The sequence below is a fragment of the Triticum urartu genome, chromosome 5A (assembly GCF_056163025.1).
Source record: "Triticum urartu cultivar PI428250 chromosome 5A, HENAU_Tu73, whole genome shotgun sequence".
NCBI classification, from domain to species: Eukaryota; Viridiplantae; Streptophyta; class Magnoliopsida; order Poales; family Poaceae; genus Triticum; species Triticum urartu.
In genome coordinates, this window is record NC_141877.1 from 584571534 (window position 1) to 584643288 (window position 71755).

Genomic DNA, 71755 nt, shown 5'->3' on the forward strand with positions numbered 1-71755 from the left:
AGATGCGCCTCCACAAGCGTAGATGTGTGGGATCATTTGTTCCACCCTGCTCCCGTTTGGACGTACCGCTTCGTAACGATTGTTTGCGCCTGCTCAAACCAACGGCGGCTTGCTACTGGTGCGTGGCTGTGGCATTTGGGCAACCAGCACTCGTGCCCTCGTGTATTGCTTTGTGAATGCATTTTAACCTTTTAAAGAAACGTAGGGGAGAGAATGGATTAATGATGCATTGGTGTGGTTGGGAAGAGGCAGTAATGCCAGGTTGCTTGCATGCATATCGAACCGTGCCGGAGACACTCCATCTCTCTTTGTCTTCTTCCATCGCCACCTTGCTAGCTCGTCTCCTGCAAAGGCAGAGGAGCGATTAAAACTCTGCCCTGTGCGCTGCAAGCCCGTCCACAATATCTTTTCTTCGTGTCCGCAATGCCCGGATCCCACCTAGCCCAGCCTGCTCCTGGTGCTTAGTTCATCCATAGGCCGAGCTGCATTCCGTCAAGATCCAAGTGGCTAGCCATCAGCTCAAGGTATCATCTTCATCTCGCCTTTCATCTCGTCTCTGTTCTGTGTTTGTGCTGGATTGGTTGCTGGCTTTTTCCCTCCATTCTGACCAACATTTTCCCGCTTGTTTCGGCTTGCAGGTCTTCCTAGTTGCCATGTCGCGCCTTGGGACGCGCTCGAACGGCGCGGCGACCGGCAGTAGCTCCACGGTTGTGCCAAGCGCGAACACTGCATCGCTCGTGCCGCCGGCGGACGGGGATGACGATGCAAGCAACGAATCCGACGCGAACTGCGGCAGAATCCGGGTTAGGAGCTACTTATCGCCTAGGATAGTCAATGAAGTGGTTGCTGGCCTCACGGAAGCACAAAAAAAGTTGTTCGTTGAAAAGGACTTTGGCGCCATGCTTTCACTCCCAGAGATTGTGAACGTGGACCGCCATTATAGTTTCTGGAATGCGACTAGGATAGATCCGGTGAGGAAAATAGTCCGAATGGGCGATGGCAGTTCTCGTCCGGTGACGGCTAGCGCTGTTAGGGACGTAGTCGGGCTGGGTATGGGTGACAGGGAGATCCCATTCCCGCATGAACCGAGCTGCGTCGATCGGGATATCTTCAAAGATGTGTGCGTTGGGTTGGGGCTTGATGAAACGGTGGATAGGATTAGCTTGCAGATGCTACAGTCTATTCTTGCTTCCCCCGGTGATCTGAGTATCGACTTTGAGTCCAACAGGCAGTGTGCTGCATTTGCTCTTCTTTGCACTACTTGCTTGTTCAACCCCAGAGTGAATCGGAGGGAGGACCCGATCAGCCCGGAAGTTTTCATTGTTGTGCGTGATCCATCCAAGATGTCTGAATTTGATTGGTGTGGATATATTAAAAATGTTATCATGGCTGGGGTTAGTAAAATGCACGCAGATCTGAAGGCCGGTGCAGTGGCAATGCAGCTACAAGGGTTCGTGATGATTCCCCAGGTACGCCCATCCCACATATTGGCTGCCCTGTGCATTTTGCCTATTTTTTGTTTTGCCATGAAATGCTATGAGTGTGATGTATTGTTTTTTGTCCTAAACTGTCCTAGATAATCACATTTGACGCGATGGTGGCTGGGCGTGGGTTGCAACCAGGGCATCCCCGCATAGCGTTGTACACCGCCTCAGACTTCCAACTACTAGCTGGTGTGGATCGTCGGGTTATAGGGGGGCACAGGTTATACGGCAAGGCGAGGGTAAGTAGAAAAATTACGAACCTGAATATATGCTTGCTACTGTTATACATGCTCTTGGTCTGATGTTTCATTCCCTTGCCAGTTGAGGCCTGTCAGTGAGGATGTCGTTGCTGAGGACTTGGCGAGCCAGGGTTTTGCTCCTTCTCTGAACAATGGCGCTGCTGCCGTTGCTGCCCCAACTGAAAATGTCATTCCGTTGTTGGATGTGGCCAGGTGGCAGACTGAGGTATAAATCTATGGCACAATCGTATATATTTAGCTGTGGACGTGCCTTCGCGCTACCTATTATGAAGAACCAAAATAAAAAGGGGGTGTGCTTCTCTTGCAGGTGGTAGATTATTTGAGTGATGTGATGAATGCACACATCTCCTCTGTTAGTGAGGAGAACATGAACTTGAGAAACCATGTTGAGTCTTGCATGACCAGTTTGCTTGCAATGATTGACGGGCGCAACGCCAGCAATGTCAATTCGTGTAGTGAGATGTTGGGGGGTGCGGTTTCAAGAGTAGGCGACTGCAGGCTGCGGGTGGTGGGTGGTGAGGTTCGCTTCGTTGATAGTCATGGTGAGATTTGCTCCATTGTTGTTCGTGTTGATATATTTCCTTCAAAATGTTCAGTGGCAATAACTCTTTACTTTCAGAACATAACACGAGTGCTCTGGCTGATGCCACCGGGAAAAGCAATATACAGGAGGCAACAGGTGTGTGTGTGGTGTCTTCTGCTTCATATCGTTCCGTGGGGGTTTGTTCTGATGGCTTCTGGCAAAACAGACCTAAAAATGTTCCTTCTTATAGGTCCATCCACTTATAGGCTCGTGAACCCGACTATTAGGAAGCGCCTTGGAACGGATCTGATGACAAACTTGGGTGCTGCCACCGGTGAGCCTCTTAGTTAACTGATATGTACTCGGTAGATCATGTTATTAGATAATGCTTGCCTCTGGGGTGATCAAAACATGCATTTCCGGTGTGTGTGTGTGTGTGTGTGTGTAGGTGTTGTGCATATCGGTGGTGGCATGCTTGGCAATGCTGGGGGGGCGATGTGATCCCTGATGCACGGACTCTATTCGGACCATTCCCAAGCCCAAATAGCCTTGACTTGAACCGTAGGGCGTCGTTGAGGGAATTTGGTTCGACCAATTCCGGAATTGGTAAGCTCCCAACTGGACAAAACTTTTCCGAGTTCGTGCGCACGAGCTGCATACAATTCCAGGTCATTACTAACTACTTGCGCGGGCGGGGGTGTCACTGTTTATTGTGTAGGTGTGGCTAGGCGTCTTGACTTGAATTTGACGAATGATGTTAGTGAGTTCATAAATGGGACGCCCATTGTTCGTCCGATGAACCCTATGCCTGTCGACACGAATTTAACAATGGGTCCTTCCCCTGTTAGGGGCCCTAGTGTGGATTTGCGTCCTCGTGGTATGTGCTCTCCCTCGCCCACTATGTCTATTCCTCTAGTTTGTCAAGTTGGGTTATCTGTTTTCGGCCCCACATGAATGTCATGGTGTTTTGTGTTCCTCTGTTATTAATCTGTTTATATTTGTATTCAGCCCTCTCACAGAGCAGTTTGCTTGGGTGGTTTCCTGTGGCTCCACCAAGGAAACGCTCAAGGATGACGACTGACTACTCGATTGCAAACCCGATGGGGGTAGCTGTTTCTGAGCTGGAGGGGAAGAGAAGAGATGATCGTTTCTATGCGAAGGCCATGGATTCATCGGTTAATGATTTGTCTAGGTATGTGAACAAATGATGCCCATCATCCCGGTGTATTTTGTTGATCGGTTAGCCAAGAGCATGAACGATGATATAGAGAGGTGCCGTGTGCAGGGTCTGGTTCAAGCATCGGCGCCCATATCACATTGAGATGACTGGTGAGCAGGTGGTGGAAGAGTTTCGCATCGAAAATGATCTTGCAAGTAAAGGTCTTGACTCAATTCTTCGTTTGGGGATCTGCCCGCCCGCGTCAGGGAGGCTGATCATTGGTCCTGATTGGGAGGTAAGTTTGTGTCTACTTCTGTTAACCTGATTTCATTGCTTCGTCTAGTGGCGTCTGTCTTGATTGACTGTAAATGAATTGTGTTCGCAGTTTAAAGTTGCATACACTGCTGGGTACTGGAGGAGGGCAGATGTCCGTGCGATGTTTAATGAACTACCGCCGGGGCTTAAGTGCGAAGTGGTTAGTGCTCCGGTTTTCAACTTCCACTAAATGGGTGTGCTGAAACAAAATATACCATTCACATCTATCTTGTTGTCTGTGTGTGGCTAACTGAATCACGTTGCAGGCCCTGGTGGTGGTGTACCTTGGTCAAGGATGGAGTCTATATGCCTTTGACGTTCTCCGCAGGGTTCTTCATGTGATTGATCCGAACATTTGCAAGCCTGGTGAGAGCAAGATCAAAGCAAAACACTTGCGGAATGCGGGGGAGCTGCTAGATGGGTTCATCAAGTGTGGTGACATGTTCTGGGGCGAGGGGAAAGTGCCGAACAATGGATGGTCTTACTGTTTCCACGCTACATGTACCTATGAGAGGTCAGTTTTGCTTGCCTCTCGTCTTTTGGGTCCTATATTCCTTCTAATATGCTAAGCACTATCTTTTTATTGCCGGGGGGACAGTACGGACACGGCGATGCAGGTGGTGCACCACATCATCAACTTTGTCCCTGGACAGCATCCAATGAACTTGACTGCGGTTCGTGCCTGCAAATTATCCTAGGCTTCGCCATAAAATGTTTGGGTTTCGAGTTTCGTTGACTTGATTGTTGTGTCGCAGGGTGCATCGGTTGCTCTCAAGAAGAAGCTCCTTCAGTCTGTCCTCACGATGGCGGGTAATGATGGCAGCCTCCCACGCCGTGTCGAAGCATGATTGACATTCCGGAAGGGCTGGTTTACCACATAGTTTAAAACTCTGTGCCCTGCGTATGTTGCAACCGCAGGGGCTTTATCGTGAGTGGATCGTCGTATGTTCCCGTGTATGCGATATTATAGCTTCTATAAGCTTGTAGTCTGTAAGAGATAATATATTGTAATATTACCAGTATTCCCAAGTACGTACCGCAGCTGGGCTGCCGTTTAAAGTATTTCCGAACCTATGATGTGGTAATGTTTTCATCTTTGAAACTGATGAGAAATCAACCAAAAATAACTTGAGTGCTGCTTCTTTGCTATTCTGTAGTGTGATTGATTTGTTTTGACCATGTGAGATGGTTAGTTTGTTTACCAAGTTGGTGGATTTGAGACATATCCTAATGCGTCTGCTGTCCGGATGATGAACACTGGCTTATTCCGAGTGGTGGCAAGGCCACTTTTGCCGGATGAGGAACAGTGGCTGATTCCGCACAGGCGCTGGTGCTTGTGGGTGATTATGGGGCTTCAAGAGGAGATGCATGAATGTTGGGTTTGGAAAAGGGGACATTTTGGGCCATCGTCTGTCTGGACTGTTCAGCATCATATTATATAGGTTAAACGATTCAGTGGTAATTCAAATAGTTCAGAAGTTACTCTGGGGCCATCTGCTGGGGGGGTAGTTTACTAATCCAAGCTGTCGGATTGCATTGTGGACGATGTAAACTCATCAGGTACCGGCTGGTCATTGTTTTGACATTGAAGATTCAGCTGGGGGGGGTGCGCTGTTCATTACATAATGTGGTTAAAATTAGATAAGTAATTCGCGACAATGGTGCTGCTTTGTTTCCCAGAACCCTCCTAGATACATTGTAAATAACACTTTGAACTGCGACTAAACCCCTGAGTCTTTCATCAACTCGTTCAGCGCGTTGGAGACAACGTCTAGTCCTTCCAGCTGCAGGGGGGCGGTGTTGCCTTCCATGTGGATCAGCTCGATGAGGAGTGAGTCCCTTTCGTTGGCAATAGCTGTCTGTGTATATGGCCAGTAGAAAAATTAGATTTGTCTCGCTGGATGAAGGTGTCTAATTAGTATGTTTTTACTGACCCTTGTAAGAGGTTTTGCCAGTGAATTCCCATTGAAGTGTCTTAGTAAGTGGGCGACACACAGGACACTCTCGGCCCTGCGAACAAATCGCATTGTCGAAAAGGAAAGGTTTTGGCTATCAGGGCAGAATACCAGTACACCATATTGACAAGAAAACTGATGAAAGCAAGTGCATGAAGTATTTTTGGATTCGGTACGTGTACCTTGTGAATGTTGTAGTGGATAGTAGAGGTGTCTTCTTCGTCCATGAAAGTCTGCTGCAGTGCCACTCGGTGAAGAATTCTTCGATGCAATTGAAAAGGGCGTCATGTATCTTCTCGGCCGCGTACATAAGGCAAGTTTTGCGTGACGTGTCCTCCGTCTGGTATAACATTGGGTCCATGATGGTTATAACATGGGCCATCACGTCCCAATTGAAGCAGCACCACCCGTGTTGCATGACGGCTGGGATCGTAACCTATTTCAGTTGGTTAGAAAATTAGAAGATTGTCTATTTCCAGGCAGCAGTTTTCCTTGTATATTTGACAAATGTAAGCAACACAACTATTGAAAATGAAAAGTCAGTCCTCGGACATTACCATCCGACAGTTTGCGATGTTGCACCTCACTTCAGCTCCAGTGAATTATTTTTGTATTGACATGATTCTTGTGGTGTTCTCCCCTGCAATGGCATGACACTGGCGCGTCGCCCCGTAAAAAAGAATGAGTTTATTGTATGTCCACGAAGCTAGGCAAAATGTATGCCATGTACTATAAAATGATTCTGGTACCGCAAAATCGGGCTCGATAAGCAACCGGTATTGCTCGTCGGGGCTGCCACGGTGCGCATGTGACTCCATCTGGCCAATTCGACGAAAGATCAGGGACCCCAACTCGTGGTCAAGTTCGGAACCGTCGCATATTTGTGACTTGATGGCATTGCCGCTGACTGCAATGATCCGTGGGTCGGGGCGTGAGACCCAATCCCTGAAAAAAAAGTGGCAGTGGGGAAAGTTATTAGCTTTATCAACTGGAGGGGCAAGGCTCGTCGTGCATTCCGCCCTTGCTTATATTTGGTGGGGTAACTAGATGGTGCTTGTGGTTTACCTTGCTAGATCATAGGGTGTTCTTGACCGCATCCATTCTCTGATGGCTTTCAAGACCCCTGCGCCGTGTCTGCGAACCATCCTGTTACTGGACCATGGGTCTTTTGTGAACCGGGTGTGAGCAACTTTGATCTTTGTTACAGCCGCGACATTAACTTGACCAAAGACAATGTGCCCCTCGGTGTCTCCGATCTCATCGTTCAGCATCATGAGCTGCCCTACTAGTTGGTCTGAGTACGTCTTTGTCGCCAAGGTAGGTGAAATTGCAGTTGCCTTACCATCGTTCTTGATAGGCGTACTGGCTTCGTTGTGGCCATCGATGTCCAGTTCAAATGGTGGTGCGTCTGTGAGTGTTGTTTATTTAATTTCAGCAGTGTGCTTGCATTTGTTTAACCCGTGAGTGTGCAAATAACAGAAAATGGCATTCAGAAAATAGATACCAATTACCTGGCGCGCTGTCTGTCGTTGGCCGTTTTTCCCCCTGGTGGGTGTTGTAGACAATTGGTCGGCGGTGGGCAAGACCACTGGTTTGGCATATTTAACGGGAGTTGGGGATGGAGATGACAACTCCAGTCTTCTTCCCACTATGTGCTTGGCAAGTCTGCTCGGTGCTTCTACATTGTGTTGGCCTGCGTAAAAAAATTTGTAACTTCTAACAAGTATGCACAAAATGGTTTGCTCTGTTTTTCAAGACAAGGTCCATAGTACCTGAGCCGTCGACACCTTTCGTTGTTCCGGCAGCGCGATAAGAAGCATTGGGTGCGGGTGTTCCCGTGTTGGGTCTGTTGGAATAAACTTGGAGCAGTTTTTTTGTGAATCGAATGTTCTCACGTGCAATGTTCCTTTTCATTTCGTTTGCGATATGCACACATTTGGCATTGTGCTGTTTCAGTGCCCATCCTAATGGAGAAGCGGCCTGCAATGTAGATAGACTCTAGGTTATTATGGGAGATTAATTCGCAACCCGATATCAGTCTCCCAACAGACCAAAAAATTGATTTGATGTGTGGTTGGACTGTGTTTTTTGTCTCACCAACTCTGGGTTTTGCATCTGGATCCACCGAGCGTAGTCGCCGGGGCTGAATTCGACGTTGCTTCCATGTGTCTGTGCAAGGTTACTTATGGCTGTGTCAGTGTTGATGTAGTCTCCCTGTCGAATGTTGTCTGCGTTGTGTATGACAAGTGCGTACTTGTTTGCCGATCCTTCAGCCTTGTGGTCCATTGATTTCTTCTTGGCATGCTTCTTGTTTATGTAGTTGTGCCATGTGTAGCACATGGCATTCCAACGTCTTGCCTGCATTGGCAAAACTGAATGTTTAGTTCGTGCCGTGAACCTGTCGTTGTAGTTAAACATACAGCGCGGTTACCTCAGGGGCTATGAAGATGGTTTTGCCTAGCTTCCTTGCTGAGCACACGAGGATCATCCGTTTCAGTGTCTCCCCGTCGAATAAATGTATTCGTGGAATTGTTGTTTGCTTTAAGTTCATGATGCCAAGTTCAACATTGTCTAGTACGAACACCTGTCGACAGTGAAAATCCATATGGAAAATGTTAGTGAATAGCTTCGAAAAAGACCAACAAAAACACAAGTTTAACTCCGTTTCCAGCATTGTCTAGTTCTGCATTTTAATTGCTATATCAAAATTACACAAAGTGTTTTTCGAGGGCTGTACCTGCAGGAAGAGGTGACACCCATAGAGGTGGTTGGGTGTTATGTTTGCATCTATTTCTAACTTTAGTTTGCGGACTGCTTCAAGTAAAAAATTGACTGAATATTTGCACCAATTGAAGAGGGCGATGTTTTCTGCATCCTTGATGGCGCCCCAGTAGTCGATGGTTGAGTGATCATGCCTGGTGCACGGCGCGAACAGATTTCCCATCACAAAGACAACAAACGCCATCTTGAAGGAATCCTTCTCCAATCGGCTGGACAGTTCATTTATTTCCTTGCCGATGAACACTTCAAGCGAGCTTAAGCTGCGATCAGATTTATCAGTCCACCCTATAGAGTTCCTAATGACCTCGATTGCTTCAGGTGTGGTGTCTGCATCTTTTCCATGGATGTCTCGCTGCCCGCATGGGATGCCAAACACTTTGTGAAAATCCTCTGGATAGAATGGAATTGGAGTTCCGCCATCTCACAGGATGATGCAGTGCTCTTCCACATCCACCTTTGTCATGAGGAACTTGCTAAACTTCAGATTGATTTTCTGGATCATGGGAATACGCAGTACACCCTCAAATCCAATCTCCTCAACTAGGAATCTTTTGTAATCTGACAGTCCGGCTACCACCTCTATTACTTTCTGAATAGCTATCCTAGGTGTGTGTTTAGTTGAACTGCTTGTTGATCCCGACGGAGCTGCTGCTTCTCCTTCTCCTACCAGCTGCTCTCCATCTCTTTCCATGGTGGGCGGGGTCTGTATCTCCCGCCTGAGATGTTGTTCTTCTTCTTCCATCTAGCTGTGGGAAAACCTGCAGGGGGGCGGGGGGCAGGGGGATGTTTCAGCAAAAATTTGATTGAGACGCCGCCGGCATGAGAGCTGTGGTTCAGATCTCACCTCGCTGCGCGGCGAATACCGGCCTGCTCCGTCGTCTGAAGGCACCGACGAGATCCTCGATTGCTCTGTTCTAGTGATGGAGACTGCCGTCGATCTGCAGTGTATGTGCGCATGCGAGGGGTGGCCCAGCGTGTGGGTACAGAGTTTTGATTATTTACGGCAGGGCGTGGGTGGGGGTGGATTGAGTTCGACCGCTCAAGCAGCTGACCCCACGTACGACCTGTTGGGTCTGTTTTTTGACCGTGCGGTCGTTGCAATTTATGTCTCGTCTAGGGTGGGCGCGCGGTACACGTCCCCCCGTGTTTACTTTACCTGCTTGATGAATTCTAATTAACTACAAGGTTACACATACACGTCCCCCCCGAGTTTACTTTACCTGCTTGATGAATTCTAATTAACGAACAAGATTACACATGGGCGGACTGCCCCGCGCTCTGGAAAACATAAGTGCTACAGGTAATAATTTAAACTGTAGCGGCAGGATTTCTAAATCCCTTCATCAGGCAAAGATTTCGACACACGTGAAGGGGGGGGCACCACAGTGGTATTTACTGCCAGCCGGCCGCCTTCGAAAGCATGACGAAAAGCATTAGCATGCATATCATCATCGTGTTCCTAGCTGCGATGCGTATGTCGTCCATGGCGCGGCCCATCCCGAACATGATGTTGCTTCCGCCTCCGGCAGCCTCTATGAGAAGGTTGATGCCAACCCCGGTGATGTAGAACGCGTACTGGTCCTCCCACAGCCAAAAATCGCAAGGGCCTCCGTCCTGCCATGGTTCAGAACTGACGGCTAAACAAAACGAAGAACTGCAAACTCCTGATGGATGTGTGGGCCGTGGTACTTACTGCCTGGTTCGGGCACTTGTAGAAATGGATGCCTGGGTTACGGTCCGTCCCGGACACGAACCACCTGGTCCTCGTCCCCGTGCACGCTGGGCACATGATCAATGGCAGCGGTGGTGGAACTGCCCGGGTGCGTCTCGCCGCCGAGGAACTCTGGGACATCTTGGCACAGCGGCGGGAGGGGGGAGGCAACGATAGATGTTTGTGTGTGTTTGAATGGTGCCGTCGCATGTGATGATTGCTGCCAAAAGCTTGCATGGGCTATAAATACATCCAACCAGCAACGAAGTTTACGTTATACAGTGTCGCTTGCAACGTTAGTATTTCGTCCTCTCGCCTGCGGCGTACAGCGACACGCGCAGTTGCCTGTCAGACTCTTCTGACAGCTTGTGCATCCTAATACATGAATACGGTGCAGCACGTTCTCCAGCTTTCCTATATACTCGAAGTAGTGAGCTAGTCTGCCACGAATCGCGACGCGGTCCGCGCCGTCAATGCGGTGCGTCCATCTGCCGCTGCGTGCAGCGATGCATTTCTCTATATAGATTGGTCTTGTATTCTAGAGCTAGCTACTGCCCTCTGCCGCATTAGTTAATGCTCCTGTGTTCGTATAAATTTAGGGCATCTTCAACACTGACCTTCAAATTTGCTTTCGCTCGTGGATAGAGATCAGTCCATGGACCGATGCGGGAGCCGACCATCCACCGCTATTCGCATACATTTCAACCGTTGTTTGAACTAATCAGATGAAATTCATGCAAACACGACGGATTTCATCAAAGTTCGGATAGAAAGTAGCACAAATCATCCATATATACCATGCAAATAAGTCCAGTACAACAATAGTTCAAATTCAATGAGGTTAACTGGATGTTCAACAAGTTTTTCATGAATGAATCATGTCGCCAGTGCCGGTCCTGGAGTTTCGGAGGCCCAGGGGCGAACTCAAATGAATGGGCCCAGCGAAGACATTGGAGGAAAATTTTGATTCCATACATTGATAAAAATCGTGAAAGCTATAATAAAATCATTGATATCACCCTTCTGCAATCCAATGAACTCATCTGTTCGTTTCCTCTTTCTTCTTTTTTGGAACCAGATATATGTTTCCTCGCCAACATGTTTGCAAGAAAAGGAACAAAGGGATCTAAAGGTTGTTGTTCAAATAAGTGAGAATCTATGTTCTTCGACTATCCAAATCTAATCATCAAGGAAACCAGAAGTTGAGGAGCAAGTCGGCAACACACGAACTCCACTCCAAGTCTCCAAAGCCGCTATACTGTTGTAGAAGGAAGAATATAGATTAATCACTAGCTAGATTAAGATTGAGGGCAAAGAAAAGAGAAATTTCTCTAGATACTTACCTTTCTTTCCTGCAAGCATCCGGCGGCGGCCCGATCTGCGAGACGAGCGAGAAAACGAACCGGCGTGTAGACATGAGGAATCGCAGGAGCTCCTATAGGGTGCATAAGGCGCTGGGAACGCAGCGAGCGCGCACCCCGCTCCCCCTTCACGACCATATGGACCGGCTCATGTTAGGCCGGGACGCTGCCTGTTTTTTTTTCTTTTCTATTTTTCTTTTTCTCAGTAATTTGGGATATCAAAAAGTTTTAAATTTCAGAAAAATTTACTAATTTTAAATAAAACAATCATGATTTCAAAAAATGTTTAAAAATTTGTAAGAAAATGTTCATAAATTTGAAAATGTTCATGATTTCGAATAATGTTCACGAATTCTAAAAAATGTGCACAAATATGTAAAAAAATGTTCATGATTTCAAAAACTGATTCTTGAATTAAAGAAATGTTCATGATTTTAAAAAATGTTCTTGAATTCAAAAACATATTCAGGATTTAAGATAATGTTCAACATTTCGAAAAATTGTTTAGGATTCCGAAATAATGTTTGTTTGTTTCAAAAAATGTTCACAATTCGGAAAAAAATATTCATGAATGCTCACAATTTCAGAAAAATGTTCATGATTTAGGCAAAAATGTTCACGATTTTTAAAAATTATTTGTGAGTTTTAAAAAATTTCATGATTTCAAAAATGTTCATGGTTACAAATTTTGAAATTTGATGAACAATTTTTCAATCCGATGAACAAAAAAGGAATTTTAAGAATATTTTTTGAATCGTTGAGCATTTTTACACATTGATGAACATTTTTTGAACTTTATACAAAAAATGTTCACGAATTTGGAAAGAAAAGAAATAAATTTTAAATTGGATGAACAAATTTTGAAATCGATGAACAAATTTTGAAATCAAAGAAAATATTTCGAATTTGATGAACATTTTTTGAATTCGATGAACAATAGTTTAAATCAATGAACAAAATTCGAATTTGATAAACATTTTTCGAATTTGATGAACAAATTTTGAATTTTGATGAACATTTTTTCACCCCAATGAAGAAAAAAGGAATTTTATGAACATTTTATGAATCATTGAGTGTTTTTACACATTGACGAACATATTTTTGTATTGCTACAAAAAAATGTTCGCGGATTTGGAAAGAAAAAGAAAAACGAAAATGAAAAAAGAAAAGAAAAGAAAAAAGGAAAAGAAAAGAACTCAAGAAAAACGAAAAAGAAAGATAAACGGTATATGGGCTGGCCCATACGAACGCCCAGCGCACCAGGGGGTGGGCCCCAGGTCGCTCGGCGGCGCCCTACGAAATCAATAAATTAGATACTCGTTGCAAAGATCACTCCAATTCCCCTGGTTGCGACAAGTGGCGCACATGTAGCATGCCACTTATCGCAACCTGAGAGTTTTCCTTTTTTTTCGTAGATTCGTTTATTCAAAACGTTTTATCTCTCAATCCGTGCGTCCAAATCTCGAACCGCTTTCACCGTTGGATTTCTCGCGTCGAGATCTTCAAAACTGTATCCCACGTTGATAGGTTTTGATGAACTTTTTTTCACGAAAAAACCGGACGAAAAAAATGAACCGAGAGCACGGATTTTTTCTCTTTCCGAAAGAGGCACGCCCGTGCCTCTCACGAAATCATAACCGTGCCTCTCGCGGAAGCAAAACCGTGACTCTCACGAAAGGAAAAAAAGAGAACGCATTTTTTTTTGTTTCTGAGGAGGCACGGCCGTGACTCTCGTGAAAGCACAACCGTGACTCTTACGGAAGCAAAACCATGACTCTCGCGAAAGGAAAAAAGAAACAGAAAACGCGTTTTTTTTTCTTTCCGAGAGGCATGACCGTAACTCTCGCGAAAGCACAACCATGCTTCTTGCGGAAACAAACCGTGACTCTCGCGAAAGAAAAAAAATTGAAAACGCGTTTTTTTCCGTTTCCGAGAGGCACGGCCGTGACTCTCGCGAAAGCACACCCATGCCTCTCGCCGAAGCAAAATCGTGACTCTCGCGAAAGAGAAAAAAACAGAAAGCGCATTTTTTCCGTTTTCAATAGGCACGGCCGTGACTCTTGCGAAAGCAAAACCGTGCCTCTCGCGGAAGCAAAACCGTGACTCTCATGAAAGGAAAAAACGTGTTTTTTTGCGCAAGATAATTTTTTTAAAAAATTGATTGAAAAGCTAAGGAAGACCGGTGGAAAACCAAAACGTCGAAAAAACCCCAGAAAAAAACCGTTTAAAAAGCCTTAAACGCGTGCAGAAAAATAAAAACAAAAAAAATCCAGGAGGGAGCGTCCAGAGCGCGACACGTTGCAAATGGCTGAGAGCGCGCCAAGTGGCTCTGATCGTTGTGAGGCTCCCGAAGGAGCGCTCATTAACTAGTTGCTCCCGACGCCCTATGCGCTATATAGGAACCCCGAGGAATCGCCGCATCGCCCCTGTGCGTGCGTACCTTCTTCAGGCCTCTTGGCAATTGGGCTTCTTTTGGAAGTTTCATGATGGGCATCTCAGCCTACAGACTTTTTCTTTTTAATTTTCATTCACGAATTCATCAGGGCCTACATCTACACACACTGCAGCACAGGTCGGGGCCCCTGGTTTGGCTGGGCCCCGGGCCGTCCCCCCTGCTGCCCTGGCCCAGGGTCGGTCCTGTTTACACTATGATGAATATAGCATGGTATTATGCCATGTCACCAAACTAAATACCGAGGAAGATACTAAATGATTCTATACACATAAGCTTCCAACATTTGCATCATGGTGGAGCTAATTTATCATCACTGTTAGAAAGGGAAACGAGAGACAATCGAGAGAGCCTTGGCACAGATATAAAAGTGAATGGTTTGTCCCAGTGATGAAGGCATTTACACACACACACACATATATATAGCCCCTGAAGGGATGCGACCGAAGGGATGTGAGGCAACTTCCTCGGTTAGGAAAAGAAGGGATTAATAGGATTATTTAAATCCTAACACTCCCCATAATCCATGCTTGTTAGTGTAAGTATCATCATGTTGAAAAAAGCTCCTCCAAAACCCTGTGGGAAAATTATGAGGAGATAGGTGTTTGATATGTTGCTAAAACTCCTTCAAAACCGGTGGGAAAATAAGGAGAAAATGATGCAACATATAATGGTTATTGTCTCTTTTAACTCAATACGAGAAAACTCATAGAGTTTAGAAGACAATAAATATGTCACACATACTTTCTTAAAAATCCCGGTGGGGAAAACAGAAAATATGACATGTGGTCTTGTGTTGATATTACCTCATTAAAAACCTTTATGAGAACCTATAAAGTAAACTCATGAAGGGAAAACGAGTATAATATGATGCTTTTAACAGGAACAATTCAGGAAGATGCTCCCCCTGATTCTTGCATATTCTGAAGTCGTCATATACCAATTTCATGAACACATTTCTGGAACATAGAAGTTGGTAGAGACCTGGTGAACAAATCAGTCGTATGATTTGACTTGCAAGATATGCAATATAGAGATATTGCTTATTATTTAACCTGTTTGCATCTGGGCAACACAAGAAACATTATCGTTCAGATAATGGTTGGTGGATGTAGCCATGAGGTCTGTTTCGAAGACTCTTCATGAGAGGGCTACCACACCTAGTAGGAATACTAAGCTTGTCTACGATCTGACATAGTGGGGATCTGATCGATGTATCCAATGATATCGGTGTTCACATTTCTGTGAAACTGAAAAACTAGGACAAGATGTTTGATGCCTTGGAGATATCAAAAGATATTTCTTGAGTACCAACCAATTGTGTTTGGTGGATCCAATGGCATTATGGAACGTTGAGTCCCAATATCTCATTTCCATCATCTCTTGGTCTAAATAGATCTTTCTCTATGTCTAGGGAATGAACTACCATGAGAGTTATGGAAGATAAGATTTGTCCACAATGAATTTCTTCAGTATATTATGGATATAGACAACATAGTATACCATAATGTATGAATGAAGGTGCTCAATTTGTAATAACTAGTGGTATTTTGGTTTACCCAAATCTTTCATTTTAAACTCCGTCATTTAGATGATTACATGTGTCGTCATTGCAGACACACAAACATGGATAATCATCATTGTAGGAGTAATCCTTGTGTATAAGGAACTCACTACGTTGGTTATACCAAATGTACCGACAACAATAAGCCATATATGGTGACTTATTGATTTTACACAATGTATGTTGCGTATTGCATTTCGATTCAGAAGTGAGATTCCATCAGGAATCAACCATATATGTCTGAATCTAGTGATCCACATGGATATGTGATCACTACATCTATCATCTGCAGAGATAGATGATTTTGTACTGCCGATGATATAAGTTGTCGGAAAGAGATTCCACCTCTGGAGAATAGTTGGGTATCTGCGTGAACCCTTGTGCTACAATACTTGCTCTTTGTTTCACCACCTCGTTGTTCTCAATTCCATTTCAGAAGAAAACTGGTGTAGGTATTGCTTATGAATACCTTCTCAATATTGAGCAAGATTATTTCTACCTAGAATATACCCTTTGCTTGAGTTCAATCCGAGTGTTGTTCACACTTTGCCATGGCCATGGTCTTTGGATCTGAATCACTTGAAGGGTTCTTTTAATCTAGTTGAGAAATGTATGTCGACAACTGTAGACTTCCGGTTATATGTTTCTCCATAATCTATATATCAATATAGTTGATGGAAATATTGTTACCCATAGTGACTGCTCACGATTTCCCAATGCGATTGAGTCAGGTATTTCGATGTCCCGGTCATTTTGTGCACTATGACCTGGTTGGTGGAGGTTTCCCGTCCATTGGGTGTATACTACCCATCATGTGTCTGTCAAAGTGAAGTTGACTTGCATTTACTGATTCACAGGCCTTGGTATCCTTGCTTGCGAGAAGCTAAATCCTGATGTACTATTCCCGTACTTCTCCCCCTATTGCTTTGAATGGGGAGTTGAGTGGTTTTAGTTGGTACCTCCACTCTTTCCGACATATTTTTCAGGATTGTAGGATTGTATGACACCTTTATAGTCAGTAAATGAATCTGGCAGGTTATTTGCAATGTGTTGTAAATCTTCTGAACGCATGGTTCAGATCTTAGAGTACGTGGATTTGAGGCAGAAATGTTTTGAACATTCCACTAATTTCCTGGCATTCTTTATGGTACTTGAAATCTCCCCCTATGCCTGGAAATGTTCCTCATTGAATTAGCATACTGGCCTTGAATAACTCCCCATGCGAGGGGCTTTAGGTATTGACGGAAATACAGTTATTCCTCACATAGATCCCAACTATATGTTGAGGGGCCAATGATGTATGTCGGGTGGTGATATCGGTATGCAACCGAAATACCACAGATAGGAAATACTTGGTAGATATCCACATATCAAAGATAGAGGGAAATAATATTATGCAGTTCTATCATCAGCGTGTAAAACTGCATGACTCCAACGTAAAGTTGGCAAGTTGCAATTCCAAATTAAAGATAATGCAATGAGCTTAACTCTTTGGATAGGATTCTACCAAACTATTTTGCGTCTAAATATTAGGACAAATTGCTAAACTCAATCCAAGGGTCGTAGAGAAGGCACTCAAGGAGAATTCTTCAATGTTATCCATTCGCTTTGCTTGAAATCGATGTCAGGCTAATGAGCCAATGGTTTCGTGTGAATAAAGCACACACTTAAGACCATCATGTAGATATGTCTTTCAGAACCATGGAATGCCTTAATAGTCTAGTCAATGGATGGGAAGAGCCACTTACCTCAACTTGATGCATTCAAGGACTCTTAAAATTAGCTTCCCTATGTCACTTGTAGTGCACATAAAATCCGAATGGTGTTAGAACTTAGCATCATAATAATCATAAAATATTGGAGTTGCCGATAGTTTTGGTTTCAACCCAATGTCTCAATGACCAAGGCGAGTATGCCAAGTTTTTCATGTACAAGACATTTTGGAAAACTATCTTGGGCGCGACATGTGCTACGGGTTTTGTAGTATGTGTAGTACAATCCAGATGATACATAGAGAATGTGCTTGCCATATCCGTTGCATATGGTAAAGAGAATGTATTTCTCTTTCTTGTCAGCATAAGTTTCGCTATGGAAACATTTTGACGAATATCTCAATAGCTTAGTAGGGTACGAGTTAAACTTGGGAAGCAATGAAGGATCCCGATGTTACTCAAGTACCCACAGGGATAGTAAATATGACTTGAGTTGAGCCAACAAATACCTCATCACGTCTAGCGATTTTAAAATATCTCCTTTATCTCAATGAGAGGGGAAACATTGGACTTCCCTGAGTATAGAGTCTGTGGTGCATATGTCCACAAGGCACGTATCATTTTTCATCGTATTGACTACCGTAGAAATCTATATATAGACATGAAGATTCTCATGAAAATCACTATCAGATATATAGAATACATACAAATGAATTTGTATCAAAGTGTTGATACAACATATTGTGATATACAATATATGATGAAAACAATAATCATGTTCTTATTAGAACATCATAAATGGACATAAATAAATAGATCACTAAGGAGACTGAGGGACTAAATGTATAGTCTCCAAACATGTCGTTTGACGCATATTCAACCATCATGCTCTCCATGCTCATAGGGTCTAGTGACAGCTTGATGATGTCAGATTGAAGGTTTGAAGTGAGTTTCAAACCATTACCCTTGAGGTACTTTGCGTCCCGGTGTCGTGGCTTGGATTGCACGCGCTATCCCGTGGGATGTAAGACTGATCTTGATGTCCATGACCCGCTTAAGTAAGTTGTGGCCATTGATGACAAGTGCCTCAAATTGTTAGCCATCGATTACTTATAGGGTCAAGCCAGAGATAACTAATTTATAAGAAGTAAATTAAAAACCATCATGGTTTTGTAATAAGAATGCAAAAATTTGATTCAAGTGTATAACTTGAAAATTCTCAACCTCAGTTGTGGGAACATAACACATTGAAGATCATACAGATCTCATAGTAATAGAAATAGTCTGCACAAGGAAAGTAGATCCAACTCATTACCTTGTGTTTTCCTAATATAATGAGGGAGATGTTATTCTCAAAAATTTACAAGTTTGTTGTGCGGGAGAAATCAATCTCGACCACTATGACATTTTCATGAAGAATGTCAATGTGGTAAACACATAGAACATATCATCCCCCGTGAAAAACCGGTAATTTATTTATATTACAGATAGCGTAATATAAATGCATCTTAATGTTGCAAAATTAATAGATTTCAAGAAGGTGGCTCGAAATCATTAGTGTGAATCTCAAATTGCTAAGGATCACACCTTGAACTTTGCATATGTATTTGCAAGAAATTGAAAATCTCAATTGCAAATAGACGTATTAATCTCGACATGTAGCGAACATGGAGATACATACATTCCGGAATACATCATACTCAACGGAAATACACTACTATTGTAATAAATAATAATGATGTTAACTTGATGTTCAAGTGAGAACTTGAATTGTATATACCTCAAATTAAATGAGATGATGTTGTATAAAAGTTGCAAGATAATTCAGCAAAGTGAATTAATATTTTGCGAGAGAAAATTAATCTCAAGTCGACATCAGAATCAATTCGGCATGATGACCGAGATGACCGAGACGTGCGATGGCGAGTCTCCTTTGTCGCCGATCTCATGACGGGCTCTCTCATATTCGCCGAAGGGGAGGTCGTTCTCCGACGATCGCGCTGTGGCTCGTACTCCTGGATGAGTGTGGCATCATCGTGGATGCACGCTACCTTCGCGAGAGAGAAGCCATCGACATTGGGGACGTGGTCTCATTCCCCTGCTATTTAGCGAAGATCCGAGATCAATCGCCGGTGGCAGGCTCGACGGCGGGGGGTACGATGGAGGAAGCGAGACGACCATGCACGGTACACGGAAGCAACATGGGGCGGTGCACGGAGGACCAGGTGCGGTGCGACACGGGTGAGGGAGTCCTGGACTAAGGGGTCCCCGGACGTCCGGCCTGTTATCTATGGGCCAGACTGATGGGCTATGAAGATATGAAGACCGAAGACTGTACCCGTGTCCGGATAAGACTCTCCTTGGCGTGGAAGGCAAGCTTGCCGGATAACTATGAAGATTCCATCTTATGTAACCAACTCTATGTAAACCTAGATCCCCTCGGTGTCTATATAAACCGGAGGGTGTAGTCCGGAAAGGATATGCTCAATACCATAGTCATACAAGCTAGACTTCTAGGGTTTAGCCATTATGATCTCGTGGTAGATCAACTCTTGTAATACTCATATTCATCAAGATCAATCAAGCAGGAAGTAGGGTATTACCTCCGTAGAGAGGGCCCGAACCTGGGTAAACATCGTGTCCCCTGTCTCCTATTACCACCAACCTTAGATGCACAGTTCGGGACCCCCTACCCGAGATCTGCCGGTTTTGACACCGACATTGGTGCTTTCATTGAGAGTTCCTCTGTGCTGTCGCTGAAAGGTTCGATGGCCCCTTCAATCATCAATAATGACGCTGTCTGCAGAGAAACTTTCCTCCCCGAACAGAGCTTCGTGTTCGGCAGCTTCGCACTACGGGCCAACTCGTTTGGCCATCTGGAGCAGATCGAAAGCTACGCCCCTGGCCATCAGGTCAGATTTGAAAGCTTGAACTATGTCGCGGACATCTGTGGAGACGTGATCTTCGCCGGATTCGATACCGCGCTGGCCGCTCCCGGTCACCCCGATGATCATGACCTAAATTTGTCATCGGGCCGCATCCAGGAGATCGCTCCTGTAACCGCTCTGGCCCTAGAGCCGGAGCAGGCCGCGCCATCCAAGGATGGGATGATCAAACCCACCGCGGAGGCCGCAGATTCCTCGGCGTCGGAGCCACACACAGACTTAACCTCTCATGGCGTCTTTGTCATCACAACTCCGGATTCGTCTCCGGCCATAAGTTCCGAACCACGTGAGCCAGCGGACGCCGAGCTTGATCATTTATCGATCTTCCAATTCAGCGCTGCAGACATCTTCCAGCACTCGCCTTTGGGGGATGTGTTAAATTCCTTCAAAAACCTGTCCTCGGCGGAGGACTCACAGCCGAACTATATCCGGCTCGAACCAGGGGCTGACGCTGGAGAATTGTGCTCCCCACCCACCACCCACTTCATAGCCACAGTCGAGGATTCGACCGATACACTTGATTATGACTCCGAGAATATCGACGGCATGGACAATGATGCCCATGACAACAAAGACTCCGTTGATACAACTAATGAACAAGATGAACGGGAAGATGGGACGGTTAGCCCTGCTAAACAGGCCACACACGAAGATTCGGAGGATGACAATTACCTTCCGCTCTTTGAGGATGAGCTGGGCCTCGGCACTGAGGATTTCATCATGTCTGAGGAACCTCGTGAGCAGGAGCGCTTTAAGCGCCAACTAATAGCCACGGCAAGGAGCCTGAAAAAGAAGCATCAGTAGCTTCAAGCTGACCAAGATCTGCTCAATGATAGATGGACCAAAGTCCTAGCCGCCGAAGAATACGGCCTTAGTGGACCAGTCAAAAGCTACCCGAAGCATAGGTTGCTACCCGAGGGCGACGATGAGGCGCTAGATCCCGTACCATCATCGCATAATGCGGCAGTCGACCACAATTGGGCCTAGGTAAAGCGGCAACTCAAGCCGAACACCAGACCGCCCCACCTCGCAGTAAAAGCAAGAACAAAACAGCTCGGGGTTATACATAGGACCATCAACAAGAGTTGGGTAGAAAAGCAGGACACTCAAGAGCGATCTACAGATCGCAAGGACATACCTCGACACATGACGACAGCCACCTATTCGGACGTGACAAACCTAGCCACACCCGGGCTGAAAACCACAAATGGACTCTCTCGGAGATACGCTGCAGTGTGGCCCAACATAGAGGCGCCGCACACCCTCTTTGCTTCACAAATGAAGTAATGGAGCATGAATTCATAGACGGGTTCAAACCCATGAATATCGAATCATACGATGGAACAACGGATCCCGTGATATGGATCGAGGACTTCCTCCTCCATATCCACATGGCCCGTGGAGACGACCTTCATGCCATCAAATACCTACCACTAAAACTCAAAGGACCAGCTCGGTACTGGTTAAACAGTCTTCCGGAAAATTCTATCGGCGGCTGGGAGGATTTGGAGGACGCCTTTCGCAAAAACTTCCTAGGAACATATGTCCCGCCACCAGACGACGATGACTTAAGTAACATTGTCCAGCAGCCCGGAGAGTCAGCCAGGAAGCTCTGGACCAGGTTCCTAGTTAAAAGGAACCAAATCGTCGACTGTCCGGATGCGGAGGCCCTTGCAACCTTTAAACATAGCATCCAGGATGAATGGCTTGGACGTCACCTCGGTCAAGAAGGACCTAGATCCATGACAGCCCTTACCGCTCTAATGACCCACTTTTGCACGGGAGAAGACAGACGGCTCGCTCGTAGAAGCAATAGCGCCAGCGACTCGGGCACTTCTGAAATACGAGACGGCAATGGCAAGCCACGACGAAGCATACATAACAGTCGCAATGATAATGAAAGATCACGTGACACAACGGTCAATGCCGGATTTAGCAATCCCAAGCCCGGCCAATGGAAAAAGCCATTCAAGGCAAACAGAGACGGACCATCCAAACTAGACAGGATATTGGACCGGCCCTGCCAGATTCATGGCCACCCCAATAAACCAGCTAATCACACCAACAGAAGCTGTTGGGCCCTCAAGCAGGCCAGCAGGCTCAATGCTGGACACAATGGAAATGGACCACCAGGCAATAGGGACAATGGAGCGGCTCACCAGCTAAATGCCGGTGGGCGCAAGCAATTTCCCCCTGAAGATCGATCAAATCTGGAACAAAAATAGCAGTTCGGCTTCCGCTGCCCATCTCGTATACCCGTTAAAACTATACCGCGCATACATAATTACGCACTCAAGATACCATGGTCATTGACGGATGCACAATACGGACAAGTCTGCAGGCACTCCGGTAACATTCTTTAACCGCTTTCCTATTTTATTTTGTTTCATTATCTCTTAACAGCAGGTGGCGCAAAGGGGAAACACCTACGACCGACCCCATAGGAGTTCGGATCCGTACACTCACCTATGGGGCTACTCCCTTCAAGGATTCCCCTCGCTGAGGACAGGCGGCACAGACGTGCGACAGGAGGTCCAAAATAACTTTTTTAGAACGCACTCTCTGTTCGAGCCTGTAATATGCCTTTTTCCTATGCCTTCGACCCAGGGCACATCAAATTGCCGGGGTCGTGGCCCTTATGTATATCAAGTAACCATTGGCATATCACTCAAGTCCTAGTTCAAATTATCCGAATTAATCACTCACGTCTTTTCGGAAAATGAATACTCCTCCTATGGTCGTTTCATAGATATACCCCGGCTTAACTTGCTAGGGGCTCGGTACGGGAACAAATGGGTTGCCAACAAAGTCCGAACAGCTTTTACAGCGTACTTCGACGTCGCGAGTTTGGCCTTATATGCATCAGCTCCGAATCATGTCTTGGGTCAATAGTGGGGTTGCCCGGCTCCTGTGCTTGCTACCCTACATTCCGCTCTATCGGCTAGGGTAGTAAAGGGAGAACTACTGCGATTGTTCTACCGGTTCACCCGGTGACACACCTCAGTAGAGAAAGCCGAAAACTGACTATCATGATGTGGCGAGAGCTAGTCAACCACTCAATGACTTGTCGAAATCTCTAGTGATTCCTCCGTGTCACACGAAGGACCTCTTTTCCGGTCAATTATGTAAATGGATCGTATGAGTAAGCCGCATACATACTAGGAGCTATGTCATAGACCCACCGTAAAACTCCTATGGCTAAGTGAAAGTGTTAACGCCCTATAGTCTGGTTGACTGGTTCGCCGCATTGACACCTCCTTCATGGACCAAGACGTTAGGTCAAGAGTGATCAGATGCTTTTTTTAACACCCATGTACTTCCTACAAGGGGGCTGAAGCCGACGACTGGAAAACTTTCAGATTATATTAAAACGGTCGCATAGGAGGAACACAAGCTTTCGAGAAAAATATACAAATAGACTTACTATAAAGTTGTCTCGTACAATTCTCATACACTTCACTCGAACATTATGTCTTTCGAGCATTGACCCTCTATCAAGCGGGCGGCTACAAGGACGTCTTCAAAATAATGCTCCGGTTCGTGGCGGTCCTTGCCCTTGGGTGGACTCTTTACCGCAACATCGATGGCCTTCATATTCCCCCAGAACGTCTTGACTCGGGCAAAAGCCATCCGTGCACCTTCGATACACACCGTTCACTTCACAGCGTCGATACGCGGCACTGCGTCAACAAGCCGCTGCACCAAGCCGAAGTAACTCTTCGGAACAGGCTCAGTTGGCCATAACCAGATTATGACGTGCTTCATGGTAGCACCGGATATCCTATGAAGCTCGGCCCACTGGGACATCTTCTCATTCAGCAACACGGGGCGCTTCGAGGCGCCGAATTGTGACCAGAAAAGCTTCTCCATTGCGTATCCGTCTCAAGCCTAATAATACTGCACCGCATCGGAAGAACTCTTCGGCATGTCTAAAAACTCGTCCAGAGAACTCCACAATTGGTTAAGCTAAGCATAGTTCGGATCGCCGAACTTAGCCTGTAGCAAAAATGGCTTACCAGCTGCAATCTCCCCAGCTTGCCGGATCTCCTCATGGGCTGCTCTGGATTCAGACCACGCTTCTCGCGCCTCTCATAGGGCCTTGTCAATTTCAGCTGTCTTGGCTTCATTCTCCTTCTCAAGGAGTTCACACCGGCTAGCAGCACTTTTTAGCTCGAGCGCCATCGTGGATATCTTCTCCTTGTCTTGACGCCGAGAAGCTCGTTCGGCTTTTAACTCAGTCGATACCTTCTCAGCAGCCGCATTACTACATCAGGCCTGCTCCTTGGCCCGGGCTAGCTCCGCTCGAAGAATTTCAACGGCGGCAGCCCCATCTGCAACCAAGCACAACTTTCAGCGTCATGCTTATATCACAAAAATGTATGTGCAGGGACTGCTCCGAATACATACCTTGCGACTCGTCAAGACGCATATTGATTAACGTAATGTCATCCTCGGCTACATCAAGCTTTTGTTGCAGCTCGGCAATATCTGCAGTCTGGGAAGTAGCCCGGGGGAAGCAGCCTGTGTTCAAAGTTAATCAGATTAGTCCTTGGATATTTCTTTTGATCCTTCATTCGCTTCCTATGGGAAGCCAACTTGAGTCTTTGGGGCTATTGTCTATACACAGGTGTATTTTCTGAATAAAACACAATTGCACATATTACAGTACAAACCTCGAAGCCTCTCAGCAGACTCACAAAGGCCTCATTCAATCCGCTCTTTGCGGATAGGACCTTTTTTTACCATCGTACCCATCAAGGTACGATGTTCCTCTAAAACGGACGCCTGCCACAACATGTTCGTCAAGATATCCGGTGCCTCTGGGTCTTCGGAGGCAGCCGCAGGAGTACGGTCACCCTTTGAAGGGATCCGTTTATTTGTATCTGGCTGCATTCCGGATTGTTCGGGGTCTTCATTGTTGTTCCTCGGACCCTGGGCCGCCGAAGTATCACCTTCGTGTAGCGTCTTCGTCATCCATGGCACCACTTGTTGGTCGGGGGAGACCCTCCACAATGAAACCTCAAGGTCGTCTGCCCTATTGGACGGAGAAGCCGGTGGGGGCGTCTCGCTTTCCATCATCTCCGGGAGAAGTTCCCCCGAGGAAGAGGATTGTTGAAGGGGACTGTGCGTTGAGCTGCAAAATATATATATTCCAGACATCATAAGAAAAGAACGAGATAGGTTTAAAACAACCTTGTTCACTTACTATTTGGCCAGAGGCTTGTCCTCGTCATGAGACTGCGCTTCGACGTCCTCCAGGCCTGGGTCGCCCCCCATAGGCATCTTGCCTCGCTTAGGAGCCTGCTTCTCCCGATCTTCGGAGGCAGCCCTCTTCTTCCTGGGAGAGAAGGAGATAGTGGCCCCCCTTCACTTTTGTCTTCGGATGAGGGGATTTTTATTCCTCCAGACACAAAGTACGCGGTTCCATGGGAATAGAGGCCATCCTTGGTCCTCTTGCCCTCCGCCTCGTCCTCCTTCTCCGGCATCTGGTATGGTGTTGGGGCAGCATCCTTGTTAGGACAGGATTCGCTGGACCCTCGGGCAGAGGGGCCGAACACATAATCAGTTCCACCTTCTTTATCCAGCCCTGGAAAAAGATAGCTTGCTCAGTACCATATTACTGTATGCATGACCACAAAGTATTCGAAATCCGGACGATTACAGTTAAGGCCAGCGTCCTCAGCAGTATTTGGCCAATGTTTTCGCTTCCCGAAAAATAACTTCCACATCCCTTCGTGTGTGGCACCGAAGAAGTGTTGGAGGGTTTGTGGTCCTTCTGGATTAAACTCCCACATGCCGCAAGGCCTGCGCTGGCAGGGCAGGATTCAGCAAACTAACATCACTTGGATCACACTGACGAGATCGATATCTCTCTCAAGGAGGGTTCGGATGCGGCTTTGTAAGGTCCGCACTTCATCCACTAATCCCCAGTCTAGCCCCTTGTTGACCCATGACGCGAGCCGTAACGGTGGGCCGGGACGGAAGGTGGGGGCAACTACCCATTTAGCACTATGGGGCTCTGTAATATAAAACCACTCCCGCTGCCAGTAATTGGAAGCCTTAGAAAAAGAACCTTTTGGCCAGGGAGTTTTGGCGAGTTGGATGATTGTAGCACCGCCGCACTCCGCATGTTCCCCGTCGACTACCTTCGGCTTCACACTAAAGGTTTTGAGCCATAAGCCGAAGTGTGGGGGGATTCGAAGGAAGGCCTCGCACGTAACGATAAACGCTGAGACATGGAGGATAGAGTCTGGCGCAAGATCATGAAAATCTAGTCCGTAATAAAACATTAGCCCTCGGACAAAGGGGTGAAGAGCAAACCCTAACCCCCGGAGGAAGTGGGAGACGAATACCACCCTCTCATCGGATCTGGGGGTCGGGATAACTTGTCCTTGAGCAGGAAGCCAGTGATGGATCTCTGCGGTCAGATATCTGGCCGCCTGAAGCTTTGTGATATCCTCCTCTGTAACGGAGGAAGCCACCCGGCCTTGGGAGCTAGATCCCGACATGATGGGAAGGCTAAAAGCAATGGAGTCAAACCTTGGGTGCTGGAACTCGGGGTTGGGGAGGCTTAGGAGAGGTTTGGCATAAAAGGACGGCCCTTGGTTCCTTTATATACACCTCCGGTATTGAACGTATCCTCCTAAGCCTAAGAACCTGCCTATTCCTAAGGAATCTTTCTCACATGATGGTTGGGTTACCCACGCTCGTATTTGTGAAAATCCCATAATAAGGGGACACGATCTCTGCTTTGACAAGACGTGCCAATGACAACCATGTCTCGAAACATGGGGCGAAAAATGGTTCGAAATTATGACCAGGCAGGCGTGACGTCACATTACTAAAGTTGTCAGCAGATTGGACTCATGTGTTATTATATTCTCTCTGCGGTTGTGTGCGGTATGTGTCACAGGTCCGGACATGATCAATTCGTCTGGAGACTATTCGGGAGTTCGGAATGAGGAACCCGCCTTGCAATATCGAAGACAACACTACGCGCCGGATACCTTGTCATTGAAGCCAGGTTCAGGGGCTACTGAGGGAGTCCTAGACTAAGGGGTCCTCGGGTGTCCGGCCTGTTATCTATGGGCCGGACTGATGGGTTGTGAAGATATGAAGACCGAAGGTTGTACCCGTGTCCGGATAAGACTCTCCTTGGCTTGGAAGGCAAGCTTGGCGGATAACTATGAAGATTCCATCTTATGTAACCGACTCTATGTAACCCTAGATCCCCCGGTGTTTATATAAACTGGAGGGCGTAGTCCGTAAAGGATATACTCAATACCATAGTCATACAGGCTAGACTTCTAGGGTTTATCCATTACAATCTCGTGGTAGATCAACTCTTGTAATACTCATATTCATCAAGATCAATCAAGCAGGAAGTAGGGTATTACCTCCGTAGAGAGGGCCCGAACCTGGGTAAACATCGTGTCCCCTGTCTCCTGCTACCATCAACCTTAGACGCACAGTTCGGGACCCCCCACCCAAGATCCGCCAGTTTTGACACCGACAACGGGCCCGACCTCCTGCACCCACCCATCCATGGCGGATGTGCGACACGTGGGTGCGCATCCAGGCATCCATTCTCGTCAACGGGCACGCGCTGAGGATATAAAATCTCAGCCTCGCCCGCTGCTTGACCTAGACTCTGCCCTCGCCCACCTCTGGATGGCGAAAAAAAACCTAGATCAAGATCTGCTGGGGAGTGGGGGTGGTGGAGAGGCAAGGTAGGCGGAGAACCTCGATCCTTCGTGGAGGTGGAGGCCTCACCTCCCATGGCGGCTGATGCGGGGCGCGGGTACCAGGGGTGCGGCGCCAAGGCGCGGATGCAGGCCGTGCGGGGCGCGGCGTGGGACGCAGCGTGGGAAGGAACGCCGGCCGCAGAAACGGTCATGGCGGCGACAAGAGCAAGTACTCTTGGAGGCGGAGCGAGGGCGACGGCGACCGCACCATCTCTGCCTCGTCCAATCTCGCCTCTGCTTCGGAGGACACCTCCCGCTGGGATGTGGCGGCAGCGCCAAGGGGCCATGATACCCAGGATGGAGGTGTCTGGGTGGAGAAGAAGCGCTCGGCGACGGCATTGCAGGACACAGGGAGCGGGCACCAGACTTCATCCCCGACCCACCGCCCGCATGGCAAACAGAATATCTCTCAGGTGCCTCCTACCAAAAATCCTATCCCCTGCCCCATATCCAAGTCAAATGAACATCCTCCTACTTGATGTCCTCAAGCTTTTTGTGAGCGATGTAACAAGTTAGGGCATCTTGCTTTAGTTTGCACGGCATTTCTTCATTGGGAGTGTATTGCTCTAATGTGTGCATTTCAATCTAAGGGGCAGGGGTTTTACTACATTCATGATTCTTGCACGGCCAACCACCTTAAGGAGAGATCCAATAATATTGTTGTGACCATTGTGGAGGGCGAGATGTCGACCAGGAAGATGGAGTTAGATTTATCTGACTACCTTGCCACAGTATGGCGCTACTCAGCCCATGCCATTGGTCCTGGGGTGTTTGTGGTTCGATTTCCTAATTCTCGAGCTGTTGCTCAAATCTGCTATGTGGGTACTGTTACTCCGGAAAAAAGTGGTGTTGTTATACATGCCACTCCTTGGTCATCAATTGTGGGATCGAAGGGGGTTATGGAAACTGCTTGGGTGAAAGTGATCAATGTACCTATGGATAAGAGAAGTGAGAGAAATATAGCTTTTGTTGCCTCGCTGGTGGGTTTTCCCCTGGAGATTGATGCTGCAATTTTGCATCGTCCTGCTTCTGTCCGTGTGAAACTAGGATGCAGGAATGCTGATGCTATACCTGGGGTAGCTGAGGCAGTCCTAGGGGGGCATTTCTATGATTTTTTCTATGAGGTGGAGCAGGTGTTGGTTAGGGATCCAAACCGTGAAAAACATGAGATAAATGTGTCTCCTAACCCAGATGGAGGGAACCCTAAAAAAATCTATGCAGGATGTGACTCCTGGAGCTCAGATGGGCAGCTCTTTGACTGGGCTTGGGGGAAAATCTCTTCCCAATCCCTAACGAGAAGTGCCTGACCTGATTCGGGAGTCACAGGAGAGTATGGAGTCTGATGACTCTCTCCATACTACTATTCTCATTGAAACCATGGCATATGATCAGGAGCAGGGAGAGAAAGAAAAGGTAAGTTCACCTTTCCAACAATCCTTGAGGAGGTTTAATCCTGGTTATAAAGAGGCAGTGAAAACCTATTCTGATGTGGTCAAATCCTCTCCACAAGTTGTGGAAGTGGTGGGTCAACATGATTCAGCGCTGAAAGTGACTAGTGAGTACAGGGTGGAGTCCCCTGAGATGAATGATGAGGTGATCCCCACTCCCCCTTTAGTCACTGAGGAGAACTTGCACTTCAGTTTCAGGAATGTGCAGAATAAACTGGAGCGAGTGGAGGACAAGGCTGCGGCTGCGGCAAAAAAGAGGAACATGGAAGGTAACACAATGAAACCTAACTCCTTTGATGCTTTTTATGATCTTGTTCTCATTCTTAGAGATATTAATATGGGTGTAGATATTCCAGATTCTGATTTTGCTAATATTGATATTTTAAGAGAACTGGAAAGAGCCAGAAATAAAGATTCCTTAGAGGAAAAGGAAGATAGTAAGGATGGCAATAATAATATTCTACTATTGACTAATGGGAAAGGAGACCAGACCCCCTTGGACATGAGATGGAGTGAGGAGAATGAGATGAATGAGGAACCCTTTACTATAGTTTGGTCTAGAAAGAAAAAAGAAAGAAAGGTTAATGTTGTCATATCTAGACCAGTAATTAGGAGTCAAAAAGGTAAGAAAAATCCTGAAAAAAACAGTGGTCGCCCTACCTTGCCTCCTGGTAGGAATACCAAACGGGGAAAAAATCTACTGTTATCAAATGAATGGCATCTTTTGGAATTGTAGGGGAGCTGGTAAAAGAGGAATGAGTACCTGTTTCTCTGACATGATTAAAGATCATTCCCTGGATTTCATTTGCCTTCAAGAGACTATGAAAAAAAACCTTTCCTCCTAAAAGTCTTAGAAAAATAGATCCTGCGAATAGATTTGACTGGAATTGGGTTCCATCAATCGGTGAGGAAGGTGGTATCCTTTGTGGTATTAAGAAAGAAACTTTAGAAGTTGTCTCCTGGACTCCTGGTAGGTTTTGCTTGCAAGCCAACCTATATGATGTTAACCTTAAGATTGTCTGGGCTCTCATTACGGTCTATGGAGTGGCCCATGATGACAAAAAAGATGACTTCCTTGTGGAGTTAGCCTCGATGTGTGCTCACACATAAGTCCCCTATATAGTGGGTGGTGATTTCAATACCCTTAGAGAAAACTGGGAGAAGAACAAAACCATGAACCGATCCCCTTATATGGATAAGCTCAACTCCATCATAGATTCTCTAAGCCTTCGGGAGATATACATGGGAGGGGGCAAATACACATGGACTATAATAATCAAATGCACCCGACCCTGGAGAAACTTGATAGAATTTTGATGAGTTTTGATTGGGAGGACTTGTTCCCTTTGGTTACAGTTCATAAATTGGTTAGAGATGTTTCCGACCACAACCCACTCCTCTTGTCCTCGGGAACAAAGAAAATGGATACCTCCCACCAACATGAGTTCATATTTGAGCTCAGTTGGCTGCGAGATGAAAACTTCTACCCCACTGCCAAAAAGATCTGGGAACAACCAGTCCGGGTTGATGATCCTATTGATATCCTTAATATCAAGTTGGAACGGCTCAAAAAATACTTTAAAGGGTGGGGTTTGAATTTCTTTGTCCATGTTAGAAAAAGAAAGAAAAAGATCAAACTGAAATTGGAAGAAATTGAACGTATAGAAGAGGAAAGGCCTCTCGACCCTAATATGTATGAAAGGAAAACCTCCTTACAAATAGAGATCCATGAGATTCTTAATAACGAAGAGTTGTACTGGCTATAACAATCCAATGAGCGTTGGCTTTTAAAAGGTGATCTTAATACAACCTTTTATCATAGAATGACGAATGGAAAAGAGAGAAAGAACACCATTCAATCTTTCACGGATGGGGACGTTGTGATTGAGGGGACCACCAACCTTTTAGCTCATGCCACAGCCTACTACAAGGATCTGTTTGGCCCTGCTAGAGGAAATCTCTTTCACTTATCCCCTAATATGTGGGCTGAGAATGAAAAACTCACTGATGATGACAACATTCTCCTCACCAGCAAATTCACAGAAGAAGAAGTGAAAAAAAGCTCTTTTTGGCATGAATAGCAATCGAGCTCCTGGCCCGGATAACATACCAGCTGAGTTTTATAAACACTACTGGGACTTTGTTAAAAACGATATTATGCGATTGTTTGATGCTTTTCACGAAAACACTTTAGATGTTGCTCGCCTGAATTATGGGGTGATGATACGTCACTGTCGTATCTATAATTTTTGATTGTTCCATGCCAATATTCTACAACTTTCGTATACTTTTGGCAACTTTTTATACTATTTTGGGACTACCATATTGATCCAGTGCCCAGTGCCAGTTACTGTTTGTTGCATGTTTTTTGTTTCGCAGAATATCCATATCAAACGGAGTCCAAACGGGATAAAAACCGACGGAGATATTTTTGTAATATATATGATTTTTGGGAAGAAAAATCCACGCGAGACGATGCCCGAGGGGGCCATGAGGCAGGGGGCGCGCCCCAGGGGGGCAGGCACACCCCTGACCCTTGTGGCCACCCCGTAAGGAGGTTGGTGCCCTTCTTTCGCTGCAAGAAAGCAAATATCCGGATAGAGATCGTGTTAAATTTTTAGCCCAATCAGAGTTACGGATCTCTAGGAATATAAGAAACGGTGAAAGGGAAGAATCAGAGAACGCAGAAACAGAGAGAGACAGAGAGACAGATCCAATCTTGGAGGGGCTCTCGCCCCTCCCATGCCATGGAGGCCATGGACCAGAGGGAAAACCCTTCTCCCATCTAGGGAGGAGGTCAAGGAAGAAGAAGAATAAGGAGGGGGGCTCTCTCCCCCTCGCTTCCGGTGACACCGGAGTGCCACCGGGGGCCATCATCATCACCGCAATCTTCACCAACAACTTCACCGCCATCATCACCAACTCTTCCCCCCTCTATGCAGCGGTGTAACCTCTCTCTTACCCACTGTAATATCTACTTAAACATGGTGCTCAACACTATATATTATTTCCCAATGATGTATGGCTATCCTATGATGTTTGAGTAGATCCGTTTTGTCCTATGGCTATTTGATGATGAAGATTGGTTTGAGTTGCATGTTTTATTATTGATGATGTCCTATGGTGCTCTTCGTGTCGCGCAAGCATGAGGGATCTACACTGTAGGGTGTTGCAATACGTTCATGATTCGCTTATAGTGGGTTGCGTGAGTGACTGAAACACAAACCCAAGTAAGGGGGTTGTTGCGTATGGGATAAAGAGGACTTGATACTTTAATGCTATGGTTGGGTTTTACCTTAATGATCTTTAGTAGTTGCGGATGCTTGCTAGAGTTCCAATCATAAGTGCATATGATCCAAGTAGAGATAGTATGTTAGCTTATGCCTCTCCCTCATATAAAATTGCAATAAGGATTATCGGTCTAGTTATCGATTGCCTAGGGACAAATAACTTTCTCATAAAAAAAGCTCTATACTAAAACTAACTTAGTTGTGTCTTTATCTAAACAGCCCCTAGCTTTTATTTACGCGCTCTATTATCTTGCAAACCTATCCAACAACACCTACAAAGTACTTCTAGCTTCATACTTGTTCTAGGTAAAGCGAACGTCAAGCGTGCGTAGAGTTGTATCGGTGGTCGATAGAACTTGAGGGAATATTTGTTATGCCTTTAGCTCCTCGTTGGGTTCAACACTCTTACTTATCAAAAACTATTGCGATCCCCTATACTTGTGGGTTGTCAAGACCTTTTTCTAGCGCCGTTGCCGGGGAGCAATAGCGTGGGGTGAATATTCTCGTGTGTGCTTGTTTGCTTTATCACTAAGTAATTTTTATTTGCTGTTCTTAGTTGTTCTTTATCTTTAGTTATGGATATGGAACACGAAATACCAAAAAATTTAGGTGTACTTGCTACTCATGGAGACGGGGAACCTCCTAAAACCCTCGATGCTGGTTATGTGAAAGATATTATGTACTACTTTAATAATCTTGAGAAAACCCCATTCAATTATGTAATGGGGGTAACGTTGGATCAACGTGAATACTTTAGGGATTACCGCTTGACACAAAAAGGGAAACTATTATGGGATCAAATTCATATATTGAATTGGTATGCTAGGCAACTATGCTTGAGATATGATTATAATTGTTGCTCTAGGATGAAGGCTCCACACCTTCCCTTTTTATGCGAATTTAATGATAATGAAACCTTAGCTTCTTATGCTAATGGTATATATGATTACTATGATGTGGAACAAATAGAAGAATTTGTTGCTTTTAAGGGTGCTTATGAAATTGAATCTTTGTTTGAAAAGTATGATGCTTTTGATGATGATGTTTATAGGCCTGAAAATTTAGATATCCTAAAATATTGCTATCATAATTATGAATATAATTCCTATATTAATGCGCTTATTAAGAAAGTCTCCGTTGTCCAAGAAGAGACTAATATTTTGCAGGAATCTATGGAAGAAGAAGTTGATAAAACTGTGAGCTCATTGGATGAAAAAGATGAGTAGGAGAGCGAAGAACAAAAGGAGGAAGAGCGGATTAGCTACCCGTGCACACCTTCTAATGAGAGTAACTCTTCAACTCATACATTGTTTAATTTCCCTTCATGCTTACCGAAGGATGATCTCTATGATGATTGTTATGATCCCGTTGATTCTCTTGAAATATCCCTTTTTGATGATGCTTTCTATGCTTGTGGCCAAGATGCCAATATGAATTATGCTTATGGATATGTACTTGCTATAGTTCCTTATGTTAAACATGAAATTGTTTCTATTGCACCCACACATGATAGTCCTATTATCTTTTTGAATTCTCCAAACTACACTATATCGGAGAAGTTTGTGCTTATTAAGGATTATATTGATGGGTTGCCTTTTACTACTACACATGATGATTTTCATGAATATAATATGCATGTGTTTGATGCTCCTGCTTGCAATTATTATGAGAGAGGAACTATATCTCCACCTCTCTATGTTTCCAATACGATAAAATTGCAAGAAACTGTTTATACTATGCATTGGCCTTTACTATGTGTGCATGAATAGTTCTTTTATGACATGCCAATGCATAGGAAGAGAGTTAGACTTTGTCATTGCATGATATATGTTACTTTGTGCTTGCTATTAAATTACAAATCATTGTTAATTAAAATTGGCTTTGATATACCTTGGGATCCGGGTGGATTCACTACTTGAGCACTATATGCCTAGCTTAATGGCTTTAAAGAAAGCGCTGCCAGGGAGACAACCCGGAAGTTTTAGAGAGTCATTTATTTCTGTTTAGTGCTTTTATATAGTTTAAAAACAACAAAAATAAAGAGGGGAACCCAAAACTTTTTCAAAAAGGAAAGTGAAAGTGAGAAAGACGAGCATTGTTGAAGTGGGAGAGCTCCTTGAACTTTGTTCATGCTCACGGAAACTTTGTGAATCTTGATTACAGAAACTTTTCAATAAAAATAATTATCCCCTTGTACAATTCCATTGTATTATAAAAATAATGTGCCAAGGTTTGCCTTTAGGATGTTTACTTTGCTTGATGGTTTGTACGGTGCAGGACAGAAACTTTGGCTGCAGTGCGCGATTTTACATTTTTAGATGGAATGTCAAATGGTTATGATTATTTTTGTAATGTCTTTCTATATAAATTGTTTATTTTTCATAATTTTGGTAGAATTTTTCAAGTATAAGAAGTATGGTTAATGTTCAGATTATTACAGACTGTTCTGTTTTAGACAGATTCTGTTTTTGATGCATAGTTTGCTTGTTTTGATGAAACCATCGATTTATATCAGTGGATTAAGCCATGAAAAGGATATATTACAGTAGACACAATTCAAAAACAAAATATGAATTGGTTTGCAACAGTACTTAGAGTAGTGATTTGCTTTATTATACTAACGGATCTTACCGAGTTTTCTGTTGAAGTTTTATGTGGATGAAATGTTCGATGATCGAGAAGGTCTCGATGTGAGAAGAAGGAAGAGAGGCAAGAGCTCAATCTTGGGGATTCCCGAGGCACCCCAAGTAAATATTCAAGGATACTCAAGCGTCTAAGCTTGGGGATGCCCCGGAAGGCATCCCCTCTTTCTTCAACAAGTATCGGTATGTTTTCGGATTCGTTTCGTTCATGTGATATGTGCAATCTTGGAGCGTCTTTTGCATTTATTTTTCATTTTTATTTTATGAACCATGCTAGTATGAGATAGTCCTTGGTTGATTTATAGAATTCTCATTTCACTTCACTTATATCTTTTGAGTATGGCTTTATAGAATGCTTCATGTGCTTCGCTTATATCATTTGATGTTTGGATTGCGTGTTTCTCTTTACATAGAAAACCGCCATTTGTAGAATGCTCTTTTGCTTCACTTATATTTGTTAGAGCGTGGGCATATCTTTTGTAGAAGGAATTAAACTCTCTTGCTTCACTTATATCTATTTAGAGAGATGACAGGAACTGGTCATTCACATGGTTAGTCATAAAATCCTACATAAAACTTGTAGATCACTGAATATGATATGTTTGATTCCTTGCAATAGTTTTGCGATATAAAGATGGTGATATTAGAGTCATGCTAGTGGGTAGTTGTGGATTATTAGAAATACTTGTGTTGAGGTTTGTGATTCCTGTAGCATGCATGTATGGTGAACCGTTATCTAACGAAGTCAGAGCATGAGGTATTTATTGATTGTCTTCCTTATGAGTGGCGGTCGGGGACGAGCGATGGTCTTTTCCTACCAATCTATCCCCCTAGGTGCATGCGTAGTAGTACTTTGCTTTGAGGGCTAATAAATTTTTGCAATAAGTATGTGAGTTCTTTATGACTAATGTTGAGTCCATGGATTATACGCACTCTCACCCTTCCATCATTGCTAGCCTCTTCGGTACCGTGCATTGCCCTTTCTCACCTCGAGAGTTGGTGCAAACTTCGTCGGTGCATCCAAACCCCGTGATATGATACGCTCTGTCACACATAGGCCTCCTTATATCTTCCTCAAAACAGCCACCATACCTACCTATTATGGCATTTCCATGGCCATTCCGAGATATATTGCCATGCAACTTCCATCATCATCATATACATGACTTGAGCATTCATTGTCATATTGCTTTGCATGATCGTAAGATAGCTAGCAGGATGTTTTCATGGCTTGTCCGTTCTTTGATGTCAATGCTACGCTAGATCATTGCACATGCCGGTACACCGCCGGAGGCATTCATATAGAGTCATATCTTTGTTCTAGTATCGAGTTGTAATATTGAGTTGTAATTAAATAAAAGTGTGATGATCATCATTATTAGAGCATTGCCCCAAAAAAACAGATGCCAAAGAAGCCTAAATAAAAAAAAAGGGGCCAAAGAAGCCCGCCAAAAAAAAGAAAAAGAAAAGAAAAGGGGGCAATGTTACTATCCTTTTACCACACTTGTGCTTCAAAGTAGCACCATGTTCTTCATATAGAGAGTCTCTTGAGTTATCACTTTCATATACTAGTGCGAATTTTTCATTATAGAACTTGGCTTGTATATTCCAACGATGGGCTTCCTCAAATGCCCTAGGTCTTCATGAGCAAGCAAGTTGGATGCACACCCACTTAGTTTCAGTTTGAGCTTTCATATACTTATAGCTCTAGTGCATCCGTTGCATGGCAATCCCTACTCCTCACATTGACATCAATGGGCATCTCCATAGCCTGTTGATTAGCCGCGTCGATGTGAGACTTTCTCCCTTTTTGTCTTCTCCGCACAACCTCCACCATCATATTCTATTTCACCTATAGTGCCATGTCCATGGCTCACGCTCATGTATCGCGTGAGGGTTGAAAAAGCTAAAGCACGTTTAAAAGTATGAACCAATTGCTCGACTTGTCATCGGGGTTGTGCATGATTTGAATATTTTTTGTGGTGAAGATGGAGCATAGCCAGACTATATGATTTTGTAGGGATAACTTTCTTTGGCCATGTTATTTTGAAAAGACATGATTGCTTTATTAGTAGGCTTGAAGTATTATTATTTTTATGTCAAATGATAGACTATTTCTTTGAATCACTCGTATATTAATATTCATGCCATGATTAGATATGTGATCAAGATTATGCTAGGTAGCATTCCACATAAAAAATTATCTTTTTATCATTTACCTACTCGAGGACGAGCAGGAATTAAGCTTGGGGATGCTGATCTGTCTCCGTCGTATCTATAATTTTTGATTTTTCCATGCCAATATTCTACAACTTTCATATACATTTGGCAACTTTTTATATTATTTTTGGGACTAACATATTGATCCAGTGCCCAGTGCCAGTTCCTGTTTGTTGCATGTTTTTTGTTTCGCAGAATATCCATATCAAACGGAGTCCAATCGGGATAAAAACTGACGGAGATTTTTTTTGGAATATATATGATTTTTGGGAAGAAAAATCCACGCAAGACGATGCCTGAGGGGGCCACGAGGCAGGGGCGCGCCCCTGACCCTCGTGGCCACCCCATAAGGCGGTTGGTTCCCTTCGTCCGCCGCAAGAAAGCTAATATCCGGATAGAGATCGTGTTAAAATTTCAGCCCAATCGGAGTTACGGATCTCCGGGAATATAAGAAACGGTTAAAGGGAAGAATCAAAGAACGCAGAAACAGAGAGAGAGAGAGAGAGAGAGAGAGAGAGAGAGAGAGAGAGATCCAATCTTGGAGGGGCTCTTGCCCCTCCCACGCCATGGAGGCCATGGACCAGAGGGGAAACCCTTCTCCCATCTAGGGAGGAGGTCAAGGAAGAAGAAGAGGGAGGGGGCTCTCCCCCCTCGCTTCCGGTGACACCGGAGTGTCACCGGGGACCATCATCATCACCACAATCTTCACCAACAACTTCACAGCCATCATCACCAACTCTTCCCCCCTATGCAGCGGTGTAACCTCTCTCTTACCCACTGTAATCTCTACTTAAACATGGTGCTCAACGCTATATATTATTTCCCAATGATGTATGGCTATCCTATGATGTTTGAGTAGATCAGTTTTGTCCTATGGCTATTTGATGATCAAGATTGGTTTGAGTTGCATGTGCTATTATTGGTGCTGTCCTATGGTGCTCTCCGTGTCGCGCAAGCGTGAGGGATCCACGTTGTAGGGTGTTGCAATACGTTCATGATTCTCTTATAGTGGGTTGCGTGAGTGACTGAAACACAAACCCAAGTAAGGGGGTTGTTGCGTGTGGGATAAAGAGGACTTGATACTTTAACGCTATGGTTGGGTTTTACCTTAATGATCTTTACTAGTTGCGGATGCTTGCTAGAGTTCGAATCATAAGTGCATATGATCCAAGTAGAGAAAGTAAGTTAGCTTATGCCTCTCCCTCATATAAAATTGCAATAATGATTACCGGTCTAGTTATCGATTGCCTAGGGATAAATAACTTTCTCGTAACAAAAAGCTCTTTACTAAAACTAACTTAGTTGTGTCTTTATCTAAACAGCCTCTGATACGTCTCCAACGTATCTATAATTTTTTATTGCTCCATGCTATATTATCTACTATTTTGGACATTATTGGGCTTTATTATCCATTTTTATATTATTTTTGGGACTAACCTATTAACCGGAGGCCCAGCCCAGAATTGATGTTTTTTTGCCTGTTTTAGGGTTTCGAAGAAATGGAATAACAAACGGAGTCCAAACGGAATGAAACCTTCAGGAACGTGATTTTCTCAACGAACAAGACCCGGGAGACTTGGACCCTAGCTAGGTCAAGGCACAAGAGAGGAGGCCACGAGGTAGGGGGCGCGCCTGCCAACCCAGGCGCGCCCTCCACCCTCGTGGGCCCCTGTTGCTCCACCGACATACTCCTTCCTCCTATGTATATCCACGTACCCCCAAACGATCAGAAACGGAGCCAAAACCCTAATTCCACCGACGTAACTTTCTGTATCCACGAGATCCCATCTTGGGGCCTGTTCCGGAGCTCCGCCGGAGGGGGCATCGATCACGGAGGGCTTCTACATCCACACCATAGCCCCTCCGATGAAGTGTGAGTAGTTTACTTCAGACCTACGGGTCCATAGTTAGTAGCTTGATGGCTTCTTCTCTCTTTTTGGATCTCAATACAATGTTCTCCCCCTCTCTTGTGGAGATCTATTCGATGTAATCTTCTTTTTGAGGTGTGTTTGTTGAGACCGATGAATTGTGGGTTTATGATCAAGTCTATCTCTGAACAATATTTGAATCTTCTCTGAATTCTTTTATGTATGATTGGTTATCTTTGCAAGTCTCTTCGAATTATCAGTTTGGTTTGGCCTACTAGATTGATCTTTCTTGCAATGGGAGAAGTGCTTAGCTTTGGGTTCAATCTTGCGGTGTCATTTCCCAGTGACAGTAGGGGCAGCAAGGCACATATTGTATTGTTGCCATCGAGGATAACAAGATGGGGTTTTCTTCATATTGCATGAGTCTATCCCTCTACATCTTGTCATCTTGCTTAAGGCGTTACTCTGTTTTTAACTTAATACTCTAGATGCATGCTGGATAGCAGTTGATGAGTGGAGTAATAGTAGAAGATGCAGGCAGGAGTCGGTCTACTTGTCTCGGACGTGATGCCTATATACATGATCATGCCTAGATATTCTCATAACTATGCTCAATTCGGTCAATTGCTCAACAGTAATTTGTTCACCCACCGTAGAATACTTATGTTGTCGAGAGAAGCCACTAGTGAAACCTATGGCCCCCGGGTCTATCTTTATCATATTAATCTCCTACTACTTAGTTATTTCCTTTGCTATTTACTTTGCCTTTATTTTAATTTGCATCTTTATCACAAAAATACCAAAAATATTATCGATATCATATCTATCAGATCTCACTCTCGTAAGTGGCCTTATAGGGATTGACAACCCCTATTTGAGTTGGTTGCGAGGATTTATTTGTTTTGTGCAGGTACGAGGGACTCACGCGTAGCCCCCTACTGGATTGATACCTTGGTTCTCAAAAACTGAGGGAAATACTTACGCTACTTTGCTGCATCATCCCTTCCTCTTTGGGGAAAACCAACGCAGTGCTCAAGAGGTAGCAAGAAGGATTTCTGGCGTCGTTACCGGGGAGGTCTTCGCAAAAGTCAACATACCAAGTACCCGTCACATACCCTTATCTCACGCATTACATTATTTTCCATTTTCCTCTCGTTTTCCTCTCCCCCACTTCACCCTTGCCATTTTATTTGCCCCCCCTCTCTCTCTCTATCCTCCCTCTCTTTCTCTATTTGCCTCTTTTTACCCACTTGCTTTTTGTTTGCTTGTGTGTTAGTTTGTTTGCTTGCCGTTATGGCTAGTCCTTTACCTTCTACCTCTATGTCTGAAATTGGGGAAACTATTGTTGATAATAATTCTGATGCTCCTACTAAAGAACCCACTATCTCACATACAAAAAGATTTCGTGTTGGTAGTGGTAATATTATTGGAAAAGGAGTTATTCAAGATTTCTTTACTTGTGCCGGTGCTTTACCTTCTATGGGTAGTTATATCCTTCATAGAACTAGTAGTCTTGCGGACGCTATTGCCATTCTTGTAGTTGAACTTGAAAGACAATTCATGCACATGCATCCTTCCATACAAAGGATTTTTCTGGAATTTTCTAATATTGAGCATTCCTCTGTTAAGCGTGCCGCTACTATCTTTTTGGCTCATGAGTTTAGATTCATAATAAAAGAGGCCAAAGAAATCTTTGTGCATTATAGGGTGGACGCTTGTCGTCCTCCCATAGAGGTTATCCTCTTTGATCAAGAAGAAATAATGCGTTTTCAATCTCTAGACTATGTTGCTTTCAATGAAAATCTTAGAAAAAGGGTTCCTGCCAATGTTTTAGTTGACAGAATCTCTGAAGTTAATGATGATTTGGCTATTCGAAATAATGAACTAGGATATTCTCTTGAATATAGGCTCACAAAGTTCTGTCAAAAGAATGCTTATAATGATGAATTGGTTGTGCAATATGAAGGACCAAAGGAGGAACCTATACCTCCCAAGGTTGATCTTGGGGACTTTTGTCCCATTAAATTTAGCCCTTTTGATTAATTTTTCTTGCCTCAAAGAAAGCTTGAAGCTGAACGTAGAGAATATGAGATGAGTTTTAATAATCTATCTTACTATTATGGCAATACCTAGATCTATTCTTGCTTGTTATGCCTAGCTAGGGGCGTTAAACGATAGCGCTTGTTGGGAGGCAACCCAATTTTATTTTTATTCCTTGATTTTTGCTCCTGTTTAGTAATAAATAATTTATCTAACCTCTGTTTTGGTTGTGTTTTTTTGTGTTTAATTAGTGTTTGTGCCAAGTAGAACCGTTGGGAAGACTTGGGGAAAGTCTTGTTGAACTTGCTGTAAAAAAACAGAAACTTTAGCGCTCACGAGAACTGCTGTAATTTTTATTTGGAAAGTGATATTTAGTTAATTCTTTTTGAAGATGATTAATAGATAAATTAATCACGTTCATCAATTTATTTTAGAATTTTTGGGGTTCCAGATATTGCGCTAGCTACAGATTACTACAGACTGTTCTGTTTTTGACAGATTCTGTTTTTCGTGTGTTGTTTGCTTATTTTGATGAATCTATGTCTAGTAAAATAGTTTATAAACCATAAAAAAGTTGGAATACAGTAAGTATAACACAAATATAAATAAAGAATAATTTCATTACATTTCCTTGAAGTGATCTTTTGTTTTCTTTCGCTAACGGAGCTCACGAGATTTTCTACTTTAAGTTTTGTGTTGTGAAGTTTTCAAGTTCTGGGTAAAGATTTGATGGATTATGGAACAAGGAGTGGCAAGAGCCTAAGCTTGGGGATGCCCATGGCACCCCCAAGATAATATAAGGACACATAAAAGCCAAAGCTTGGGGATGCCCCAGAAGGCATCCCCTCTTTCGTCTACTTCTATCGGTAACTTTACTTGGAGCTATATTTTTATTCGCCACATGATATGTGTTTTGCTTGGAGTGTCTTGTATGATTTGAGTCTTTGCTTGTTATTTTACCACAATCATCCTTGCTGTACACACCTTTTTAGAGAGCTATACATGATTTGGAATTTGTTAGAATACTCTGTGTGCTTCGTTTATATCTTTTGAGTTATATAATTTTGCTCTAGTACTTCACATATATCTTTTAGAGCACGGTGGTGGATTTGTTTTATAGAAACTATTGATCTCTCATGCTTCACTTAGATTATTTTGAGAGTCTTAATAGCATGGTAATTTGCTTAAAATCCTAATATGCTAGGTATTCAAAGTTAGTAAAATTTTCTTAAGAGTGTTTTGAATACTAAGAGAAGTTTGATGCTTAATGATTGTTTTGAGATATGGAGGTAATAATATCAAAGTCGTGCTAGTTGAGTAGTTGTGAAATTGAGAAATACTTGTGTTGAAGTTTGCAAGTCCCGTAGCATGCACGTATGGTAAATGTTATGCAACAAATTTGAAACATGAGGTGTTATTTGATTGTCTTCCTTATGAGTGGCGGTCGGGGACGAGCGATGGTCTTTTCCTACCAATCTATCCCCCTAGGAGCATGCGCGTAGTACTGAGGTTTTTGATGACTTGTAGATTTTTGAAATAAGTATGTGAGTTCTTTATGACTAATGTTGAGTCCATGGATTATATGCACTCTCACCCTTCCATCCTTGCTAGCCTCTTCGGTACCGTGCATTGGCCTTTCTCACATTGAGAGTTGGCACAAACTTCGCCGGTGCATCCAAACCCCGTGATATGATACGCTCTTTCACACATAAACCTCCTTATATCTTCCTCAAAACAACCACCATACCTACCTATTATGGCATTTCCATAGCCATTCCGAGATATATTTCCATGCAACTTTCCATCATTCTGTTCATCATGACACATTCATTATTGTCATATTGCTTAGCATGATCATGTAGTTGACATAGTATTTGTGGCAAAGCCACCGTTCATAATTCTTTCATACATGTCACTCATGTATCATTACATATCCCGGTACACCGCCGGAGGCATTCATATAGAGTCATCTTTTGTTCTAGTATCGAGTTGTAATCATTGAGTTGTAAATAAATAGAAGTGTGATGATCATCATTTTCTAGAGCATTGTCCCAAGTGAGGAAAAAAGAGAAAGGCCATAAAAAAGAGAAGGCCCAAAAAAATGAGAGAAAAAGAGAGAAGGGACAATGTTACTATCCTTTGCCACACTTGTGCTTCAAAGTAGCACCTTAATCTTCATGTTAGAGAGTTCCTTGTTTTGTCACTTTCATATACTAGTGGGAATTTTTCATTATAGAACTTGGCTTGGATATTCCAACAATGGGCCTCCTCAAGTGCCCTAGGTCTTCGTGAGCAAGCAAGTTGGATGCACACCCACTAGTTTCTTTTGTTGAGCTTTCATACATTTATAGCTCTAGTGCATCCGTTGCATGGAAATCCCTACTCCTTGCATTAACATCAATCGGTGGGCATCTCCATAGCCCATTGATTAGCCTCGTTGATGTGAGACTTTCTCCTTTTTTTTTCTCCACATAACCCCCCTCATTATATTCTATTCCACCCATAGTGCTATGTCCATGGCTCGCGCTCATATATTGCGTGAAAGTTTATAGGTTTGAGATTACTAAAGTTTGAAACAATTGCTTGGCTTGTCATCGGGGTTGTGCATGATGAGAGCATTCTTGTGTGACGAAAATGAAACATGACTAAACCATATGATTTTGTAGGGATGAACTTTCTTTGGCCATGTTATTTTGAGAAGACATAATTGCTTAGTTAGTATGCTTGAAGTATTATTATTTTTATGTCAATATGAACTTTTGTCTTGAATCTTTCGGACCTGAATATTCATACCGCAATTAAGAATAATTATATTAAAATTATGCCAAGTAGCACTCCGCATCAAAAATTCTGTTTTTATCATTTACCTACTCGAGGACGAGCAGGAATTAAGCTTGGGGATGCTTGATACATCTCCAACGTATCTATAATTTTTGATTGCTCCATGCTATATTATCTACTATTTTGGACATTATTGGGCTTTATTATCCACTTTTATATTATTTTTGGGACTAACCTATTAACCGGAGGCCCAGCCCAGAATTGCTGTTTTTTTGCCTGCTTTAGGGTTTTGAAGAAAAGGAATATCAAACGGAGTCCAAACGGAATGAAACCTTCGGGAACGTGATTTTCTCAACGAACAAGACCCGGGAGACTTGGACCCTACGTCAAGGCACGAGAGAGGAGGCCACGAGGTAGGGGGCGCGCCTGCCTACCCCAGGCGCGCCCTCCACCCTCGTGGGCCCCATGTTGCTCCACCGACGTACTCCTTCCTCCTATATATATCCACGTACCCCCAAACAATCAGAAACGGAGCCAAAACCCTAATTCAACCGCCGTAACTTTCTGTATCCACGAGATCCCATCTTCGGGCCTATTCTGGAGCTCCGCTGGAGGGGGTATCGATCACGTAGGGCTTCTACATCAACACCATAGCCCCTCCGATGAAGTGTGAGTAGCTTACTTCAGACCTACGGGTCCATAGTTAGTAGCTTGATGGCTTCTTCTCTCTTTTTGGATCTCAATACAATGTTCTCCCCCTCTCTTGTGGAGATCTATTCGATGTAATCTTCTTTTTGCGGTGTGTTTGTTGAGACCGATGAATTGTGGGTTTATGATCAAGTCTATCTCTGAACAATATTTGAATCTTCTCTGAATTCTTTTATGTATGATTGGTTATCTTTGGAAGTCTCTTCGAATTATCAGTTTGGTTTGGCCTACTAGATTGATCTTTCTTGCAATGGGAGAAGTGCTAAGCTTTGGGTTCAATCTTGCGGTGTCCTTTCCCAGTGACAGTAGGGGCAGCAAGGCACGCATTGTATTGTTGCCATCGAGGATAACAAGATGGGGTTTTCTTCATATTGCATGAGTCTATCCCTCTACATCATGTCATCTTGCTTAAGGCGTTACTCTGTTTTTAACTTAATACTCTAGATGCATGCTGGATAGCGGTCGATGAGTGGAGTAATAGTAGTAGATGCAGGCAGGAGTCAGTCTACTTGTCTCGGACGTGATGCCTATATACATGATCATGCCTAGATATTCTCATAACTATGCTCAATTCTGTCAATTGCTCAACAGTAATTTGTTCACCCACCGTAGAATACTTATGCTCTCAAGAGAAGCCACTAGTGAAACCTATGGCCCCCCGGGACTATCTTTATCATATTAATCTCCTACTACTTAGTTATTTCCTTTGCTATTTACTTTGCCTTTATTTTACTTTGCATCTTTATCACAAAAATACCAAAAAAATTATCTATATCATATCTATCAGATCTCACTCTCGTAAGTGGCCTTATAGGGATTGACAACCCCTATTTGCGTTGGTTGCGAGGATTTATTTGTTTTGTGTAGGTACGAGGGACTCGCGTGTAGCCTCCTACTGGATTGATACCTTGGTTCTCAAAAACTGAGGGAAATACTTACGCTACTTTGCTGCATCATCCCTTCCTCTTCGGGGAAAACCAACACAGTGCTCAAGAGGCAGCAGCCCCTAGCTTTTATTTACGCGCTCTTTATTATCTTGCAAACCTATCCAACAACACCTACAAAGTACTTCTAGTTTCATACTTGTTCTAGGTAAAGCGAACGCCAAGTATGCGTAGAGTTGTATCGGTGGTCGATAGAACTTGAGGGAATATTTGTTCTGCCTTTAGCTCCTCGTTGGGTTCGACACTCTTACTTATCGAAAACTATTGCGATCCCCTATACTTGTGGGTTATCAGGTGATCACCCTTATCCCCAAAATGAATGGAGCTAAGAAAATCCAGCAATATAGACCGATTTGCCTTCTCCGTTGCCCGTAAAAATTTATCACTAAAGTTTTGGACAATAGACTGGCTATTTTTGCTGATATGCTCATCGGCAAACATCAAAACGCCTTCATAAAACATAGAAACATTATGGATGGCATTTTGACCCTGCATGAAATTCTTCACCACGCGCAGCGAAAAAAAAGAGTTGGTGTGGTGTTGAAACTAGACTTCGAAAAAGCCTACGATAAAATCAATTGGGATTTCCTTCTTGAGTGTCATAGGAACAGGGGTTTTGGCCCTATGTGGTGTGGCTGGGTCCAGAAAATCCTTAATAATGGGACTGTTAGCATTAAGTTGAATAATGAAAAAGGTCCTTATTTCCAGAGTTACAAAGGGGTGCGGCAAGGGGACCCGTACTCACCTTTTTTGTTCAATATGGCTGTGGAAGCCCTATCAAAAATGATCCTTAATGCTCAAAAAGAAAAAATGCTGACAGGTTTGGCCCCGGACCTGATTAATGGGGGTGTGGCTATCCTTCAGTATGCAGACGATACTGTCATTTGCTTTGAGCATGACAAAGAAGCTGCGGTCAATCTAAAGCTCTTGCTATATAACTTTGAGCTCATGTCCGGGCTAAAAATAAATTTCCTGAAGAGCGAAATCTTATGTATAGGGGGAAATGATGACATACTAACTTTCTACTCTAAACTCTTCAATTGCCAGCTCGGGCACTTCCCTATGAAATACTTAGGGGTGCCTGTGAGCTATTCCACTCTCCATGCTTTAGACTGGAGCTTTGTTGATGATAAATTCCTCAGGTGTTGTGAATCCTGGATTGGTAATGCGGTGTCTTCAGGGGGAAGACTGACCCTACTCAACTCTTCCCTTACTAGTGTCATCTTCTACTACATGTCTATGTTTATGCTTCCTAAGAAGATTATTGAAAGATTAGATAAGCATCGAAAAAAGTTCTTTTGGTAAGAGACTGATGGTCGTAGAAGATATCACTTGGTCAAGTGTTCTAGAATCTGTAGATCTAAGAACAAAGGAGGATTAGGAGTTAAAGATCTACATAGACAGACTATTAGTCTCCTCACCAAGTGGTGGTGGAAACTAGAAACTCAACAAGGCCTTTGGCAGGACGTGATCCGTGCTAAATATTTCAGAAATGATACGGTGCCCTCGGTGAAAAGTAAATTTGGGGATTCCCCCATCTGGAAAGCTATTATGAAAGTAAAGGAGGTATACTTGGCAGGAAGGAAAGTGATTTTGAATTCTGGGAATATGGCCAGAGTATGGAATGGCCCTATCAGGGGTCATGCTCCTTTGCGAGACCAATTTCCGGCCTTATTCAGCATATGCAATTATTAGGAAATCACTGTTGCTGAGTTTAGAAAAATCGAGGGCAATGATCTCTTTAGAAAAAACCTACATCCTCCCCTTACGGATCAGTGGAACGATCTTGTTAGGGTGGTTAACTCCTGGCATTTATCTGGTGAATCTGATCAGATTAGCTGGACTCTGAGCAAAAAAAGTAAGTTCTCGACCAAATCGGTCTACACCTATTTGGAAAGGCACCTGGTTGGGTGTGATTACAGGTGGATCTGGAAAGCTAAGATTCCCCTCAAAATCCAAATCTTTATTTGGCAATTGTCTTAAGACGCAATTCTGACGCGAGAAGTCATGAAGAGGCGAAATTGGGAAGGCAATCCTAGATGCTTGTTCTGCAAAGATGTTGAAACTTTGCAACATCTTTTTTTCACTTGTCCTGTGGCTCGGGTGGTTTGGAGGACGGTTGGGTGTGTGTTGGGCACATCTCTTTGCCCGAACAATATCTGGCAGTACTTCTCCTGGTGTTACATATTCCTTCCTGATGGGGCTAAGTTTTACACCTTTGGTTTGGCAGCTGTTTGCTGGGCATTCTGGAACTGTCGCAACCAGGCTACTTTTGAACAAAAAATGCTTAAGACTCCATTTAATGTGGTGTAGGCTGCTTGTGGTTTTTTGACATACTGGGCGGGTTTGCTGGCTGGTGATGATCGGGAGGCCATGAAGCGCGGAGCCAAGATGCTCGGGTCCAATGCTTCGACAATGATGAGAATATGTGCGGCTCCAACCAAATCAGCGAGGGACCGATGCTCTCTCCGATGCTACGGTTTTACTTTTGCCAGGATAGTTGTCTCACTCCTGCGCGAGTGTCTTCCTGCTCGTTTGTGAGCCTTGGAGATTATGAACTGTTGCGGGTTTCCTGTTGGTTTCAACCTTTATGTTTAGGTCCTAGAGGCTAGCGTGATCGAGAGCGTTGCTGGGTTTTCGCCCCACAGTGGGCTGCTCAATGAGGAGTGCCCATGGTGGGTTTCCCAGTGATGCTTTGGACTCGCCTTCCCCTTTCTAGTTTCCTTATGCCGGTTTGATGTTGGGTCTATGGTCATTGAACTATGTATTTTCGTTATGAATGTAATGGAAAGGGGTTAAGGCCCGGTTCAAAAAAAAAATCTCAATCACATTGAGATTGTTTTGTGAGAGAAAAAAATATTTTTTCTCAATCACAAAATAAATATTGTTATGCGAGAAAATTTAATCTCAATCGCAAAACATTGTTGTTGTACCGGTAAAGAACATGTTGTAGGAATTGCTAGAGAGCAAATACATTGAACATGTCCTAATCCGTGAATCAGTAAAACCTCGATGGTAGAACTGAAAAACGGCAAAGAGATAAGCCTCCATCGGCCTTCTCTATGCGTGGTTACGAATCGAAGGATTCGTTTTGCCGTTGTACTCCACTACACCACCATTGTGTGGGAACGGCGTCGAGTCGCCGGCATGGAGGGCGAGCCACGCTGCCGCTACGGGAGGGGCTCTCCGCACCGAGCCGTCCTTCGCCGCATCTAGCATCATAGGCGGCACGCTTTGGGTGGACGTGCCGTTGCCGAGAGCAGACGAGGCTACGTTGTCTGTCGGAAGTTGTGCAACCGGAAGGACTGGTCACGCGAAGGCGACGCCCGTGGCCGCGATACGGGCGCTGCCGCCTGATAGAGTAAACCTTGTTGTCTAGGTATTCATCATGTTTATTTCATTGCATTAGTTCGTTCATGCATGTAGTTGAGTTAGCATCAGCTGAGTACCAAGCACGTACGTGTAGTCTGTATAAATGTGTTAGCAGCAAAGCTCCCTAGAGTCGCAGCGGCTGAGTCGTGTGGTAGATGAGCGTTGGAGCTAGAATCGGATGCAGTTAGTTGAGACCTGCGTCAGAGTGTGCCGTTGTGGGCAAGCTCCTAGTGTGCTACAGACTTAGGAATGACTCAAGCTTCAGAATCGTGTGTGTACGGCCGAAGTAGTTAGATGAGATAAGGATGCATGCAGCGGGCGTTGGCCGAGTTGTACGGTCAGCTACCAGTGATGTGGATCAGGCCGTTAGTGGCTTGCCCACGAATAGGTGTACGTGTGTGTGCATGCAGGTAGTGGGTTAGTGGCTGTGTGTGATAGCCAAGTGAGTCGGCTATTTAAGCCATGTAACCGGTTGCATCAAATGCGAGAAGAAATACAGAAAAGTGGCACAAGTTGAGTGCGGTGCCAAAGCCTGTGTGTGTTCTTCTTCTACCTCCAGACCTGTGTTTGCTTCTTCTTCCTCGGGCTGCGCCAACACCGCCTGTCTAGAGGGGAGGCCTCGTTGTGAGTGTCCGCCACGATCCAGACGGGTTAAGACGACGACGCCGGCTACGGGATAGCCGTGGCTGCAATAGTGTGCAGGCCACGTGCCGTGCGTCGAGCCGGAGCATGGGAGGGCGCTGCCCGCATGGCTGGGGCGAGGGCGCGAGGGGTAACACCGTGGTGGTGGGCGCTGCACCGCTGCCGCTGATGCGGCACGTCGCCGGGAGGAGGAGGGATGGGGTTGAGGCCGTAGGAGGCCGCTGTGGCCATCATACCTTGCTGCCATGGACGATAGCCACGGAGGCATTGTTCGTTCTCTTCTTGGTAACTGCTTCCGTGAAATCGATAGGCAGTTGCCGATCTGATCTCCATGGCTTCTGTGCCGACGAGCACCATCGAGAGGCATCTCCTCTGTTCCTTTGTAGGCCAAATTGCTCGATTGAATTTGCGCCACGCGCCGGAGGATGTAGCCGGCCGCTGGTTTCCGCGTTGTCGTCTGTTAGGCCAGCGCCGTGGAGGAACCGTGCCGGCCGCTTGGGAATCGGCTATTGCTGATGCCGCCGTTTGCGGTTTGCCATGCCCGAGGGCGTCGCCGCTACAGCCATCACGGCCGCTCATCGTCCGCCCGTGCTAGAGGGCTAGATGGCCTTGTCCTTGGCCGCTGCATCGAAGTCTCTGGGATGCCATGGGCTCGACGTAGACGACGGTGCCGCCACGCCCGAGAGCGCTGTCGTCGATGATGCAACTGTTGCGTTGATCATGCTCCTGAGATCTCCTTGTTCCAAATTGATGCATGGCGAATCAACAACGCAGTGCATTAGTAATGTTTGTTTAATCAAACTAGGAACAAGACAAAAGGGAGCGCAGCATGCACTGATCCATCAAGATCATCGGTCCGTATAGATGGATCGATACCGTCCTTGAAAACTTCAACGTTTTTTGGCCGATCGCTTGTTGCTGTGTTGTTGCGGCCGCCGCGATCGACGGGGTCACCCACTCGCGTTGCGTTGTCGCCTTGTAAAGAGAGTTGTCGTGGCTGAGCGTCTCACGCCGCATCGTCGGGATGGGCACCGCCTAGTGCCGGCCTCCAATCGCCGATGACGGAGAGCCCTGAGACATGAGGCCGGCGCTTCGTCTCGCACGGAACTGCTCTTACCGTTGCGTGTAACCGCTGTTTTCTTGGCCGGATTGCTCTTAGACAGAAACTACGTGCTGATAACATGTTAGAAAGGGAAAGGAGAGACAATCGAGAGAGCCTTGTCACATATATAAAAGTGAATGGTTTGTCCTATTGATGATGTCATTTACACACACACACATATATATATATAGCCCCTGAATGGATGCGACCGAAGAGATGTGAGGCAACCGCCTCGGTTAGGAAAAGCAGTGATTAATAGGATTAATTAAATCCTAACAATCACGAACATAATAAGAGAAGATTCCTCAAATTATTCTTTTTTTAATAATAGAATGGCTTATCATGGATTCTGGCTAGCTAAAACTATTTTACGTAAATATTCAATGGAATTATCATGAATCTTAATATCACTTTTTACTATGTCCTCTACATTCATGGTGCAGACTGAAGAACTCTCAGCGTTTACACATGTGGCATGCATGTGTATCATTTAATTTTGCAAGGGGTTCCCGACTGCAAGCCCATCATAAAGTGTCGTCAAATGTTACTTACGTTTTCTCCTTGTACACCTACACTCTTGGAACTATTTCTTACTCCCGTGTGTCATACATGTTTGATCCTCTCGGCTAGAGCGCACCATTGCGTTAGTTATATCCATGTAGAGGCAGAAGGTTTTGTTGCTTTACTTCCTTGGAATGAGTGGCATCAAGGAGGTATTCTTGGCGAGGAGAGTGGGAAAATGTCAGACACAAGAAAAGAACAACCCAAGTAAGATGGCACATCTCTAGTGGGTCCAAGAAACTGCGCTTGGGAAGCTGCATCCAATAGCTTAACGGTACAGGTTAATAGAGTTGCACACTACCAAGCTTTTTCAGATATGTGTTCAATTTCTGGTGCCGAAGATGAGAGCACCTTTCATGTGCTTGTGACTTGTACAAAGGGGAGGGCTTTGTGTATGGCTATGAGAGACGATTGGAATAATCCTGGGCCGAACATATCGGCAACAACAGAGTCGTATAGGACCAATCACTATGCCTATACCGAAGGAGGTGGTGGACCGATTCAGAAATTATACTACCACCCATATTGGATAAAAAAAACCCTTGGGCACCCATACAAACCACATTTACACTGCCTTAAACAATACTTGGTACTCCCTTCGGTGCAGCGTATACCACGTATGAAGTGAGTGTGTACAGTGGAAAATAATCTGTAAAGTAGAAACCCAAATCATTTCTAGATAGCCAAAGCGACTACAATAAGGCATATGCTTGCACCCTTATTAGCGCTCTGAACTTATTTGAAATGTCATCCAATCAATGACCAAAATATTAGTAACATATGCGGGCGAGATGTTATTTGGATGGCTGGCCACTTATAATGCGCAAATTTGCACTGAAAAATAGAGATTTTTGATTGTCACATCTTCAAAAGCAATGCTTCTTTCCTCCCCGTTGGATTCTTTCAAGATAAACATCGACACCAATTTTGTGGAGAGTATTAGCGCTGCTAGCGTGGGGTTGTTGGCCTTTCGGTGCGACAAAACCACCGCAATTCCTGATAGAATGATGTTGATGTCTCGCATGAACAACTGATGGCCCCGGCAACCCTGTGTTGCCAAGGAACTATTGGATATCTATGTGATGCCCTGAGAAGAAACATGTGCCCTGATCCACCAGTGACCCCTGTGATGCCAATGGGTGCATTTCTTGGCAGATTTCTTCAAGTAGGTACTTCATGCACTAGAGAAGAGCCATAGAAAAACAACAAGTTTCGATACATTTTCCTGAAACCGCACATTCCCAGCTTGCTCCCTCACCCAATAATAATCTCATTTATTAAGTACTTAGAAGGCACTAGCTACGTCTGGACTAGACCTCAGAACAAAGCCTTATTGTCATTATAATAGGCGTATTGTTCTTGTGGCACGTGTAAGAGGAGTGGAACGAGGAGGCAATATAGGGATGAAGTAAAAAATGGAACAAAGCATCGTATACCCTTGAAAAATAGAAGGGAGCTTCGCATATATGAGGGCATGATGTAACCTAAACAGAGCAAGTAAATTGATGATGCAATTGACGCACCCCAACTATTACTCCTTGGAGAGTACAAGATAGTACCTACAAACTAATTGTGACTTGGTACAAGAAACTGAATTGCTCTAGAATGAGCCTACTGGCCCCATTCAAGGGCGGTTTATGTTGTTGTTCCTACTCACATTCACCTCATTTACTATATACTGGTGGTGGTATTTATTTGTTCTTTTGCCGTGTTACTTTTGTGTACTATTGTAATCCAAACAATCATCAAGCACCGTAGCATGCCATGGCAATAATAAAGCACGCGATATGTATGTGTGGCAACATCAGGAAGCATACAAAGCAGGCAGCTTCAAACTTTTGTTGATGCACCACAGAGTCCGCGTACTCTAATATACAGTGCTACTTTGCTGGGTCCATGTCCAAATTTTTTTTTTGAGGGAACCATGTCCACTTCTGGATGGAGTCCATTAAGCTGGTGGAGCGTACATATATTCTAAAGCATAATATGACCTAGCCCGGTCTGTGATGTTGCTTGGCCATTTCACACCCACTCTCTGATCAGAGCCTCAAAGACAAGTTTCGCACTGCTCCTCTGTTGTTTATTAAAAATGATGTCCTCTGCTGGCGCTCCTAAGATTGTGTGTACTTGGACAACTACATGTTTGGAACCAATCCGACCCAACTTACAAAGAATGCAATCATTATGATCAGCAACAAATTGAATGCCTGCACATAAAATCATTGAAAATAGTACAACGTAGCTACGACAAAGTCACAAGGAGATTGAGAACGGAACCGATGGACTCACGGCATGAAAGAGGCTTTCGCTATGCAGTTATTCATCCTCCTCTGGTTCTTCCTGCTTCTCACGAACCTAATGATTTCTTCCTAGTACACTCTTACTTGGGTCAACTGCCACATATGGTTATTACCAGGCTAGCTAATCCCGTTGGCTACAACTCCAAGGAAACGAGCTGTGATAAAGATATTAGGGTATCTTCAACGGCAACCCGCAAATTTTCTCCCGCATCTGTCCACGGACAGGGGGAGGGGGGTTGGCCAGTTCGCGGATAGGGATGCGGGAGGCCGCCATCCAACCGTAGCTGTAAATATCTATCTCTGTTAAATTTTAACCGCCAAATAACTACATGATTCCCTTTAAAAAATTGTGATTAGTAGCGTTTCGTTTGACGAAAGGCTATTAATCCATGTGCCAGTGTAGTTTTCTTCAAAGCTAGCTTCCGCCACAACTAGCTTCCTTCAGCCAAATGGGCTTAGTCATTTTCAAACATTCCGCCAAAAGACCAAATCTATTTTCGAAGCTTCTGTCATTCCGCCAACGTGTGATAAAGAACCTTACTAGAAAACTAATCATCTTGTCAAATGCTAATCATATGGCAAGAAGTAACCTTCCACCAAATGTCCAAATATATTTGCAAAGCTTTTGCAAAATGCCCAAATACTAATCATCCTCTACCTAATGCTAATCATATGGCAATAAGTAACCTTTCACCAAATGCCCAACTATATTTGCAAAGCTTCCGCCAAAAATGCCCAAATACTAATCATCCAACATGCTAGCCTTCCACCAATCAGTAGCCTTCTGCCATCCGGACGAAGAGGTGGGGTACATGGTGACTTTTGGTTTGTCATGAGGACCTCCAGACTCCCGCAAAACTCACCCATATTTGTCTTCATTTTGCGGGGAAAAGTATGTCCAGACCACGTCGCGGACCGATACAGGACCGCGTTGTAACCTTCCACCAAATGCCCAGAGACAAGAAGAAAGTTGACGTTCAAAAACTGGACATGAAGCGGGTTCTACATAAAAACTTTGATTTTAATTACAACATACAAGAGTGAGTAGGACATGATAAGAATCCCATCAGAGGTTGGCTCGTGCCTTCAAGTAAAAATGCATGTCATCTATAACGGAACTGCTCTGCACGCGATGAATGAAATGCACGATCATTGCACGATGCCCCATCCTGCGGTGGGCAGCCGTTTGGTGCCATGCATGGATGGCTTGCTACACTTGTCGTCCAAAAATCGTCCGCAGAGTGTCGTCTCCGTAGCAGTGCTCCATCTATAAACAACTTATGTGCGGAAACAGTAAGTTTGCACTTGGTTTGCCCAACGTCATCTTACTTCCTTATGCTAAAGCTCAAGAACGATACCATCGTACTATTATCATTTCTAGGGCCTCAACTGCAGCAGAATTACGGTGTGACATAGAAATTATAGACTTTGATGGGCGGTCCAATCTGGTTTCGGCGGCAAACTCTAGGCTACAGGCCAATAGATTATTCTGATCCGTGTACAGAGGCTGCGTCACTGAATTCGGATCAGAAGAAATAATTAATTCAGATGATCACTGGGACAGGTAGAACGTCGACATACAGAAGTGAGGTGACAAAATTTACATTGACACTTTGAAAATGTAGATGACATGATTTACGCTACCATAAAGTCTCTAGTTGTCTGTCTGGATGTTTGTAGCATGCGAGCTCAGTGACGATTGTCGGAGTATTCTCGCGTCAGTCGGCAGGGGATACCGCGAGTCGACAGATGCCACAGGGTGGCTTGAGGTAAGGGCAAGACTGCGGTGGAATATTCAGAGACGGGTATGCGAGTAGCACACGCTAGTTTACCTAGGTTTAGGGCTCTCTCAAAAAATAATACGCCTACTCCTGCATGTCTGAATACATATGTGGAATGTACATCTAGCAGTATAAGGTGCTCCTGAAGCTGTATCTGAATTCAGTGCCAATGGCACCTGACTTCGTATATGTGAGTGGCTAGAATGAGCATGCATGCTCTTGTGGCCGAGTGTGGCCGAATGGGTGTGGCGTGAGTGCCTTGTTCATCGCCTGGATGATGGATGTGTGCCTTTATATAGGAGTAGTGGGCATAGGGGTGGCTTGATATGTAAGCTACAGTGAGTAGCTTACATCTCAAGTTATGGGTAACTTGAGAACTAAGATATGCTTGTCCCCTGAGGCATTTTATAAATCAATGCCCAGGGGACAAGGTACACTGTAGATGATGCCGTGGTACGGTTGTCTTGTCGGTGCCGGGTCGATGTAGTGGCTGATTTTGTGCAGCTGGCTGGTTGGCGCAGTCGGCCCGTGCAGTCCGACAGGAGCCGTCTGGGGCGGCCTGAGCAGTCGGACTGAGGGACTTTGCTAGCCCCGATGTCTTGAAATATTGTCTCGCCGTCTTCGGGGTACCCGTGGTCAATTACTCCGACAATAGCCTCCGAGCCTCCAGGCAACTTGGCCAAGTTGGGCGGAGGTTTTTTAGCGGGTGTTGATGTAGACGATGTCGATGACGGCCGACAACGGACCGCAGTCGGCGCGGCTTGCTTCCGGCGGGGGCGCGCAAACATGCCCGCTGGGTGTAGCCTCCGAGCCTCCGGGCAACATGGAAAAGTTGGGCGGAGGTTTTTCACGATTGTTGGTGCAGACGATGGCGTCGAGGGGCCGGTTGCAGCTGGCGGCGGGCATGCAACAGGCGCGGCATGTTCCGAGTGGGGGCGCGCAAGTGCACCCGCTGGGTGTAGCCTCCGAGCAACTTTGGAAAAGTTGGGCGGAGGGTCTTGCTGTTGATGATGAAGCCGACGGCGGCGTCGAGGCTGGCAGGCGCGGACATGGAGTCCGCCAGCTGGTACTGTCGGGCGTGGTCGTGAGGTCCGCCGACTGAAGCTGTCGGGCACGGACGCGGGGTCCGCTGACTGATGCTGTCGGGCATGGACGCGGGGTCCGCCGACTAATGCTGTCGGGCGCGGACGCGGGGTCCGCCGACTGATGTTTTCGATGATAGCCAGCTGCGGGCTGCAGCCGGCGCGGCTTGCTTCCAGTGGGGGCGCGCTAGTGCACCCGCTGGGTGTAGCATCCGAGCCTCTGAGCGAGGAGGGGGGTTCCCCACGAAAATGATCATGCAAAAAACAAAGTTAGTCCACGCAGATATATCAAACGTTTTCTTTTAGTAGTGCAAGTATGCGGAGGGTGCCGACTCGGTTTCTTCCGAGCCCCCTTCAATCTTTTTCATGTTCTCTCCGCTCTTTGGCTTGTGCTCTCGCTTGCCGGACAGCCGCGCTGCGGTCTGTGGCTGAGAGTGGACCGCGGAGTGGAGTGTACAGTACTCAGACTCTGGGTGTAGATTCGACCGAGCAGATACTCATAAAGCAAACGGCCGGGTCGCCCGAACCATTTTCTCCCGGACGTTATTCGCGTGGGATGACCTCCGGCTTTTGCTCTCGCTTGCCGAACAGCCGTGTTGCGGTCTGTGGCTGAGAGTGGGTCTTCAGTTCCGTGCGCTCTACTAAGCCGTCTGTGGGAACGAACATGTCAGGCCAAGAGGCCATCTCTCGGGCCAACTATGGCTGGCACCGGGGCGAACAATAATGCAACTGTAATAAAATACGGAGATAGCCCCTCGAGCATCGCTCGAGGTTATCCGTGTTTAGGCGGTGCAAAAATGTCACACCCTAGTTAGTTCAAGCATTAGAGTGTGCATCATGTTTAAATTCCTTTTAAATTTGAAATGGGGATGACAGAACCCCCAGCACCCCCGTGGAACAACTAGGGTTTACTAAAAACTTTACCAATGAACCTGAAATGCCCTTCTAAAAAGGCCACCCTTTTTGTTTTGGGTTAAAACCTTTGACAAAAATGGTGCACATTTTTCTAGGACATCAAAGGTCATTGGATTAATCCTTATGGTATTTGCATTTGGGCATTTAATGTTATAAAATATTTTAAATGCTCAAATAATCATAAACTAAAATGTTTGTTGTTGGATATATTCTAAGCAGTGGCCATGATTAATTTTATGATTTATGGTAATGCCCTGGTATTTTTAATAAAGCCCTGAGGTTACAGAAATAATAAATAAATAAGAAAAACAGAAAAAAAAGAGGGAGAGAGAAACTTACCAGGCGCAGCCCACCAGCCCACCTGGCTCGGCCCAGTCGACTGGCTCTTGCCAGTCGTCCTCCTCCTGTCGCCAGGAGGACGAGGAGCGCGTGGCCGGCGCCCGCGGCCACACGCCGGCCACCTCCTGCTTCCGCCGACGCCCTGGAGGCGTCTACGAGTGCCACGCCGACCCCCACGTCTCCCCCTCTTTCTTCCCACTCTCCCCGTGGCCTCTCCCCCTCTCTGGCTCCCTCCCCATCTTCCTGCCGACGCAGCCGCCATCGTCTCGCCGCCGTAGCCGCAGCCACCGTCGTCCCCGTGTCACCCCACCGTGCCCACGAGCTCCGCAACATCTCCCTCGACCTCCTCGACGAGCCACGAGGCCTCGGACGCGCTGCAACACCGCCGCTGCCGTTCCCCTTGTCGGTCACCAGAGATCGTCTTCGACGTTTTGCCGCCTCCCAAGCTTCCCCGAGCCCGCTACGACGCCCGCTGCACTCACCGTGAGCTTCTCTCTCTCCTCCCCCTAGCCACGTCGCTCGAGCTGCCCTCTAACCCCGTTGGCCATCACGGTCGAGAGCTCGGCTCCGCCGGCCATGTCACTGCCGTGGCCACAAGCGCGTAAGGTCGATTCCGAGCGCGTCACCACACTCACCACGTTCCCAGGAGCCTAACGCACCACTCCCCGTGCCTCGCCGTGCCCCGAAGCTTCGGGTTCATCCTCGCCCGAACTCCGGTGACCGCCAAGGTCGTCGCCGGCGTCGTTCCCGGCCTCCCCGAGCTCCACTTTCTCCACCAAATGACGCGGCTCGCTCCCCGCGTCACGTAGCTGCTCTCCGCCGTCGATTTGGTCGCCGGAGACGCAAACCCGAGCCCCTCCGCCGCGTCTGTCGTCGCCGGCGTCAAGCCGCCGGCGAGTTGACCCTGTTAGACCCCCGTGTGGGCCCAGGTAGACCCCCCCTGAGTCTATGACCGATGGGGCCGGTCTTCTAATCAGTTCAAGATTAGTTTTAACTAATTTTAATTAGTTTAGTCACTGACATGTGGGCCCAGGCCCCACTAACAGTCAATTAGCACTAACATAATTCTGTTAATTAGTTGTGACACTGACAGACAGGGCCCACCAGTTAGGTTTGACCTGGCCGACCCAGTTGACCCGCTGACGTCACACCTATGTCATGCTGACGCATTAATTCAATTACTGGATTTATTCTTTAATAGGAAATTCCAGAAAATAGCCAAAACTTCTAAAAATCATAGAAAATCAACCATAGCTCCAAATGCAAAGATTTATATATGAAAAATGATCAGAAAAATTCAATCTATCCATCTGTAATGGTTTCATGCATGACAAAACAAGTTAACCTTGCTGTTTAAGCAGAATAAGGTAATGCACTAATAAGGCCATGTTTAATGAGCTAACATTTGAATCTTTGATTCAAATGAGTTCATCCCCTTCTGTTTTAGCTTGCATTAGGCCAAGACACTTCCATCTTGCCATGTCATAGCATGCATCATATTGTTGCATATTGCCATGTGTTTGATTATGTTCGGTGTGTCTTTTGTGGTAGGTTCTGCCTCCGAGGATAACCCCGAGTATCCGTCTGAAGGGCAGTACCCTACTACCTCTACAACAGGCAAGCAACCCATTGATCATTCCGATACAAAACCATGTTCTCGCTTCTGCTCTTGTTTACTACATTAAGACAACGCGTTTCAAACTGCTGTGTGCTACGGTAGTTGAACCCTTATCCTCTGCATGACCTGTCATTGCCACAGTAACTAGATGAAACCCACTAGCATGTGTAGGAGTTGATTGAGCCATGTATGTGATTCCTACCTTGCTATGCCTGCTATGCTTAGAGTTGTGTCAGGTCTGGTTCATCTGGGTGATGGGCTAGAGTGAAATGTTTATGTCGGGAATGTGAGGGATGTGTTGAACATGTTTTGGTAAAGGTATCGATGAGAGGCCATGTAGGAGTACATGGTGGGTTGTTTCATTGAGACCGTCCATAAGAACTGAGATCTGTATGTGTGATTTAAGATGCAGTTACTTCCGTACATTGGGCCCGAAACCAATGGACCCTCTCGGCTTCTTAATCACCCTAGTACTCTGTCCAGGAGTTGCAAATAGTTTCTGGTGTTTGTAGGTTATGTGTTGGCGGCCGTGCATAGCGCTCACCCTAGGGGTGGGCTATGTTGTGGTAGATAAACCGTGGCCGGGTATGCCGGGCGCCCGTTTGGCGTCTCGGGACCCTGTTCACATTGTTCGGGGCCGTATGTGGAAACCTCGGCCGGACTCCCTGCGGATGGAACCTGGATAGGCGATAAACCTGGACTAGAGACTTAAGTGTTTAGGTAGGCCATGGCCGACACCCTCGCTGGGCTTCCGCTTGAAGGTTGCCGAGTACATGTCGTGTAAACGGCGGTTAGTGGTGAAAGCGTGTATGAACAAGTATACCCCTGCAGGGTTAACATCATCTATTTGAATAGCCGCGTTCGCGGTAAAGGACTACTTGGTTGCCTATACAGTTCATAGACAAGTTAATGGATACAACTAAAAGACTCAAGATAAGTGTGAGTACCGAGGATGGCCCTCTCATAGGATGGCGAGAGAGGATCCCCGGTGGAGTATTATGTTGGTGAGTAGTGGACTCGTGTGCGAAAACTATTTTACTAGTGGGGTTCCGTAGGATAGCTTAGCCAAGAGTCAAAGCTGGCTTGCTGCAATAACCCCACCACCTTCTTGAGAATGAGCATGTATACTAGGTTCTGTTGTAAGACTTGCTGAGTACCTTTGTACTCATGTTTGCTTAATTACTGTTTTCAGACGACAACACCGCCCCCTCCGATGGGTTCTACGTAGACCTTGACGTCGACGAGTGACTAGCCACCCAGGTGGTGATCCTGGCCATGGAGGGCCCTATGTAGATAGACAGGCTTCGAGAAGCCTTCTTTCTTTCTAGTGTCTGTACTCAGACTAGTTGCTTCCGCTTGTGCTTGTATGATTGTATGACTTGAGTGTCGGGTCATGTGACCCCTATCTGTATGAACATGTTATGTATGGCTCTCTGGAGCCTTTAAATAGAGTACTTGAGTTGTAGAGTTTCGTTGTGATGCCATGTTGTATGTACTCATATCGGGCATATTGTGTGTATGATTGAAATGCTTGGTATGAGTGGCATCCGACAACATAGTTGTTTATCCTTGGTAGCCTTTCTGATGGGGAAATGTAGTCTAGTGTTCCTCGAGCCATAGTAGCCCGCTACAGCCCGGTTCACCGGAGTCCTGCTAGCCCAGCACTACTGCTCAGGACACTTGACTGGCCGGCATGTGTTTCACGTCATTCCTATGTCTATCCCTTAGGGGAAATGTCACGCGGTGACATCCGGAGTCCTGCCTAGCCTGCTACAGCCTGGGTTCCCCGGAGTCCTGTTAGCCCAGTGCTACAGCCCGGAATCACTCGCTGATGACCGACATGCTCGATGTGATTCATGTATGCATGTCTCCATAGGTTTGTGCCGCTTTGGGTTCACGACTAGCCATGTCGGCCCGGGTTCTCTGTCATATGGATGCTAGCGACACTATCATATACGTGAGCCAAAAGGCGCAAACGGTCCCGGGCCATGGTAAGGCGACACCCGTGGGATACCGTGCGTGAGGCCGCAAAGTGATATGAGGTGTTACCGGCTAGATCGATGTGACTTGGAATCGGGGTCCTGACAGCATTGGCATCAGAGCCGGACTGCCTGTAGGTTCGTTGAGCCAAACTGGTCGATGTCGAGTCTAGAAATGCTTTAGTTATATTTAGGGGAATTGGTTGTGGAAGGGAACGTAAGGCTCTTTTACTCCTTTACCTTATGTCCTCTGATCTGAGTCATTTTCTTCTCATTCAACATGGGTTAAGGACTAGGCTCTCTTCTTCTATAAGGTTTACGTGTTACTAATCCGTAGTAGCTTATAGGATTGTTGTTACAAGCCTCAGTACAGTTTCTACTATTTTTAGTATGTTGCTAATTGAATCAGAACCTTGATATGATCTTGTTGAGTGGTATTGCAAACTGTTGTGGATGTCTCAAATCTTTTTCTAAGCATTTACAACTGTTATGCTGTCCAATTTTCCCTAGAAATTCTAATGTCTTTGCATTGTGGTTGTGCTTTCAGATGGCCAACCGTGTTCAAAACCAAGTGGTTCGCCTGACCCGGTGCCTCGATGTGCCCAGTCATACTGCTATGTTAGTCCGGGTAATGATCGAGACGGGTTACCGTTGGTATCCCGAATACACCGTCGAAGAGCAATTCCGAGACTTTAATCAAAGCCAATATTTCTGCACTGTCAGGATATTTCCTTCTTATCCTGGATCTACCGAGCCCCTTCACTGTTCCTATGGACTCGGGGTTACTGTTGAGATGGCTGTGCAGGATGCTGCCTATTCCATGATGACCATCATGCGAGTCCGAACTGGCCTGCTTCGGAACACCGACTTCCGTTACATGCCAGCTTCACTTCCAGGAGCGCAAGGGTATCTTCAGGCTATCTATGCTGACTCCACTCAGGAGGACTCATTAACTCGTACCACTACCGAGATGCTCGAAGATAAGGACCGAGAGAATCGGGCCTTGAGGCTGGCGCTTTTCAATACCCGTGCTGATCATTGGGCCACATTGACTCAGTTTGCACCTGTGGTGCAAGCTGGATGTATGGATACAAGGGATCTGTATCTTGTGAGATCTGCTCTGCCAGACATGGTGGATTGGCGTGATGTGGGAGGCATCACCCCACGCCGTGGTCCCCGCAGGCCACCGTTTGTTGGTCCAAGACCTCATCCTAGCCCCTTTGGTCCACAAGCTCCTCAGGACCGTCTGTTCCCGGATGATCACGTTGAACTTCCAGGCTATGGAGGTGACTTCTATGAGGACTACTTCAGAGCTATCTGAGTTAGTAGTAGTATCACTAGTATTGTAATAGTTGTATCTCCACTGTCCTGCGTGACTTGTGGAATATGACTTTGTGTGTAATCAATTCCGGAGTTGTAGACAAATAATGTATAGGAGCTTGGAATGTCTCTGATGAGATGTAACATCTTTCATCATAGTTGTACTGTAGCATGGGCTTGTACTAAACTATGTATGATGTGTATGACCGTTGGTATATATATGGCAGTTTTATATTACCATGACATACGGATGAACATCTCTGCATTTCTTGTTATCCATTACATTCTGCACTTCCTTGCTAAGTTTGAGCCATCCTTATCTAAACCGTTGTCTTGTTTTCTCCTAGGATGGTCAACACCCGCAGCAACCCTGCTGCCCCAGAGCAGGGGGAAGCCAGTGCAGCTAGGGGTGAAAATCTGCCTCACCCGCCCTCTCTGGCCGAAGTGATACTAGAGGCGGAAAGAAACAAGCGTGAGACTAACCGCCTGCTAGAGCGGATTGAGCAGAACACTGCACGCCATCCGCAAAATGACTTGGTGTCAATCAATGACTTTATCAAGCTGTACCCACCAAAGTTTAACCATTCCGTCGAGCCCCTCGACGCGGATGACTGGCTTCGCAGCATCACCCACAAGCTACGTTCTGCCAACGTAGCCGAAGCTGATAAGGTTACTTACGCTGCCTACCATCTCGAAGGCCCTGCTAGCCTCTGGTGGGAAAACTTCGAAGCTATGCGCCCGGTCGACCAAATTACTACTTGGGCTGAATTCAGCAAGGCTTTCCGTGAGCATCACATACCGGAAGGTCTCATGGATCGCAAGAGGGAGGAGTTCTGCAATTTCACCCAAGGAAGACTGACTGTGGATGCATATAGCGGTGAGTTTGGGAATCTGGCATGTTATGCTCCTGAAGAAGTATCTACCGACGCTAAGAAGCAGGCAAGGTTCCGCAAGGGACTGAGCCCTGAGCTTCACCGCGATCTTTGTCTGCACGAGTGCACCTCCTTTCAAAAGTTGGTCAATAAAGCCATCAGCGCTGAGACAGGCCAGACTGATTATGATGCTTCACGCAAGCACTCACGTGATTTTGGCTCTTCATCCGGCTCTGGAGCTCAGAAGCGCTGGGTGTGGATCCCAAGCACGGCACTGCCACCCAGGTTCATCCCGAGGCCATCCTTTGAGGCGCCTCGTCCCAACCAGCAGTTTGCACCGCCCAAGCCCTATGGTGGCGCCGCTGCTAACGCTGCTCCCCGTTCCAGTGTGGTGACGTGTTTCAAGTGTGGAGAGCCGGGTCACTATAGCCGAGAGTGTCCCCAGAACAGCAACCCCAATCAAACTGGAAAGTCCGTTGGCCGTGGTAAGCTAGCGGGGAAGACATTCTACGCCAAGCCGGTCACTACTACATGTGGCCATGTCACTATGTTTCAGCCGAGGAGGCTCATGAGGATCCTAACGTCGTCCTTGGTACGCTCCTTGTTAATTGCCATCCGGCATCTGTTCTTTTCGATACTGGAGCATCTCATTCATTCATATCCAAGAACTATGCTCAATTGCATAACACGACATTCTGTGACATGCCCTCTACCATGGAAATTCAAACCCCAGGCTCTAGATGGCAAACTTCTAGAGTAAGCCATGGGAACGAAATTCTTGTCGATAGACTTGTCTTCCTTGCATCCTTAATAGCTCTCAAGTCCTCGGACATAAACATCATTTTGGGTATGGACTGGATGTCAGCTCATTATGCTAAGATTGATTGTGCCACTAGAACCGTTCAACTTACTCACCCATCGGGCAAGACAGTCAATGTCTTAACTCGAATGGCCAAGCGCCAGCTTTACTCCCTAAATGCCAACCCCCTTCCAGACCTTGAGGATGTTCCGGTAGTCCGAGACTTTCCGGATGTCTTTCCAGAAGAACTGCCAGGTGTTCCACCTGACAGGGATGTCGAGTTTGTGATAGACCTTGTTCCAGGAACCATTCCAATTTCTAGAAGACCCTACAAGATGGCACCCTTAGAACTAGCTGAGCTTAAGAACCAACTCGATGAGTCCTTGAAAAAGGGTTTCATCTGTCCTAGTTCCTCTCCTTGGGCTTGCCCCGTCCTCTTCGTCAAGAAGAAGGATGGAACGGATCGAATGGTTGTAGATTACCGACCTGTCAACCTGGTCACTATCAAGAACAAGTATCCGCTTCCCAGGATCAACGATCTGTATGATCAGCTCGCTGGGTCCTCGGTCTTTTACAAGATGGATTTGAGGTTGGGCTACCACCAAATCAAAATCAGAAACGGGGTCATTCCCAAAACGGCCTTTGTTACTCGTTATGGCCAATACGAGTACACCGTTATGTCCTTCGGTTTAACCAATGCCCCCGCTACCTTCTCTCGGTAATGAACTCGGTCTTCATGGAGTATTTGGATAAATTCGTCGCAGTATACCTCGATGACATACTCATCTACTCCAAGAATGAAGAGGAACATGCCGAACATCTAAGGCTGGTATTGATGAAACTTCGAGAGCATCGCCTTTATGCCAAATTCTCCAAGTGTGAATTTTGGTTGCCAGAAGTGACATATCTAGGCCATGTAATCTCTGGTAAGGGTATTGCTATCAATCCCGAGCGAGTTCAAGCCGTCCTTGATTGGACTCCACCTGAGACGGTCAAGCAAGTTCGGAGCTTCCTTGGCTTAGCGAGCTATTGCCGCCGCTTCGTCGAGAATTTCTCCAAGGTTTCTAAACCTCTAACTGAACTCCTCAAGAAAGATAAAAAGTTCAAGTGGACCCCACAGTGCGAGTTCAACTTTCAGGAACTGAAAAGACGCTTGACATCTGCTCCCGTACTGGTACCACCAGATTTCTCCAAGGACTTTATTATCTATTGCGACGCCTCGCGACAAGGACTAGGTTGCATACTCATGTAGGATCGTCAGGTAATTAACTATGCTTCACGGCAATTACACCCACATGAGGAGAACTATCCCACACATGATCTGGAGCTTGCAGCTATAGTCCATGCACTCAAAACTTGGCGACATTACCTCCTTGGTAATCGTTGCGAGATCTTCACCGATCACCAAAGTTTGAAATATATCTTCACCCAACCAGATTTGAATCTCACGCAAAGACTTTGGGTCGAGTTGATCTCAGATTACGACTTAGGAATAACTTACACCCCGGGCAAGGCCAATGTCATGGCTGATGCGCTAAGTCGTAAATCCTATTGTAACAACCTGATGTTACAACAAAGTCAACCACTTCTCCATGAGGAATTTCGTAAGCTTAATCTTCACATTGTTCCTCGAGGATTCCTATCCACCCTGGTGGTGAAACCTACCCTTATGGATTAGATCATCAAGGCACAGAAGGTAGATCCGGGAATCTCCCGTATTAAGAGAAACATTAAGAAAGGAGTCGCGAATTGTTTCTCCGTTGATGATCAAGGTGTCGTATACTTTGGAAACCGCTTAATGGTTCCCATGGCACGAAACCTGAGGCGGCTGATCCTTAAGGAAGCTCATGAATCCCCTCTCACCATTCATCCTGGCAGTACTAAAATGTATCAAGACCTACGCCAGAGGTTTTGGTGGACTAGGATGAAGAGATAAATCGCTCAATACATTGCTAATTGCGATGTTTGTCGTCGTGTTAAAGCAGAGCATCAACGGCCTGCTGGCACCCTTCAACCTTTGGCTATTCCCGAGTGGAAATGGGATAAAATTAGTATGGATTTCATCACTGGGTTTCCCAGGACCAAGAGAGGGAATAATGCCATCTTCGTCGTGTACTTCGTTGTAGTCCGTAGGCAATCAACTCCATATACAACAATCATACCATAGGCTAGCTTCTAGGATTTAGCCTCCTTGATCTCATGGTAGATCTATTCTTGTACTACCCATATCATCAATATTAATCAAGCAGGACGTAGGGTTTCACCTCCATCATGAGGGCCCGAACCTGGGTAAAACATCATGTTCCCTGCCTCTTGTTACCATCCGGCCTAGACGCACAGTTCGGGACCCCCTACCCGAGATCCGCCGGTTTTGACACCGACATTGGTGCTTTCATTGAGAGTTCCTCTGTGTCGTCGCCTTTAAGCCCGATGGCTCCTTTGATCATCAACGACGATGCGGTCCAGGGTGATACTTTTCTTCCGGGACAGATCTTTGTCTTCAGCGGCTTCGCTCTGCGGGCCAATTCGCTCGGCCACCTGGAGCAGATCGAAAGCTAAACCCCTGGCCATCAAGTCAGGTTTGGAAGCTTAAACTACACGGCTGACATCCGCGGAGACTTGATCTTCGACGGGCTCGAGCCATCGCCAAGCGCGCCGCACTATCTCGAGGGGCATGATCTAGCTCTGCCCCCGGACAATGTCCTGGAGGCCGCACACGCATCGGTTCCGACCCCTAACTCGGAGCCTATTGCGCCAATTGAGGATGAGCGGTTGGACGTCACCTCGGGGGCTGCGATCCCGAAAGCGATTGAGCCAAACGCTAGCCCCACACTCTGCACGACCCGTGACTCCGAGGATCCGGACTCCTTCCCGGACTCCGAACCCCCCGCGCCCCTGCCAATCGAATCCGATTGGGCGCCGATAATGGAGTTCACCGCCGCAGACATCTTTCAGCATTCGCCTTTTGGCGACATCCTGAATTCTCTTAAGTCTCTCTCTTTATCAGGAGATCCCTGGCCGGACTACGGTCAGCGAGGGTGGGATACGGACGATGACGAAATTCAAAGCCCACCCACCACCCACTTTGTAGCCACTGTCGACGATCTAACCGACATGCTTGACTTCGGCTCCGAAGACATCGACGGCATGGACGACGATGTAGGAGACGAACAGGAACCGGCACCTGTAGGGCGCTGGAAGACCACCTCGTCATATAACATATATATGGTGGATACTCCAAAAGATGCAGATGGCGATGGAACAGTGGGGGATGACGCCCCCAAGAAACAGCCAAAGCGCCGGCGTCAGCGGCGCCGCTCTAAATCCCGCCAAAGCAAAAATGGTGATTCCGGCACGGGAGATAATACTACCCCGGATAGCGCCGAAGAACACCCACCTCAGCAAGATTCGGCACAGGAAGATGGAGAAGCCAGCCCTCATGAGAGAACGGCAGACGGAGAGGTCGAGGATGATAACTATACGCCTCCCTCCGAAGACGAGGCAAGCCTCGATGACGACGAATTCGTCATACCATCAGACCCTGCCGAACAAGAGCGTTTTAAACGCAGGCTTTTAGCCACGGCAAGCAGCCTCAAGAAAAAGCAGCAATAGCTTAGAGCTGCCCAAGATTTGCTAGCTCACAGATGGACTGAAGTCCTTGCGGCCGAAGAGTATGAACTCGAACGCCCCTCCAAGAGTTACCCGAAGCACAGGCCGCTACCCCGATCAGAGGAGGAAGCACCTACATCACCAGCGCATGACATGGCAGACCGGCCACCTCGCGGCCGCGACAGAGAGGCCTCTCGGCCCTCCACCCAAGCCATGCCCCGACGCCGCTCAACTAAGGCACGGGAAAATGCGCCCGACCTGCGAGACATACTGGAGGATAAGGCAAGACAAACAAGATCGATCTACGGATCGCGCAGGCGCCCTACGGCATGTGACAATGATCTTCACTCCGGATACAACAAATCCGGCCGGGCCGAATACAACAGACATAGCTCTTCCGAGCTGCGTCGTGATATAGCCCAGTACAGAGGCGCCGCACACCCGCTATGCTTCACAAATGAAGTAATGGATCATAAAATCCCAGAGGGTTTCAAACCCGTAAACATCGAATCATACGATGGCACAACAGATCCGGCGGTATGGATCGAGGATTATCTCCTTCACATCCACATGGCACGCGGCGATGATCTACACGCCATCAAATACCTCCGGCTCAAACTTAAAGGACCGGCCCGACATTGGCTTAACAACTTGCCAGCAGACTCAATCGGTTCTTGGGAGGACCTGGAAGCCGCATTCCTCGACAACTTCCAGGGCACTTATGTGCGACCACCGGATGCCGACGACTTAAGCCACATAATTCAGCAGCCAGAGGAATCGGCCAGACAATTCTGGACACGGTTCCTAACAAAGAAAAACCAGATAGTCGACTGTCCGGACGCAGAGGCCCTAGCAGCCTTCAAGCATAACATCCGCGACGAGTGGCTTGCCCGGCACCTGGGATAGGAAAAGCCGAAATCCATGGCAGCCCTCACGACACTCATGACCCGCTTTTGCGCGGGAGAAGACAGCTGGCTAGATCGCAGTAACAACTTATCAAAAAACCCTGGTAATTCGGATACCAAGGACAAAAGTGGCAGGACACGTCGGAATAAGCAAAAACGCCACGTTAGCAGCGACAACAATGAAGACACGGCAGTCAATGCCGGATTCAAAGGCTATAAATCCGGTCAGCGGAAAAAGCCATTCAAAAAGAATACTCAGGGCCCGTCCAGTTTGGACCGAATACTCGATCGCTTGTGCCAGATACATGGCACCCCCGAAAGGCCAGCCAATCACACTAATAGGGATTGTTGGGTGTTCAAGCAGGCAGGCAAGTTAAGGGCCGAAAGCAGAGACAAGGGGCTGCACAGCGACGACGAGGAGCCCAAGCCGCCGAACAACAATGGACAGAAGGGCTTTCCCCCACAAGTGCGGATGGTGAACATGATATACGCAACCCACATTCCCAAGCATGAGCGGAAGCGTGCGCTACGGGACGTATACGCGATGGAGCCAGTCGCCCCAAAGTTCAACCCATGGTCCTCCTGCCCGATCACTTTTGATCGAAGGGACCACCCCACTAGCATCCATCATGGCGGCTTCGCCGCATTGGTTCTCGACCCAATCATCGACGGATTTCATCTCACAAGAGTCCTCATGGACGGCGGTAGTAGCCTGAACCTGCTTTATCAGGATACAGTGCGGAAAATGGGCATAGATCCCTCAAGGATTAAGCCCACAAGAACGACCTTTAAAGGCGTTATACCAGGTGTAAAAGCCAACTGTACAGGCTCAGTAACACTTGACGTGGTCTTCGGATCCCCGGACAATTTCCGAAACGAAGAGTTAATCTTCGATATAGTCCCGCCTCGCAGTGGCTATCACGCATATCTCAAGCTCAAGATGCCAGGCCCTCGAGGAGTAATTACGGTCAACAGAAACACCGAATGCTCCCTCCGTATGGAGGAGCATATGGCGGCTCTCGCAGCGGAGGTACAAAGTAGCCTTCTAGGCAATTCTCCAGTCCGGCCATTAAAAAGCCAGACACTGCCAAGCGCGCCCGGAGTAACCCACAGCAAGACCGCCTGGCACACTCTGAGCAAGCGTAGCAATGCGGCCCCAACCCCAGCTTTCGCGACATAGCGAAACCAGTACCTCGCGTACATAACTACGCTCTTGAAATACCATGGGCACAGGGGAAAGGGCACAATAACAGCACGCCCAAAATACGGCTTAAAACGTACTAGGGGCTGTCGGATTCTTTTTTTAATTTTTTCTTACTTTCAGGACTCCATACTTCGGACGACCTGTTCGGCAATTCGACTGCCGCACAAACGATGCAAGATCCAGGGAGGCAGACAAGCCATGCCGCATTATGGAACTCCCAAGTGGTCTCTGTTATGAGCGGTATACCTGTTTTAAATACAATTCCGCGGCCTGCCCCTTGTCAGGACATACTGAATAGTCCAATATCTTTTGCTTACCGCACTATTTGTATCATTCGGCTTTGATAAATAGCCTCTCTATAAACAATGCTTAGCTTCCTGTCTATTTTTTGCATTATCCTCTTTTCACATTTATGTTTATTAAATGACATGATTGCACCCGTACACCATGGTACGGCAAACACGCCAGGGGCTTAAGTACCCCTCATAATGGTGTGAGAAGTCCGTACACTTTCACAAGTGCGGCACCCCGAACTTATAGCACTATATGCATCGGCTCCGAATCATGATTTGGGTCAATAGTTGGGTTTGCCCGGCTCCTATGTTTTGGTGCCTTACGTTCCGCTCTATCGGCTAAGGTAGCACTAGGAGAACCACTGCGATTGTGCCCCGGTTCAGCTGGGTTAAGCACCTCAGTGGAGAAAGCTAAAACTGATTGTCATGATGTGGCGAGAGACCGGTCGCTGTTCGAGAGGTTTTTCGAGTCCCTAAAGGCTTATGCCGCTTCGAGCAAGGAGCTGGCTTCGTCCGGCCAAGGCGTGGATAGCGCCCCGAACTCGGTCTTCCGAACTAGGGGCTTCGCCGAAATTTAAAATTATAGAGTTCTATGGCTAAGTGAGAGTGTTCAAGCATTATAGTCCGATTGCCTGGTTCGTTGTGCTGAACGCCTCCCTCGAAGGACCCAACTATGGGAAAAAGAGAGCTCAGGTTTATCCCGAACACCCCAGCACTAGTGGCACGGGGGCAGAAGCCGACGACTGGCCATCTCTCAATTTTTGATAAACGGCCGCACAGAAAGTAATATTTTAAATTCAATAAGCATTGCTTAGTGCATATGAACAAGTTTTCAGTGCACAGGATAACACGAGCGAGTTCGTTCAAAAATTACATCCTTGGTACATTCATCCGCCACAAGGCGGGCACCAGCAAGAACATCCTTGTAATAGTTCTCGGGCTTGCGATGCTCCTTCCCCGGCGGCGACCCGTCCTTCACAAGCTTCTCACCGTCCAGCTTACCCCAATGCACCTTTGCACGGGCAAGGGCCCTACGGGCACCTTCGATGCAGACGGAGCGCTTGATGACCTCAAGCCTCGGACAGGCCTCCACCAGCCGCCGCACCAGCCCGAAATAGCTCCCAGGCAGGGCCTCTCTGGGCCACAACCGAACT

The 71755-nt window shown here is 46.0% G+C and overlaps 3 protein-coding genes and 1 pseudogene across 3 annotated transcripts; 3 read left to right on the top strand and 1 right to left on the bottom strand.

Annotated features, from left to right (window-relative positions):
- Positions 1–393: 393 nt before the first annotated feature.
- LOC125510789 (uncharacterized) lies at positions 394–5020 on the top strand. The gene is made up of 13 exons (XM_087521863.1): positions 394–524; positions 639–1469; positions 1577–1723; positions 1806–1949; positions 2052–2286; positions 2364–2423; positions 2518–2601; positions 3276–3459; positions 3553–3721; positions 3812–3901; positions 4008–4255; positions 4340–4415; positions 4497–5020. Exons 2-13 carry the CDS (start codon positions 654–656, stop codon positions 4587–4589), a joined length of 2346 nt encoding a protein of 781 aa, XP_087377989.1. The 5' UTR covers positions 394–524; positions 639–653; the 3' UTR covers positions 4590–5020.
- A 335-nt stretch (positions 5021–5355) lies between these two features.
- On the bottom strand, positions 5356–9867 carry LOC125510788 (uncharacterized). The gene is made up of 13 exons (XM_087521861.1): positions 9698–9867; positions 9322–9633; positions 8434–9235; positions 8128–8280; positions 7794–8054; positions 7469–7676; positions 7208–7389; positions 6762–7104; positions 6446–6641; positions 6254–6352; positions 5879–6132; positions 5676–5751; positions 5356–5600 (listed from the first exon to the last, which is right to left on the bottom strand). Exons 3-8 carry the CDS (start codon positions 8659–8661, stop codon positions 6982–6984), a joined length of 1155 nt encoding a protein of 384 aa, XP_087377987.1. The 5' UTR covers positions 8662–9235; positions 9322–9633; positions 9698–9867; the 3' UTR covers positions 5356–5600; positions 5676–5751; positions 5879–6132; positions 6254–6352; positions 6446–6641; positions 6762–6981.
- Positions 9868–28000: 18133 nt separating this feature from the next.
- LOC147973071 (uncharacterized) lies at positions 28001–29260 on the top strand (annotated as a pseudogene).
- On the top strand, positions 29261–48221 carry LOC147973072 (uncharacterized; the record flags this gene model as incomplete). Its single annotated transcript, XM_087524570.1, has 3 exons — positions 29261–29560; positions 29624–29684; positions 47893–48221. Coding segments are annotated over 3 exons (690 nt in total), but the record flags the coding sequence as incomplete, so codon positions are not given.
- Between the last annotated feature and the right edge of the window lie 23534 nt (positions 48222–71755).

Excerpts from the sequence above, each read along its gene's own strand:
- LOC125510789 (XM_087521863.1), top strand. The coding sequence starts at position 654 with ATGTCGCGCCTTGGGACGCGCTCGAACGGCGCGGCGACCGGCAGTAGC. Across the intron at positions 1,724-1,805 it reads GGTTATACGGCAAGGCGAGG|TTGAGGCCTGTCAGTGAGGA; the intron begins GTAAGTAGAAAA and ends TTCCCTTGCCAG. Across the intron at positions 2,602-3,275 it reads AAACTTGGGTGCTGCCACCG|CCCTCTCACAGAGCAGTTTG; the intron begins GTGAGCCTCTTA and ends ATTTGTATTCAG.
- LOC125510788 (XM_087521861.1), bottom strand. The coding sequence starts at position 8,661 with ATGGCGTTTGTTGTCTTTGTGATGGGAAATCTGTTCGCGCCGTGCACC. Across the intron at positions 8,281-8,433 it reads GGTGTCACCTCTTCCTGCAG|GTGTTCGTACTAGACAATGT; the intron begins GTACAGCCCTCG and ends CACTGTCGACAG. Across the intron at positions 7,677-7,793 it reads AGATGCAAAACCCAGAGTTG|GCCGCTTCTCCATTAGGATG; the intron begins GTGAGACAAAAA and ends TCTACATTGCAG.